Consider the following 72,089-nt stretch of genomic DNA (forward strand, 5'->3'; position numbering starts at 1 on the left):
GCCGCAGCGGGCATAAACTGCTCACGATAGTTTTGAATAGAAAAGAGCCTAAGGGAAAAATACATAGGAGTCAGAAACGTTTGATGTTACAAAAGTGTTTTTTTTTTGTACAATTCAGGCACATGACTAAGAAGATATGATGTACGGAATGAGAACCAAGAACAGATGATATTGAATTTCAGGGAATAATTTTATTTTTATGTTGTCCAAGTTTATTCAGATCAGAACTAGAAAGTACTAAGTTAGTAAGTTGCTACAAGAGCAGTATGACTATAAGATAAGAAGATGTGACAGTTGTTGACACCTAATTTTTGACCTCCCCTAATATATTTTAATCAATCAGAGTCCCCGGGTAGTAAATAAATGAGCTGAGCATTTCTAAAGCCTTAAATGATTTTTTACAAATTGTCCAGGTTAATGTTTTCTTTCCCTTAAATTAATAAAAGAGACTTTCATGCATCATAAATTTATTTAGAAATTAATAGGTACTTCTATAAATATTTTATAAGATTTTTTTAAGCTTAATTGAATCAGAAAAAGAGAAAAAAAGGAGAAGGGTTTTTATTTAGTTAGTTATTTTAAAAATTATCAATTTTTTGCAAATACTTCATTCCCTTTTAATTTTAAAAATTATCAATTTTTTGCAAATACTTCATTCCCTTTTAATCTTTGAAATTCTGAATAATTTAAGTAAATTAGATAATTAACCATTTTTACCCTTTAAATTTCTGATTTTTTTATAATCTGCAGGATTTATCAAAAATAGGCATAATTACCCGTAAATGTTTCAATTAGGTTAATTAATTAAGTAAGTGGTGATTACTGCAAGTTGATATTTTTATAAATATATTTTGCCTTAGCCATAATTAAATTAGCCAAATCATGATTTACAGAAATTAGAGTTATTTTGCAAAATAAGTCTGTTAATGTTTTATTTCCAATAAACCAATTTAGTTTTTTTTTTATTTGCTAATTATATATTTTAATTATACTGGTTAATCCATTAAAGGCCTTTTTAGGCCCATAAATAATTAATACTTTCCTTTAACTATTTTAATAAAATAATTACGGCCTAATTTTTTATATAATTAATACTTTTTCAGTTTTAATGTTTTCTCTAAATTACTTGTTTTATATATGCATGTGTATACATATACATATACACAAGGTATATTCATATATACACTTGGTGTATACAAAAGGACCATTTGATAATTAAGACACGGATTTGGACCGAGTCCACTTCAAATCAAAGCGTGACCAAATTTTAAAATTCTTTAATTCCAAAAATATTAGGCGCACCCCCCTCCCCACCCCTCATTTCTCATTTTTCTTTTCTTTCTACCCTACCACGCCTCTCTCTCTCTCTCTCTTACCATTTCTGTGAAACCCTAGCCGCCGCCCCTTAGATCCTGACCTCCCTCATGCCAAAAATGGCGCGTCCACAGATCTGGGCTGACATGCGCAGTAAGTGCATGCCTATAATGGTGAAAGTTTAATGTTTACTCCATTTTCATGCTCTGCTTTACCCGAATATGGTAAAATCTTCCTTTTACTATATTGTTTTCCAATTTTTTGTCAAGATTGTCTTTATTTGTTGCTTTTACGATTATTTTCATTGGTATTTTGCTATTGGTCCATTTTCATTAGGCCAGATCGACCCAAGAGGGCCAGATCTAACCGTGCATTTACTTGTTTATGATCTAGATCGTTGGTTTGTTGGCAAATCTTTGTCCCACAGCGGTGTTTGTGGATTTTGTTTCAAACTTCGGGGTTCTATAAATGGAACCCCAGTCTTTGCACAAAGGAGAGGTCTAGTTTTTGAGAAAAAAGGTCAAAAACTGAAAAAACTAAGGAAAGAGATATAAAAAGAATTTTAGAAAAAAGAAGTGAAAAACTTAGATTTTTTCAAAAGACTTCCGAGTAAAAAGAATTTTAGAAAACCTAAACCAAAGAGTTGGGGTTTTAATTGAAATATTTGGTCCTCATTTGCTTTATTTTCTTCGTGTGTGGCTGAGTTTGTTGATTTGGAAGCACAGAGGCTCTCAAATCCATTCTTCCCTTGGCTGCGCGTGTAAAAGGTTAATTTAGTTTATTTCATTTTTTATTTAGCATTTAATATTCTTCTTATTCTGCTTAGTTTGGATATGTTTGTAGGTTGATTATGTTTATATGTTCATCTTGTGGGTTTCTGCGTTCAATGCGTCATCTATTTGGCAAAAACATAATAAGAGTAAACGAAAATGTCATGTCAAAGTTCTTTTAAAAAGGGAAGAATGGTTGTTGAACTGTGTTGGTCTTGTTTGTTCATAAAATCCTGAGACTTTGTGAAGTTGTGAGTGAGGGGCTGGGCAGGTCCCTTTCCCTTTCCCTTTGCCTTTTCCTCTTGAATTATTGATTGGCTTACTGAGCATGATCTTGAATAGAACACAGGTGACTAATCCAGCTTAACTTTAAAAAGGGGGTAAGGGAAGTGAACAGTCCATGTGTAGTGCAGTTGGACTTGGTTGAATTGATGATAGTGCGTGCTTGTGATTACAATTAAACATAACCATTTTCGAGTCAGCCATGAACTGCTCTATTTGTGAGGTGAAGCCTGTTGGCAAAAAATCTTAACTAGGTTGTTGGGATTTGACCAGTGCTTCTAGATATTGCCTCTGATGTTTTTTTTTTTTTTTTGAGATTAAATGAATAGAGGAAGGTTCAGATAAGAATATGCATTTTTGTGCTAAATCTCTAAGTGTGATAGTGGGGAGTCCCATGGCTCCTTCCCTCTTAACTAATCTTATGCCTAGAATAAAATAGGGCAAGACAAGCTGATTGTTGTTTGTTGTCTAATAATGGAACAAAAGTGAAGTAGGTTCATGCCCCAGGTTTATGGTTTGCTTGTTTCTTCATTTTTGTGATTGTCTTTGGTATCATCACCTAAGATAGTAGCTGTGTGATCACCTGTGACTTCTGAGAAGTGTGTGCTAAGTGTCCATGATTCATGACAGAGATCCTAGAAGCTGTTGTAAACATGATACCTAAAATGTCAATCTTGTTTTCCTTAATTTGCTCAAAGCTGTTTTATCTTGTGTGAATTTTTCTATTCATGCACATGGTATTCATAACTTGACTTAATAGTCTACATCATAGGCTCCACATCTAGTAGTAACTTATTTCCCTAAATGTGTAGAATCTAATGAGAAGGTAAAGGAAATAGGGGAAGTAATAGAAACTACAGGGTCAGGACTTCATCTGAAGCCAACTAGAATTGATATAGTTACCAAATAATTAGTAGAACAACTGCCAACTTTACCATCTAGTCATGTTGAAGCTCAAAAGAGTATGGAACAAGCATCTACGAGCCTTTAACTGGAATACTGAAGTCATAAGGACAGGACAAGACCCCACCATGTCCTAATATGTACACAAAAGAATATACCAGTAGGCTGCACCTCCGGAGTAGTGTGGTGCTCCTGTACAACTTTTGAGTGAGCTCCTAAACGTCTGTGCCGTCTCCCTGTCTACCTGTGGGCATGAACACAACGTCCATAAAAGGAATGGATGTCAGTATGAACAATGTACTGAGTATGTAAAGCATCTATGATAACATAATAAGGAAATATAAAAAGCATAAGAAGGAAAGATAACTGTAGCTTCTTGCCTCTTGAGGCGGAGTCATGCATGCTCACTTTCACCTTTAAACATATCGCATATACATGTATAAACTGTCTGAGTCAATAACATCATTAGCCCGCATCCGGGCCTCCCACGTCCAGGGTGACCATCTCACGCCGCCTACTAGTGGTGCTGCCCGTGCCATATAGAGACGGTGTAATCATCCATAAGCGCCCGCTCACGCTCACCGTGGTGGTGCTTTGCTGGCCCCGTGTAGGCGCGGTGTAATCTCACATATACATAAGCTAAAGCATGCATGGGAGCTCAAATAAAAGCTATCAATCTATGGGAGTGACCGTAAGGTCGGGAACCTCCGATTACATTATGAAACATCATCATCACTACGCCTCGCCTTGAAAGAACTAGTATCATGAGGTGAGGCAACAACAAAGTATAACATCAATGAATCATAAACCTAGGATCATCAGGCTCATGAAAGCATCATTATCATCATCATTATCATAGAACATATCTCATAAGAAGCTCTTAAGGATCTTTAATTTTCATCTTTAGGGATGTAAGAAGGTCATGGGAATATAGGGAAGAAATCACAATGTAAGAGTCATGTCTTTGAAGGAAGGGAAATAGCCTCACATACCTTTATATCTCTTTAACTCTACCGTCTAATTGCTTGCCTTTCAAGCTCGCGATTCTACCTTCAAGAGAATTTGTACTAAGATTAGACAACCGGAAACATACTTAAGCTTAAGCTAAAGCAACTAAGAGTAAATGACAGTTTGGTGACATTTCCTTTGTTTCGACAACTTCTTCCATAAAATAAGACAACTCCCAAACATCACTAAGGACATCCATAATATCATAATCAATAGATTTTTCAAGTTAAACATTATTTACTTCTCAAACCCACCTTTAAGTCATCCATAACCATAGCTATAATATAACACCCTACTCATTCTCATATAATACCCCTTTAACATCATTTGTATTATTCCCCACAAGATTGTACTCATAACATGTCAAGAACTATAATTCAAATCAAGTCATTATTCAAGAATACCACTATTTCCCTATTTGCACTCCATACTCTTCTTCCTTCCATAGTCCAAGTCTTTCAACCACTCAATATTCTCAATAACATGAATTGAACGTAAAATTCACCTTTGATGATGTAGAAATGGACTTTGGATGATAATACTTCCGTTGGAGAAGAATCCCACTTCAATACAATAGGATTTCTTGATCTCCACAAACCCTAGTGAGCATCCACACACTTGATTTTCTAATTCTTGGTGTTTAATCCTTGATTTCCCTTGGATATATGATAATATGATGTAAGGAATATTCTAGAGCTTTCAAGACTTAGAGAGAAAATGAAATCTGAAAATTATGGACAAGGGTCGTCTATTTATAGCTGAAATCAGAAAATTCCAGAGAGGCGGTTCGACGAGCGGGTCGACGACCCGTCGACATATCGACGATCCATCGACTCAAGCCTGCAAACACCTGATCGCAGAAACGCGGGGACGGTACACATCGACGGTCCGTCGACATGTCGACGGCCGGTCGAATGTGATTGGTGCCTGCAGACTTTTCCTGATTCAGTTCAGATTTCGCCGATTCGATCTGTTGGACTTATAGTCCTGTAAATTAACAGGAATACCTGCTGGTACACTTGTACACGGGGTAAGACACTGTCTGCCTTAACTTTCTCTAACGAGCTCTCCTCTCTCTCCTCAAGTGTCTTTGGAATCTTAATTAGGATCATTAAGTATCCCTTCTTACTTGTAGGGACACTATAACACCATAACTTGCGTTAGCCTGCCTATCACGTAACAACCCGAAATTACGAGGTGTAACGTTCTCCCCCCCTTAAGAACATTCGTCCTCGAATGTTAGGTTCTTGGGGATTCTACAGGAATTTCACCAGAGTTTCCCCTGTAATACGGCACTACCACCCTATCACAACAACCCACAATAACATCGCCTCACAGGGCTACAACACAATGGCAAGAAAATATGGCCACACACGACCAAAAACATTAAAAGAAAGCATTACATACCTTATGATAATGGCGTCTCATCTTGAATCTCTTTTGGGCGTGGAAACAATTGCGGATGTTTGGACTTCATGTCTTCTTCCGCTTCCCAAGTCAACTCCTCTCGATTATTGTTTTTCCACAAGACCGTAACCGAGGTTACCTCTTTATTTCTAAGTTTCCGCACTTGCCTATCTAGTATGGCAATGGGTACCTCTTCATAAGCTAACTTCTCCGTAACTTGAACATCATCTACCGGTATGATCCTGGAAAGATCTCCAATACATTTGTGGAGCATCGACACATGGAAAACGGGATGAACTGACTGAAGTTCTGAAGGTAGGTCCAGCTCATAAGCCACTTGGCCTACTTTGCGCACAATCTTATAAGGGCCAATATACCGGGGACTAAGCTTGCCCTTCTTGACGAACCTCATTACACCTTTCATGGGCAACACTTTCAAGAACACCCAATTATTGATTTGGAATTCCAAGTCTCGTCGGCGATTATCTGCATAAGATTTTTGGCGACTTTGAGCTGTCAACAATCGATCTCGGATAAGTTTGACCTTTTCCATCGCTTGCTGAATCAATCCTGGACCTATCAGTTGGGTCTTTCCAACTTCAAACCATCCAATTGGCGATCTACATTTCCTTTCATACAGAGCTTCATACGGAGCCATCTGGATGCTAGAATGGTAACTGTTGTTGTAAGCAAACTCAATAAGTGGCAAATGATCATCCCAATTGCCTCCAAAATCCAATACACATGCCCGCAACATATCTTCTAAGGTTTGAATAGTGCGTTCAGCTTGCCCATCGGCCTGTGGATGAAATGATGTCTTTGAGTCTCACTTGCGTTCCCAAACCATCTTGAAAGGATTTCCAGAATTTGGCTGTGAATTGCACTCCTCTGTCAGTGATAATGGATACAGGGATACCATGAAGTCACACTATTCCTTTAAGATACAGCCTTGCATAATCTTCTGTTGAATATGTAGTTTTGACCAGAAGGAAATGGGCTGATTTCGTAAGTCTATCAACAATTACCCATATGGAGTCATACTTGCGCCGAAAACGAGGCAAACTTACAATGAAATCCATGTGGATCACTTCCCATTTCTAGGTCAGAATTTCCATGGCTTGTAACAATCCTCCTGGCTTTTGATGCTCAATTTTCACTTGTTGGCAATTTGGACACTCGGCTACAAATTCAGCTATATCCTTCTTCATCCCATTCCACTAGTATATTAACTTAAGATCATGGTACATCTTTGTCGCTCCTGGGTGAATAGAATAACGGGAGTAATGAGCTTCTTCCAAAATCTGACGACGTAGTCCTGCCACCTCTGGCACACACAGTCTGCCTCGATACCTGAGAACCCCATATGCAGAGACTTCAAATGGTGACTTCTCTTCCTCAGAAAATGTATCTCTATAGTGACTCAACTGGGGATCTTCATATTGGCGCTCTCTCACCTCCATATCTAGGGATGAAACAGTTGGGCTATGAATAACAACCTCTGCACTACCCGAGTAGATTAAACGAACTCCTAGGCTGGCTAGCTGATGGAGCTCACGGACTAATTCTTTCTTCTCTGGTTGTATATCACATAAACTGTCACGACCCAACCCCGTAGGTCGTGACTAGTGTCGTCGGGCACCCAACCGCTTATACGATAATATCAAACACGTCCAGGTATATACGAGCGAGCAATTTCGTGTTTCAAATTTATATAATTTCGTAGAAAAAAATTTCGGCAGAGTTTCCTTTGTTTTACGGACTATCCAAAATACCTCGCACGCAAAAAATACCAACAAAGGCCACACGGGGCCAACAAAACAACATATATACATATGCGGGCCGACAAGGAACGCGCGCCGGCGAATGGAATCGCCCAAACACAACATATACAAACACTGTTTGTACGGAAGTAGGCACAACCCACAAACATGTCCACATGACCTCTAAACGGACGAGACGTAATCATATGACGGGACGGGGCCCCGCCGTACGCCCTCGAATAAGTACATACAATGCAACGAACGAATATATACCAAAAATATAAGCTCCGAATGAGAGGAGCACTCCAAATAGCGAAGAGGGTGTCCTAAACGGGTGGATCACCAAAGCGTGCGTCGTACCTGCGGGCATGAAACGCCCCCCCCGAAGAGCGGGGGTCGCACGAAATATGTACTGAGTATGCAAAGCAGAAAATGTAATATACAAATCTGAGTCACAATCGAAATAGAGGTACAGAAAGTAAATGCATTTCCAAAATATCAAAATTGTTACTTCAAAATATAAATCATGCATAGGGCACAGGAAATATGGTCGCCGCCGTCGATGGCGCCATAACACATAACACCGAAAGTTTCAAATCTCCGAATCTCCGTCACATATCATACACGCATATCGCCATACACGGCATCACACCAAATATAAGTGGAACCCGCCCTCGAGCGAGGAACTCGGTGAACCATGAACACTGACATAACAGGAGTACATCATAATGCGCACGACAACAGAACCGGCCCGGGACCCGGCGAAAGATATAACAGAACGCACGAGCGGAGTCGTGAGGAATCATATGCATAAAATCGTTGTTATAATCCAAAAGATAAGTAAAATAGTCACATTTGAAATCGGAATAATAATTACAACATTCTCTTTCAAAAGTTGTCAAAATTTCATAAAGGAACGTCGCGGGACCCACGAGAAGAGTGTAGACCCGGCGGGGCTCGCCTATGAAAAACATACTCATTCTATATCATACAATCTCCTACGAAGATCTCAAAGCAATCCGAGCTTTTCTGTGAAAGTTATGAGCGTTTGAAATTTTAGAATCGTTAAAGAATAAATTCTTCCAAAAAAATCAGCTTTCACATAACCTTTGCAACTTATGAATTCCAAGGATATAAGGATCAATGTTATGGCATATTAACACAAGAATGCCAAGGAACAAATGCGGATCATAAACATGCTCGGATTGCGGAAATAGAGTTTCCTCGAGGCTCGTATCATAGCCTATTTTAACTAAGGCATGCCAAAAGAAAAGGTTACTTTACATACCTCAAACGCTCTCCAATATAATCCAAACTTAAGATAAGTCCAACCTACGATTCGGGCTGCCCACGATCTATAAACAAGCCATAAAATGCCAAATATTAGCTAAAGAATTTTTGGGCATTAAATTCCAAATTTGCCCTTAATTCTACAGAAATTTGGGCAGCATTTCCCCTGTAAATAGGCCACCCAGAGAATTTAACTCGGCCAAAACAATCAACAACAACAACAATAACCAACCTAGCAACATCAACAACCAATCCGAAAGACAATACAACAATAATAACTCTCTTTTCCCTCATTCGACAACATTCATGAATTCGATTCAACGGCTTACCTTCAAGTCAAGATCGACGCTTATACATTCACATACTAACCCGAACCCATACTAACAATATTTAAAGACATTCTAAGCAATTCATACAACATTTTCAACAATCCAAATTTTTCTCCAATTTGGCCGAATTCAGCCCCAAACCCGAGATCCTCACTTAAACCATTCCTCATTTTCAAATCATGATTTGTATCCACAATTCACATTCTAACAATGCTATTATCACCAATATACAATTTACATTAAATGTACAATAATCTCCAAATCAGTCCGCAACAACCACAATATCAATTTGAGTCAATAAACATTCATTTCCAACATAGAATTCACAACGACGACGACTAAAACATTAAGCGATATCAATTCGTTCATTGTCATATAATATGACCCATTTCGACCAACACTACAATTATACATATATGGATGATTCTCAATCGTTCTTCACCCTACAATGATCATAATAAACTAACTAGGCATTAATTCATAATTTCAACACAACACCACAAACACCCATTTGCATTGCAGCACAAACACCACACACACAACTCACTTCCAACATTCCATATTTCATGATTTTCCTCCATTATAACATACTACAACAAGCATACAACCTTTATAACATACAAAACATAATCAAGTCTTACCTTTTCTCTTCAATTTCCTAATAGCCTAGGGTTTCCAAAGATGAAAAATAATGGGTTGATCGCTCCAACGACACCTCCACGCTACTTAGGGACCTCAATATAGTGGGTTTGCATCATCAAAATAATTTTAGAAGGACAAGAATGAAAGTTGATTTTCCTTGTTCCTAGCCGAGAACAAGCTTGTTGTTTTCTTCAACTTCCTTGTTTTTTTCTAAGTGTTGAAATGCAAATGAAGACTTGTGGTCATCTTTTAACTAATATAAGAAGTGTACAATTTCCTTGGCCCACATTAATGTGTTGTTCCAATTAAAATTGAACACAATTTGTGTGGACCATTCACCCCACTTACACGGCTAGCCATGGAAATGGATGATTTTTTTCAACTTCCAATTTTATCACTTTTGGTCCCAAATTCTCCTAATTATTCCATACCAACAAATTCATGAACAACTTATGTCTAAAAAAAAAAAAATTCAAAGGTCAAAAATCCCGACTTTGTATCCCGGGATAGTTTTGTCCTTAACTTATCATAATTAATCCGGATTGTTCCAATGTTCAAAAATACGGGATATAACATAAACTGCCCATGGATTTGCGGCTAAGAGCATCAGTCACCACATTTTCTTTTCCCAGATGATATAAGATACTCATATCATAATCTTTCAATAGCTCCAACCATCGCCTCTGCTGTAAATTCAACTCCTTTTGCTTGAAAATATATTGGAGACTCTTATGATCTGTATAGATATCAACATGAACACCGTACAAATAATGTCTCCATATCTTCAAAGCATGAATAACCACCGCTAATTCAAGATCGTGAGTCGAGTAGTTCTTCTCATGTTTCCTCAATTGTCTGGAGGCATAGGCTATAACCTTCCCGTGCTGGATTAACACACTGCCTAACCCAACACCGGAGGCATCGCAATAAACAACATAACCTTTTGATTATTCCGGAAGTGTCAGGATTGGGGCTGAAGTCAATCTATCCTTCAATTTCTGGAAACTGCGCTCACAAGCATCTATCCACTGAAATTTTGCTGACTTCTGCGTTAGCTTCGTCAAAGGTGCAGAAATAGAAGAAAATCCTTCCATGAACCTTCTATAATAACCTGCCAATCCTAGAAAGCTACGGACTTCTATAGGCATTGTAGGCCTTGGCCAAGTCTTCACGGCCTCGATCTTTTGAGTATCCACGCGAATACCATCAGCTGAGATAATATGGCCCAGAAAAGTCACATAATTCAGCCAGAACTCACATTTTGAAAATTTTGCATACAATTCACGAGTTCGAAGAATTCCAAGGACAATACGTAAATGATCCGCATGCTCTGCCTCTGATCGAGAATATACTAAAATGTCATCGATAAACACGATCACAAATAAATCTAGAAAGGGCCTGAATACATTATTCATCAAATTCATAAACAACGTTGGGCGTTATTCAACCCAAATAACATTATCCGAAATTCATAGTGACCATATCTGGTCCTGAAAGCCGTCTTTGGGATGTCTTCTTCCTTGACTCTCACTTGGTGATACCCCGATCTTAGATCAATCTTTGAAAACCACTTGGCACCTTGCAATTGATCAAACAAATCGTCGATTCTCCGAAGTGGATATTTTTTCTTAATTGTCACCTTGTTCAACTGTCGATAATCAATGCACATTTGTAGGGAGCCATCTTTCTTTCTTACAAACAAGATCAGTGCTCCCTATGGTAATGAACTTGGCCTAATAAATCTCTTCTCGAGCAAATCTTTCAGTTGTCGCTTTAGTTCTTTAAATTCTGCAGGAGCCATTCCTTAAAGAGGTATAGATATAGGCTCGGTGTCCGGCAGTACATCAATGGTAAAATCAATTTCCCGTTCTGGTGGAAGACCTGAAAGTTCATCTGAAAATACATCCGAAAACTCATTTACTACCGGGACGGATTGAAAAGTCGGCGGCTGTGCTTCGATGTCATATACTCGGACTAGATGATAAATATAACCTTTAGCGATCATCTTCCTTGCCTTAAGGTAGGAAATAAACTTACCTCTTGGGGATCTTTGTGTTACCCTTCCATTCAAGCATTGGTTCGCCCGAAAATTGGAACCAAACTATTTTTGTTCTACAATCCACATTAGCATAACAAGAGGCCAACCAATCCATGGCCATTATCACATCAAAATCCAACATTTCTAGTTCAATCAAATCAGTCGTAGTCTGACGATCACATACCACAACCACACAATTTTTGTATACTTGTCTATGTATTATTGGATCACCAACCGGAGTGATACCTCGAAAGGTTTAATTGGCTCGAGTTTCACCCTAATACGGCCAGCAATGTAAGGAGTGATATAAGACAACGTAGATCCCGGATCAATCAATGCATAAACATCAATATGGATAATATACCTGTGACAACGTCAGGGGAGAACTCAAGATCCTATCGTCCGGCTAAAGCATAAATACGGTCTTTGGGAGACTGGATGCTACCCCTCTGCCCCTACCACGACCTGCTGAAGTCTAGGGAGTCTGCCCTATGGGGCGCACGGATGAAGAAGAACCTATTGTTGATCCTGTAGGCTGGGTCCCAACTCTACAACCCATAGACGGACAATCACGCATCATATGCCCAACCTGACCACAGGCATAACAAGCATCTGAGCCTCGACGACACAGTCCTGAATGTAATCTACCGCACTGGCTACAGTGCGGTACCGGTGGTCTCTTCTAACTAGAGTCACCTCCAAACTGAGGACTCGAGACCTCGAACTCTAACCCTGTCCTGAATAAACGGGGCGATCAAATCTCCTACCCGCGAATCGAGGAGGTACACTAGTCACAGACTGGCCTGAATATCTGGAATAAGATTGCCTCTGACCCCCTCTATACTCGCTACTAGCACCGGCAGATCTGGCCTTCTTACTCTGCCCTCTATCCATATCGCGCTCACCCCTTTGCGGCGGCTGTTGCTCCTCTAAATTTTGGGCTTGGGCCTGAATACGGGAAATGTCCATCCCATCCTAAAGTGAAGCTGTCAAATAATACTTGAACAAATGTGTCCCTAAGCTACTCGTGAATCTATGCACCCGGTCTCCCATATTGGCTACCATGGTTGGAACATACCGGGCCAATGAATTGAAACAGAGACTATACTCCCAAGCACTCATATTCCCTCGCTTTAAATTCAAGAACCTATCAGCTAGAGCCCGACGGACCTCGGGTGGCAAATAATGACGGATGAAAGCATTTACGAACTCTTGCCACACCGGGGGAGGTGCATTTTCCCCTCTTGAAGAGATCCAATTATTATACCAAAGAACCGCCACATCACGGAGCTTATAAGATTCCAACTCCACGGACTCTGTATCGAAAGTATGGATAATCCTCAGTGTCCTCAACATCTCATCTATAAATCTCTATGGGCCTTCATCTGGCTTTGACCCGAAAAATTCTGGCAGGTTCAAACTCATAAAATCACGGGCTCTAGCACTAGTGGCTCTATCACCCGAACCCGCACTCTGCCACTGAGCCTGGGCGGCAATTAACTGTGTCAAAATCTAAATAGCCTCGGTCATCTGCTGACCCGAAGCAGCCGGTGGGGGAACTGGAGGCACTGGGGCTGGAGCTGGAGCCCCTTCATGCTCCTCCGAAATAGGCGGAGTGTGAGAGGTATGAGATGGAGCCTCATTGTGGGACTCACCCTCTTTTATATTTGTCGGTGGCTCCGGTTCAACCTGCCTCCCTGTCGCAGTCTTGCCTTTCTGGGCGGCTGTTGCTTTTCTCTTCACCGGCATCTCTAAAATCATAACGCACAATTAGGGAAAAAGAAAATCTTATAGCATAGCTCTATCGCACGGTCTATGAAGAAGAAAGACAGTCATTATTCCTAAATGCCCCGCGTGACTTCTTGTTTATAAGTGTGGCCTCGCTTCACACCCATAAACAAGATTCTCTTTGGACACGACTCGTAGACACACCCTAGGACAGAACTATTCTGATACCACTTTTATCACGACCCATCTAGGGACCATGACGGGTACCTAGAGCTGACTACCAAGCACCGCTTAATATACTTACTAACATACTCGACCTGGGCATATATCATTCTCAATATAAACTTATCGTGAAACAGTCACCAAACATCTCCCAAAACATATATAAGCATAGGCCCATAAGGCTGCAAATGATGTGCAAAACATATAATGGAGGAGTCACATAACACCTACAACCCACACATAAGTATCTACGAGCCTCTAACTGGAATACTGAAGTAATAAGGACGGGACAGGACCCAGCCATGCCCCAATATGTACACAAAAGAATATACCAAAAGGCCGTACCTCCGTGAGAGCGGGGTGCTCTCCGTAAAACCGCCGAGCGAGCTCCTAAACGTCGCGCCGTCTCCGTCTACCAGCGTAGGCATGAACACAACGTCCATAAAAGAAAAGGACGTCAGTACGAACAATGTACTGAGTATGTAAGGCATATATGATAACATAATAAGGAAATATAGAAAGCATAAGAAGGAAAGATAACTGTAGCTGCTTGCCTCTTGAGGCGAAGTCATGCATGCTCACTTTTACCTTTAAACATATCACATATACAAGCATAAACTGTCTGAGTCAATATAGTCATTAGCCCGCATCTGGGCCACCCACATCCGGGGTAACCATCTCATGCCGCCCACTAATGGTGCTGCCCGTGCCATATAGACACAGTGTAATCATCCATAAGCCGCCCACTACGCTCACCGTAGTGGTACTGCCCGGCCATATATGTGCGGTGTAATCTCACATATACATAAGCTAAAGCATGGATGGGAGCTCAAATACAAGCTATCAATCTATGGGAGTGACCGTAAGGTCGGGAACCTCCGATTACATTATGAAAAATCATCATCGCTACGCCTCGCCTTGAAAGAACTAGTATCATGAGGTGAGGCAACAACAAAGTATAACATCAATGAATCATAAACCTACGATCATTAGGCTCATGAAAGCATCATTATCACATCACTATCATAGAACATATCTTATAAGAAGCTCTTAAGGATCTTTAACTTTCATATTTAGGGATGTAAGAAGGTCATGGGAATATAGGGAAGAAATCACAATGTAAGAGTCTTGCCTTTGAAGGAAGGGAAATAACCTCACATACCTTTATATCTCTTTAACTCTACCATCTAATTGTTTGCCTTTCAAGCTCGCGATTCAACCTTCAAGAGAATTTGTAATAAGATTAGACAACCGGAAACATACTTAAGCTTAAGCTAAAGCAACTAAGAGTAAATGACAATTTGGCGACATTTCCTTTGTTTTGACAACTTCTTCCATAAAATAAGACAACTCCCAAACATCGCTAAGGACATCCATAATATCATAATCAATAGATTCTTCAAGTTAAACATTGTTTACTTCTCAAACCCACCTTTAAGTCATCCATAACCATATCTATAATACAACACCCTATTCATTCCCATATAATACCCCTTTAACATCATTTGTATTATTCCCCACAAGATTGTACTCATAACACGTCAAGAACTATAATTCAAATCAAGTCATTATTCAAGAATACCACTATTTTCCTATTTGCACTCCATACTCTTCTTCCTTCCATAGTCCAAGTCTTTTAACCACTCAATATTCTTAATAACATCAATTGAACATAAAACTCACCTTTGATGATGTAGAAATGGACTTTGGATGATAATACTTCCCTTGGAGAAGAACCCCACTTCAATACAAAAGGACTTCTTGATCTCCACAAACCCTAGTGAGCATCCACACAGTTGATTTTTCTAATTCTTAGTGTTTAATCCTTGATTTCCATTGGATATATGATAATATGATGTGAGGAATATTCTAGAGCTTTCAAGACTTAGAGAGAAAATGAAATCCGAAAACTATGGACAAGGGTCGTCTATTTATAGCTGAAATCAGAAAATTCCAGAGAGGCGGGTCGACGACCCGTCAGCGTGTCGACGATCCGTCGACTAGCTCCGTCAACTCACGCCTGCAAACACCTGATCGCAGAAATGCAGGGACGGTACACATCGACGGCCCGTCGACCGTGACTGGTGCTTGCAGACTTTTCCTGATTCAGTTCAGATTTTGCCGATTCGATCCGTTCGACTTATAGTCCTGTAAATTACCAGGAATACCTACTGGTACACTTATACACGGGGTAAGACACTCTCTGCCTTAACTTTCTTTAATGAGCTCTCCTCTCTCTCCTCAAGTGTCTTTGGAATCTTAATTAGGATCACTAAGTATCCCTTCTTACTTGTAAGGACACCATAACACCATAACTTGCGTTAGTCTTCCTATCACGCAACAACCCAAAATTCTGAGGTGTAACAGTGATGACTTGACCTTCTACCACGTGATTTGAGATGTTTGAGTTTGAGGACATAGAACACATATGCTTCACATGGTCTCTCGGGTAAATGTGATATACTGTGCATATATATGTCGTATATTCACACATGGAGTAGGATTCATAAAGCAGTGGTATACTTTGCATATATGTGTATATATTATATGTGTGATAGGGCAGAAAAATATAAACTAACCAGGGTCCTTTATTCCCCACCCAACCCCTCCCCCCCTCACTACATGGCCACTCTGGCCGAGGTCTAGCCGCCTTATTAGGCTAGATGCCCAATAAGGAATATATCCTTCAAACGTCTTTGAGTCCAAAAAGAAGAAAGGGAAGCTAATATATTGAAGGCCCAATCATGGGTAAAAATGATACGAAGGCCCAGCCATGGGTGAAAATGGTTGGGGTTTGGTACACCCCATTTCATTCATTTTCATCATATTGCTGCTATATTTAGTTTCTTCTTGTATTTTGCTACTTGTAAACCCACAAATTTATTGGAACCCTTTATTATGAATTAGGCATCTTAGGAAAACGGTACATACGCCGTTTAGTTTGACTCTAGCACCTGATTTTCTTTAAACTTTTGGAACGCGTACTGATTTTGAAAAATATTTCAAAAATAGGAGATAGCCGCTACAATTTGAATAAGTAATAAACTGGAAAGATTTCAAACATGCGAAAAGTGGTAAATAACTTGTCCAAAAATTTAGAGGAAAAAATAGATTGAGCAAAAGTCCTTACTTCTAAAAAAAAAAAAAAACGATTTGAAAGCGTATTTTTCTGGTTCTGGGTTTTGGTAGAAAACTTTGATATTTTGGGCTGTAGCCCACTTGACCTTTTTAGAAAACGAATATTCTTTGAATTGTTTTGGGTTAAAATCCACCTGGCATGATATGTTGAAACAAAAATAATGAAAGGGTCCCCTTTGGACTCAAAACCCCATCTGATTTTTACACAACTCAAATAAACTTGGCCAAGGCCTATATTTCAAAACAGTTAGGAATAGGGAGTGATTTGGTTGATCATTCCATATAGTTTTTTTTTTTTTTTTTAGAAAAGCCAAACAAAGTCTTTTTAGTCGTGAAGCCCACTGGGCCCTTCTTTATAAAACCAGTCCATACTTCTGGGCAAAAGCCCACAAATTCAATAAACAGACCAGGCGTCTTGATAAAAAATGGTTTTTGAAATGAAGTGCTTATCCCTTAAAATAAAATTGGGACCTAGTTGTAGAATAAACTTATGAATGCAAGTATGTTATAAAAAAGGAGTATATATGGGATTCTTTGACCACGGGCATAATCCACCTTTTTTCCTAAAAAAAAAAAAACAATCACACGAAAACATGCAAAAAGTTCTTTTTCTTAAAGTCAAAACAAAATTGAATTATTCTTATATTATAATACTTTAGGTAAGGATACTCTGAAAGCAGATTAGACGGATTAACCCGGTCCACATGTGAGTAAAGCATGGATAAAATTGGGTTACTCAAAACCAACAAATAAATGAACTTTCTATTTTCCTATAAAAACTACTATCCTTAGATATAAAAGGAATTAATTATACCCGGATATCATAAATTCAAACCTAAATACCATGTATATAAAGGGGATATATTCAACTCTTTTCAAAATGATATGCAACATGACAAATCTTTTTGCGGGAAATAAACACTAAGTAAACAGTTCATGCAAATACTCACACATTGGAGCTCGAAGGTCAACCGTATAGTACAGATCCTTAATACTAGGGTGCCTATCACCTTCCCTAGGGGATCACCAGAACCCTTACCTAAAACTTTGGATTCAAAAGGATTTTTTCACGGTGTATGAATAAACCCTTCAAAATTGGTTTTCCTAATTTCTGAAAAATTAGGTGGCGACTCTTTTAAAATAAAGTCCGAAAGAGCACCAATGAGTTCGAAGTAGCTTTTCCGAGCGCTAACCCCGCCCGCAAAAATGCGAACCGTAATAGATAGTGACTCTGCTGGGGACTTAAAGGTTCTAACCATAAGGGTTCCAATATAATGTGGGTATATTTGCCTTAACTGTTTATGTGTTTACTTTCCCGCAAATATCAATTGTCATTATATGCATATCATAACTCCGCCACTCCTAGTATTTATTTTGCATTTTGTTCCACAGGCGACTTCATGGAGCACATGGTCGTACCTTCACTAAAAAACCAAATACTTCTTTTGGAACCGTTATAAGGGGGGGGGGGGGGTTGTGTTATACCCGCGTTTTTAGAGCATGAGTTTGACATGTACCTCATCATAGTATATGTGGAGTTTTAAGGTGTTTCAAACTCCTAAAATGAAGTTCGTCGAGTCTAGTTTGTAATGCAACAAACCGTTCATTGATAGGACATCGGAGTAGAGAATTATAGGCGTTACAAACCGAATTGTCGACGCGAAACGACTTTCCGCGGTACGGCTACGATCGGCTACGATCTGCTACAGATCGTAGCTACGGATAAAACCGACTTCAGCAGTCCGTTTTAAGGGACAAAAATCTCATTTTTTTTCAGCCAAAAGTTCCAAAACTTTCCAGAAAAATTCAGCAACAAAAAAGGGAGCAAATTTATGTTCTTCAAGTATTTATACCAATTCAAGTGTCCTCTTCAACATGGTATAATTATTGAGGCAAGAAAACCGTTCATTTTTGTAAGCTCACAATCATAGTCAAGTGGAAAAATTTGAAGAAAAGGTAAGAATTTCTCTTCTTTTTCATGTTATGGGTGCTTGCGTATGTTGTAGTATGTGAAAGTGGTTGAAATTCAAAAAAAATATGGAAGTTGAAGTTGTAGCCGTGCATGGTGTGTGTGTGTGTGGTGTGTGTGTGTGTGGTATTGTGTGGTGATGATGAACCAATTTTATTTAGCATTTTGGTTGTGGTTGTAATGTATAGAAGTGGATGAAAATGCATGAACACATGTATGAGGTTGTATGGCCGAATGGTAGGTTGTTTGGTAAGTTATGATGAATTGATTCTATTCAATATTCTAGTTGTTGTATTGTGAATCCTATGATGAAAAAAAAATGAATATGAGAATTGAATGATTAGAAGTGAAGTTGTGGTTGTTTGTGGATTATGGGAAAAAGTTAGAATGACATTGGTATGGTTCTTATGATTGTAGTAATGATATTGCTAATTTGTCGGGTGGAGTAGTATGTCGATGGAGTCATTTTGAATGTCATGCGAGTTGAATTGAATATGAATGGAGTATTGTTGAAAGGTTGTGCGGGTTGTTGGAGCGTTCTTGAATATTATTGAATGGTTTTGGGTTAGTATTTGAATATGCGAATTGCTTGAAATATTTTTGAATTGGTTGTTGAGGTTGTTATTATGTTTGTTGGTATTGTTGGTAATGATTTGGCCGAGTTAAATTCTCGGGGATGGCGCATTTACGGGGGAAATCTTTTTGCCAAATTTTTGTAGATAAATGTTAATTCAAGATTGAATTTCTAAAGGCTCTAATCAATGTTTGGTAAATGTGACCATTTATAGATTTTGGAGAGTTTTGAACTTGGATTTGGAGAAGCGTAAGAGACGGAAAAGGTATGTAAAGCCTTACCCTTCTTTCTTTTGGCATGTCTTAGGTGTGATAGGTTTGAATACGAACCCGAGGATGACTCTACTCTTAGGAATCTGCATCTAAAGTTGCCCTTTTTCATTCAGTAGAATTGAATTATACATGCTCTAAGTAGTTGGAAAAATGGCCTAAACATCCGAACTTTCACAATTGGAACACGATTGCCTTGAAACTTTCGTAGACGACTTCACAAGGCCTAATGTTCGTAATTTGTGTACGCCACTTCGGCTTGGCCCAAGGTGGGCCCACAATGTCTCTAACTTCCATAAACGGTCTCGAATTGCTTGGAAATGGTCGTAGATGTTTTATAATGAATGATGTCCATAACGATACTTGAAAAGCATTTAATTTCTCACCACTTTGCATGTGCATACGGTTGTTAACCTTTTTATGCTAACCAGATTTACTTGAAACGTGTTTGCGGTTTATAAATGATTTTAAGGAAGTTTGTTTTGTATTAAAGAAAATATAAAGTTGACTTTTCAAAACCACTCCGAAGGGGTGCGAGATTTTATTATTTAAACTTTTCAAAACCACTCCGAAGGGAGTGCGATATCTTATTATATTTAGACTTTCTAAAACCACTCCGAAGGGAGTGCGAGGTTTTACTATTTCATTTCGTTTGCTACTTATGTTTACATTACTATCACTACTATTATTACGCCCGAAGGGGCTAGGATTAGTATTATGTCACGAGTGGCATGCCGAAGGGCCGGGGTAGCCGTATGTCACGAGTGGCATGCCGAAGGGGCTAGGAATATTATGTCGGGCCAGCATGTCCGAAGGGGCCGGGATAGACGTATGTTGGACCGGCATGCCCGAAGGGCCATCATTTTATTTCGGGACCGGCATGCCGAAGGGCCATCATTTTATTTCGGGACCGGCATGCCGAAGGGGCCGGGATAGACGTATGTCGGGACCGGCGCACCCGAAGGGGATTATTATCATTATTATCATTGTTGTTGTCATTATTATTACTATTATTATTATTATTATTATTAGGGAAGCGGTGTCCGAAGGGCTTGTTGTGATACTATATTTAGATTGTGCATTCTAGAGCGGTGTATACGTATTTATATCGTGTATGCTTGAAGAACGTGTGTTCACTCGCATTATTTACTTAAGGATTGTTCTAAGACCCCATGTGTATATTTATGTTTCCTCCGGGGTACACGGGTAATGAGCTTGATTGTGGTTTCTTCTCTTCTAAATTAAGCTATGGTTATTATTTGTTATCGCTTTACATACTCGGTGCACTGTTCCATACCGACCCTCCTTCTTCGGGGGTGCGTTTCATGCCACGCGAGGTACACCCGGATGAAGAGAAGACTTTGCTAGAAGTTGTTCCGCGGGATTGGCGAGCTCCATTTCGGTTCGGAGTGTTGCGAGTCAAGTACTTATGTCATGGTAATTGTATATCCTAGAGACTTTGCAGACAGTGTCCTGTGGATTGGGTGTCGAGGAACGCGAATCGGTTATAGATGTTAAAAGGGTGTGTATTTTCAGATATTGTCAGATGGTAAAAGTTATGTGATTGACTGCAGGTTTTCATAATCTGTATAAAGACAGTGATCTCTATTTTGAAAAGTTTCATGTTTCTTAAAAAATTTCGAAATGACAGGTTTTAGTAACGCGAACGTTTAAGAGTTCGCTCGACTCTGAGGAGGGTCGGGTGCCCATCACACCCTAGTAAGGTCGGGGTGTGACAGGTTGGTTCGTGGTCGTCCAACATCCCTGACGGTTCAGCCCCAGTTGTCCGCTCGGATTCCAGGTCTTTTGTGAAAACCCACTCTAGTAAAACTAGGATAGAGCTAAAGCCAAATCCCTTCTGAACTAGAGCATTCATACCTAGAAGAGCTTTGGGTATCTCAGACCTACCTAAAGCTCATTAAGGAAGACCACCCTGTGTTCAGATGGTCTACGACCCAAAAAACCTCACATCTCATTTAAATGCTATATGGAAGCATGTTTAGTGCCTATGTGATGAACCATTGACCCTATGGGGGTAGAGGGAATCCTAACGGTGTTTTATTTTGTAGATGGAAGGCCGCATCCATTTTGACATACTCATCGAGGCTCCGGATTTGTTGAGGGTTTGGTGGGCATAGTTAGGGGATGCTTACAAGAAGACAATTAGCTGTATCTTGGGTCACTTACCAGCTATCATGACCATGAAAGGTCGTCCGAAACTGATAGAGGTATTAACCGGACACTGGACGATAAGGAGATGTTATTCCGCTTCGACGAAATTGAGATGACTCCAACCTTAGAAGAAATTAGAGATGTCATAGACACCAATGGAACTTGTCTTAGGAGATGACACAAACCAGATAACCACCTGTTATTTTTGCTAAGGCCCACAGTCGGCCAAATTATGAAGTTCCTTACACTAACTGAGGCGGCCTGGGCGCGAGGACCCACTGTAACTGTCATACCCCAAATCTGGAGGGCCGCGACCGGTACCCGGTGCCTACTTGGACCTGGCGAACCAACATTTAAACTTATATTTAGCTAAGAACGGGGATAGGCCTAAATTGGCCATCTGCACTCAGAAAAATCCCAACACAGATATATACATATAACTCTCTGCGGTTTGCCCGCCTCCTCAAGAAATAAAACGTAACTGTATGCAGTCTGGCCGCCTCATGGAATATATGCAAAACTGCTCAAACCACTGTACGAGCCGAAACGACTCTCATAAGTAACTATGCATCAAAGGATGGGCCACGGGGCCACGGACTGACTGACTGTACTGTACATGTGTCTACAAGCCTCTAAAGAAGCATAACTGAGTCATGGGCAGGACAGGGCTCCGGCTCACCCGTCGTTCATAAACACAAAAAAAAGACTCCGCATAGACCTGGCAACTCTGAACAAAAGGGAGCTTAGCACCAGCGGATGTCAAGTCGTCTCGAGGAGTTCCGTTAATCCGTCGATCCGTACTGGCAGTGAACGGCGCCCCCCAAAAGGGACGTCAGTACGAAAAATGTACCAAATATGTAGGGCAGAAGAGTAACATACACATAGGAGTCATGAATGAAATCTGAAAATCATAAGCTAACCGACCGATCGAATACATACGTATGTCCGATCGTTCGAACATATTTGTATGAATGCATCTATATGTCTGACTATCTGAACATACCTGTATGAATGCATCTGCTTACTGAAAATGCCTCTGAGGGCATATGATATGCATAGGTCATAGTGCCGAGGAACGTACGGCCCGATCCATATCCCATATAGGCCCCTTCGGGCATAATAACATAATGGCCCCTTCGGGCATCATAATCATCATTACTGTGCACCAGCTGATCAGGTGGTAATGCGTATATAACGCCTCGCCCATTTCCCCATACCCCATATATATATATACATACATATAATATACGCGTATATAACGCCTTCTGGTCACGGGTCAATATGCATATATGTAAATGAATGCAATGCGTGAATGTGAACTAACATAATCATGATATAAAACTCAGGACCCATGAACAGAAGGGAACAATCATAACAAGGGGTATAGGATCATCAAGAACTGAGATACTCCTAGTACTTCTAAGAGTAGATTAATATGGAAATTCGATTACTCGTTGTTCGCTCATGTCATAGGATCATGCCAAAATGAAAGAAAGGGAAAGCCTTAACATACCTGTAAGCTTACTTCTCGACTTTTCCAACTTACTTTTTGTCGTGCAATCTACATAAGATCATTCGTAGCTTCGTAATCTACATATAAAACCATTCATACTATTGTTAGGCTCATTATCATATGCTTGTCTTAAGCCCTTAAATTAAATCCTCTTAAATTTGCCGAAATTTGGGCAGCATCTCCCTTGTTTATATCCCTAGCCCGAAATCACAATACCAACAAAACAACAACAGCACTAACATCAACAACATCATCATCAATACCACTCGATAAAACATCCCACACGATGTTTACCCAATTTCTCAACCAATCAATCGACTTTACGAAGCTTTAACAACTAAATCTCCTTGATACAATTCGTAATATCAATAATAAGGAATATCCTTACCTCAATCAAGGTTGGAAGAACTTGAAATCTTATTTCTCTTCAATAGGCACCTTTGATCCGTCAAGATTTGATGTATAAAACAAGAACTACAAACTCTCTATGCTTCCCGAGCCTCGGATGTAGTCCCGTTACTTTAATCCGCTAAAAAAAATGATCCTTCAATGTTTCTTGGGTCTCTTGGAAGCTTTTTGGTGGAGAGGAGTGGAGAAAATGAAGCCAAAGACCAGATTTTGGTCTTAAATAGGAGCTCAAGGTCGGTATCGTAGCAAAGATCGTAGCAAGCCAATCATCGTAGTGCGATTCGTAGCATGCGGTTCTGCTCTGTCAGCCTAACTTGTAACGTCCATAGTTCTCTACTACGATGTCATATCGATGAGCAGTTTATTGCATTGGAAACTAGACTCGACAAACTGCATTTTAGGCTTTTGTTTCACCTCAAAACTCCTCATACTCTAAAAGATATTCCTTCCCCAAGTTGGACCAGAATTATCGTACGAAACCTTGCCCATCTTTTCTCCAAAGTCATACTACTCAATTTCTTCTACTCATTTCCTTATAGGATCTTCCGGTATTCCTTATATACATCCTTTACTCATAAAATATACTTAATAATGCTTCGCTTCATATATTCCAAAGTTATTTTACTTAGCCATAGCTCGACATACTTACGCTTAAATTTAACAAGTGCTTCTTCAGAAGTACGGGATGTAACAGTAACCTTTAGAGATTTGTATCGGAGATTCGGAGATGCCACGGGATATACTTTGTACCAAAGAGAATTCAAGAGTATGGAGGAGTGGGAAACTGTTAGACCCTTGGCATTTACCGTAGTTTTACTAGGCATTATGGTGTTCCCACAAGGCGATTCGATGGCCATAGACACCTGAGTGATCTATCTACTTAGCCCATGCCATCTTCCACGGTATAACCAAGGACCAAGAGATGAGGTACTTTGATTTGGCACCCATCGTTTTGGGGAACATCTTCAGGGCATTGTACAAATGCCGAAGTGGTTTCCGATACTTCCAATGATGTAGCAAGTTGTTACAATGGTGGATTATCAAACACATCAACAGGGCTAAGGAGGTCCAATACCTGAGCAACCACAACAGGGTAGACCGTCTCACAAACTATTGTCCAAACCTTGGTTACATGTCCAAAGGGGCATAGGCTGGTTTTCTTGAAGAACTAATTGAGGGTAGGATCCAGTGGATGTTCCCTGACTTCATATCAGAAAATATAGTGGTTCGAGGTAGGAATTGTCCTTTTGTGCCATTAGCCGGGGTTCAAGGAATCCGTCTTTATTTTTCGTCTCGGGTTTTGAGGTAATTCGGTAGGAGGAAAGTGATACCTCAGGTAGGAAATCCTGAGCAATTCATCATTGAGCACACGGGGCAAAAAAATCAATAACGCCAGGGTGATTCTTAGAGAGTGGAATGGTTGCGTGAGTTGGGGTCCAGACACTTTAGCCCCGGACAGGTTCGAAACAGGGTGCGACCCAGGGTATCACGAGTGGCTACAGGGACACCTCGCCCGGGTACCTATCCTAAGGCCCACACCTTCTCATGACACCCAAGAAGAAGATCGTTCGAAAGAATGCCTGGAAAACACAGACAAACACTTAGCCCGAATTCTAGAAGAAACAGATCCGGTAATAGTCAGGATGGAGATGTACCAAGCACGGCTACGGATTTAGACCACCCTTCGGAGAGTAAAGAAAGCTAAGACGAGCCAGGCCTTGACATCAGCCCATTTGGAGGAGAACCTTGCTGATTTTCTGCTTTATATATTGAGCCCTTTGTCGGCTTTTATCATCTTAGTAATCCCTTTGGGAAAGATATTTTATTGTTATTATTATATGATCATTTTTTGGGGCAATGGTTCACCTTCACAAATAACACTTGCATGCTTCAATCGATTAGGATAGCCTTAACTCAAAAGGTTTTAGGAACACGAGTAGTATAAATATCTGCTAAAATTACATGTATGCTTGCTACGTGTTTCACATGTCTACTTGCTATCACGTATTAAGGCTTGAATACATTTGATCCGATGATCTACAACTACATATCAAAAGGAAAACCAAAAGCTTAAACTTACCCTAATTCATCTCCATTAAAAGGTTGACTTGCCATGGCAAACCAAGGAGAACAAGAGACGTGGAATCTGGGAGAGATAGCATAAATGCTGACAGCCAAAGTATTACAAATGGAAAAGTATCTCCGAGAGATAGGGAGGAAAATTGAAGAGGTGGACCGACTGCTAGAGATGGTTGGGAACCCACTCGAGGGCATACCCCAAGAGCAGTACTATAGGAATGTCCCAGAGGAAGTAAGGGAGTTAGTGCTGAATTATGTACCTCTAGAGAGGAGGCCCATGACTCCTAGGGAAGGGACCCCTGGAGGAAGAGAGGAAAGCCAAGGAGCTGGATCAGATCATTAGGTGACAAACCCCAAGAGGAGTCCGAGCCTCAACAGGAGATCTCTGAACCAGTCGAGGAGGAAGAACCGGAAGAAGAGGAGGGAGAACCTCAGAATATAGAGGGAGAGGAATCAGAACCCGTTGACGTAGGAGCTGAAGGGGAAGAAGAATCATTCGGGATGTTCTCGGAGTTCGCAGAGTTTGAGAATGAGGAAAATGAAGAATCTGACTGCTATGCCCCGACCAACGAGGGGTCTGACTTCTATGCACCATCGCCCACAATGGTGCCAGCCACCTCCACTATGGCATCTGAAAATTTTGGAAGGGTGGGTCCCTCTGAACCAGCTTGGTGGGGAATCGCCTTCAAAGCCTGTTCCTCCCCATTCAGAGTAGCCCCACGGCCTGTTACCTGTAAGGAGGTGTATGAGAGGATGGTCGCCACAGGAGTGCCTTGCACCACCAGGGTTAGGTTGTCGCCACCCGAGTTAGTGTATGCGTACAAGAGATGTCCATTCCACCGCAACCAGGCTGGTCACACCCTAAATGAGTGCTTGGGGTTGAGAAGAAGAATTTGCAGTCTGATTGATGATAGGATCATCGGGACTCTGTGGGGGCCACACACCCTACTAGTCCATGATCCTATCACCCCTGGAGAGGGAGTCATCGCTACCACTCAGATCTGGCGGTATGATTTCATGATCTTCGAGGAATCGTACGCCCGTATATTCTCAACTCTAGCTAGTCTAAGAAAGGTTAGACCCGTGGAACCTGGCCACGAGCATACACCATTAGGGCCTAACAGGAGCAAGTTTTGCCTGTATCATACAGGAGCTCTGGGGCATGACATAGAAGAGTGTTATGCCTTCAAGCTTGAACTGGAACATAAGATCAGTACCGAAGAGATCTTGGTCATCCTACCACGACAATACTAAGAAGGAAAGAGGACGAGAGTGAGTGAGTTCGTAAGCACAGCAACTCACGGAACTGTATTTTTGGGTAGATAGTAGGTGTCCCCATTTTTGCACATAAAAAGTTACCCCCCTCCTCATAAATATTGTAAGGAGCCGCGCCGACCAGACGTCCCTATAGAGGGATACGCGGGAAGCCCCAGCCGGGCCTGGTCTAGGGATGTCTATAGCTAGGTTAGTTTAAAGGATACTTTGGATATGTATATCCTTCTTTTGTAAAACAAACTACGACAGGGCCTGATTTTCCTTGGTGGGATACGTAGGCAGTCTACGTAAGACTCAGCCCCTACATAATATAAATTAGAAATTCCCCCCATTCGTTTAAATTCTATAATAAGGGAAGGGTTGCCATGGTAAGTCAGCCATAAAGCCGATTAGACCAAGATCCATCCAAACATCAAAAGCCCACAAACACCCGAGCCTTTAAGACAGAGGATCAAAAGTGTTCAAGCCTAATATGTGACTTTATGTGCTATGTGCGCTTTAAATACCAATTTGTGATATCTTGTTTTTGTACTTTATGACCAGTAATTAACATTATCTACTGTTGAGTTATTCTTGTCTTATAGAACGAGGCTGATTAACGTAGCACTGAAAGCTGACATACTTTACAAGATCAAAAGCCGTGTTAGCATCCCTCGCAGACAAAGGCAAAGAGAAGATAACTGGTACTCTCGATAACGGAACTGAACTCGCTCTCCACGAAGGAGATGCCCAAGACCCACCGGAGGTGTCATCTCCAGAAGATGTGATTGCGACGGTACTGACTGTTGTGACGGAGCTCCAAAAAAAGGTAGCCACGAGTGAAGCCGCAAAAATAGGCAAGGACGCCTCGACAGAGGAAAGAAGGCCTCCTCCTCCATTCCCTTCCCTGAGCTTGCCAATACCCGATCATTTCCCCATATACCCACCAAGAACTGTCCCATCTCTACTAAGCTCCACTAACCCAAATCATATCGGAACTTCTTACCATACTCCTCCCCCAGCAAAATACACTCTTGTCCCAGGGACCACCCACTCAGTTCCTTCTTACCAGGTTCCCTATTTTGTTGGTCCGGTAGGCCAGTTGCGTGCTCCAGCTCTACCAACTGGGCAAACCACTACTGCATCGCTCAACCACACCACTAACCAGGTTTCGTTCTTCACTCCCAACATCCCCAGTGAATGCTCTCTGGGGCACAAGGAACTAGACCATTGCCAAGAAATGGAAAAAGCCTGGAGAACTGAACAGGATAAGCGGGAAAGAGATATAGAGAAAAAGATGGAAAAATTACTGGAGAAATCCAACAGATCTACAAGAAAGGCTACAGGCCTAAGATATGATGACCTATGCATGCACCTAGATTTAGACTTACCAGAGGGGTTTAAAATCCTGAAATTTGAAATGTTCGATGGAGCAGGTAATCCCAAGGCACATCTCCGATCCTACTGTGACCAATTAGTTGGAGTGAAGAAAAATGAACCGCTGATCATGCGACTATTCAGTCGTAGCCTAAATGGAGAGGCCGCTGAATGGTTCGCAACTCAAGATATACGACAATGGCATGTCTGGGAAGACATGGCGGAATCCTTCACGGAAAGGTTTCGCTTTAACGTCGAAACGGTGCCCGACCGCTATTATCTGGAAAAGGTCAAACATAAATCAATAGAAAACTATAGGGAATTTGCCAATAGGTAGAGGGCCGAGGCGACCCGTGTGCGCCCCTCCAATGTGTGAAAGAGAATTAGTCTTTGTGTTCATCAGGTCCCAAGAACTTGATTTCTACGACAGAATGTTGTCTATGGCCGGAAGACCATTTGCTGAATTGGTCAAAATGGGAGAGGCTATAGAAGATGGCCTCAAATCTGGGAAAATAGTTAGCATCTTCAATAAGGCATCGGGGCAAGCTGCTTTAGGAATCCTCTGCAAGAAGAAAGAGGACGTGGCCAGCGTATCCCACACCCCAAATCCAAGCCCAAAAGAACCGTAATCCACCCACATAGCTGCACCCCTCATAAATTATCCAACACCTGTGTACTACGCACATCCCAACTTTACCACCACTGTACCAGCTTACACGGCTCCGCCCAGTGTCCGTGTGTCCGCTCCCACCTACCAAGAACCACCCTAGCGGAATTATCGCCCAAATAACCCACTGCAGGCCTATCAACCGCCATAAAATTATCAAAACCAACCGCTACCCCCAACATACAATGCTCCACATCCTGATTTTGAGAGGAGGCCAGTAAGAGAGCTCACCACACTCCTCGAGCCCAGGGCTCGATTCTTCGTAAGGTTATTGGCCGCGGGTTTAATTCAGAAGGTTCCGTCGAAACCAGCACAGCCGGGAAATAGATTTTACCGGGCCGATCAGACCTGCGCCTATCATTCAAGAGGAAATGGGCACAACACTGAAGATTGTATAAATCTCAAGCACAAAATCCAAGATCTGATTGACAAGAGAGAAATCGTCTTGGAAACTACAGCTCCCAATGTGAACACAAACCCGTTGCCCAACCATGGAAACAATGGAGTCCACATGATTGAAAAGAATGAGGATTGGGAAGCTTGCAGAGCATTAATTCCCAAAGTGATCGAATCCTTAGGGCATAAAGTGGCCTCCCTCATACTCCAGGAGCCCCTGAATTTTAAGGTTCTGGTCCCAACACCGAAAACCACGGCAATGATGCCAAGATTCAAAGCCTTGATGCCAGCACCCATAGTGGCTCAGGTGGCACACCCAGACGTTCCCACAAAGCCAATTGCTGCACAAGCAGCCATGGCCTAAGGCATGACCCACTTCGAAAGATGTTACACTCTTGAGGAATTAGCTCAGAACACTGTAAGAAAGGAAAAAACCCAAAAGAGAGCAATGACTGAATGAGAAAATGAGGACTTCTGGAGGCGTATGCAGCCGAAAGATTACTCCATTATCGAACACTTAAAGAAAACACCAGTGCAAATATTGGTGCTTTCATTGCTAGCCAGCCCCCTATCACACAGGCAGGCCCTCATGAGAGTATTGAACGAAGCAGACGTACCAGCCGGTACAAGCAGTGAGGACCTGGTTGGGCTAGTAGCCCATATCATTGGAGAACACAAAATCTGCTTCTCCAAAGAGGATCTGTCGGTAGAAGGAACTACTCGTAACAGAGCCCTTAATATCACCGTGGAATGTCACGGCAAAGCAGTAGGGAGGGTGCTGGTAGATAATGGATCAGGCCTCAATATTTTCCCTGTCACCACATTAACCCAACTTGGCTGCGACGTAAGCATGGTTCGTCAAAGTGGAATGAACGTCAGAGGGTTTGACAGGTCTCTCAGTGATTCCCTTAGAGAGATAGACCTACAGATCCAAGTTAGGCCCGCATCCTTCATAGTAGAATTTCAGGTCATGGCAATCATTGCCAACTACAATATGCTCTTGGGAAGACCCTGGATACACTCCGCCGGTGCAATCCCGTCAACCCTGCACCAAGCCATGAAGTTTGAATGGCAAGGACGGGAAATTGTTGTGGCAGCTGAGAAGGATAATCAGAGATGCCCCTACAATATCGTTCCTATGATCGAAGGGAGCCCTCACTCGCCAAACTTTCATGTGATGGAATATGTTGGGGCCACTCATGCAGAGGAAGAGGCGGGAGGCCCATCCCAGCTGTCTACAGAATGATTGCCTCCACCATGCTGAAAAATGGCTTCGAAACAGGCAAAGGCCTAGGAAGGAACCTTAGAGGGATAACGAAGCCTGTCCCATTCCCAAAGGAAAACTACCACTTCGGTCTAGGGTATACTCCTAGTGAAAACGAGCTCACAAGGGCGATAAAAAGAGAGCCCAAAACGAGGAACTTACCTCGTCCAGTTTCGGGTCTGTACCAGTCGTTCCCCAGAAAGGTATCGACACTGAACAAAGAAGAAATGGATGGGAGTCTCGAGTCGCTATTTCAGGAAAAGGGATGCTACGCAATCATTGAAGAAGATCAAGAGGCGCCCGGCATACGCAGTCTAAGGCCAGGAGAGCGCCTGAACAATTGGACGTCCACCCCCTCTTGGTTCCTTAGTAGAGAGATGGATTTTTCCTTAAAACCTTTTGCAAAAAAATGGTGACATCGGCCGAGGCCTGAATGATCACCTTTTTTCTAAATTACTTCATAATGTATAAAAATGGAAATGGTCCGACGTTGTTCCGAACCAGGACCACAGTTGTAGCCAATTGCTTTTGAATTAATGAAAAGCCTCGATTTTCACGAAACGACTATCTTTATCAGATAATAATAATAATAATAATAATAATAATAATAATAATAATAATAATAATAATAATAATAATAATAATAATAATAATAATAAAGGTTTTCTAACTAAATGCACATAATAGGTAATAATAAACCTAACCTTACTCTGCCTCACCTTTTCAGTAGTAACTATAATAAAACAACCGAAAATGTCATGACGTGTCGTGAAACGAACGAGGAAAATGGGCCGTAATAAAATGAGGAGTACAATGAATCAACAATAATGCCAAAGGGATTGGCTGAAGAATTGGAAGAGTTGGAAGAAAAGAGAAAGCCAAATATGGATGAGACTGAGGTAATCAACCTCGGTGACGAGGAGGACGTTAAGGAGACGTGAATCAGTGCCCATTTAGGGGCTTCACAGAAGGAAGAGCTCATAGCTCTATTAAAGGAATATGTAGATATCTTTGCCTGGTCATACGCAGATATGCCGGGTTTGAGCACTGAAATCGTAGCTCACATATTGCCTATTAAGGAAGGTTTCGCACTAGTCAAGTAGAAGACTCGGACATTTAAGCCTGACTTGAGCATTAGGATAAAGGATGACGTGGAGAAACAAATCGAATCCGGGATAGTGAAAGTGACATCCTACCCGAATTGGGTGGCTAACATAGTACCAGTACCCAAAAAGGATGAAAAGATCCGAATCTGTGTGGACTACCGAGATCTCAACCGGGTCAGTCCAAAAGACAACTTCCCACTTCTAAACATCCACATCCTGATAGACAATTGCGCCAAGCATGAGCTGCAGTCATTCATGGATTGTTTCGCTGGGTACCACCAGATACTCATGAGTGAAGAAGATGTTGAAAAAATAGCCTTCATCACCCCTTGAGGAGTCTACCACTGCAGGGTGATGCCGTTTGGCCACAAAAACAACGGGGCCACGTACATGAGAGCCATGACTACCCTGTTCCATGATATGATGCATCGAGAGATTGAGGTCTATATGGACGATGTCATCATAAAATCAAGGGAAAGTTCGGAGCATACTATGCATTTGCATAAGTGCTTCAACAGACTTCGCAAATTCAATTTAAAATTGAATCCCGCAAAGTGCGCATTTAGAGTGCCTGCAGTGCTGGGATTTATATTTAGCCGCAGGGGCATCAAACTAGACCCTACCAAGATTAAAGCAATTCAAGAGCTACCGCTTCCCGAAACCAAGAAAGAGGTCATGAGTTTCTTGGGAAGGTTGAACTACATTGGATGATTCATAGCCCAGTCGACTGTGATTATAGAGCCAATCCACAAGTTGCTCAAGAAAGACGCTCCCACAAATTGGACAGAAAAATGCCAAGAGGCATTCAACAGGATCAAGAGATACCTTTCCAATCCTCCCGTCTTGGTGCCACCCAGGCCAGGGAGCCCTCTGTTACTGTACCTGTTAGTATCAGAGAAAGCTTTTTGGTGCATGCTCGCCCAGCATGATGAAGAGGGCAAAAAGGAACGTGCCATCTACTACTTGAGTAAGAAGTTTACCTCTTGCGAAGCGCGGTACACTCTCGTAGAGAAAACCTGTTGCACTTTGACCTGGATCGCCCAAAACTTAGGGCACAACCTAGCAGTGTTCACCACTCACTTCATCTCCCAAATGGATCCGCTAAGATACATCTTCCGGCAACCAATGCCCATAGGAAAATTAGCTAAGTGGCAAATGCTGCTGAGCGAATTCGACATCGTGTACGTAGCGCAAAAGGCGATCAAAGGACAGGCCTTAGCAGACTTCTTGGTGGAAAGTCCCGTGGATGATGAACTAGAACCATTACGGACTTTTTTTCTCGGACGAGGAGGTGATGGCCATGGAAGAAGAGGTAATAGAACTGTATTCGGGCTGGAGACTGTTCTTCGATGGAGCAGTCAATTACAAAGGATCAGGCATCGGAGCCGTATTGATATCAGAAACAGGTCAATATTATCCGATGGCCGCAAAGCTCAACTTTAGGTGTACCAACAATATGGCAGAATGCGAAGCATGTATCCTAGGCCTCAGGATGGCACTGGATATGAACATATAAGAATTGTTGGTAATCGGGGACTCCGATCTGCTCATCAATCAAGTAAAAGGAAATTGGGCAACCAAAAATGATAAAATACTCCCATATGTGAATCTGGCATAGAGATTGTGCGGAATATTCAAGAGTATTGACTTCAGGCATACGCCAAGGGCTCAAAACGAGTTCGCAGATGCATTAGCCACGATAGCGTCTATAATCCAACATCCTGAAAGCACCCACATTGATCCGTTGGAAATCACACTGAGGGAAGAGCAGGCACACTGCACCTATGTAGAGGCTGAGCCAAATGGCCAACCATAGTATGTCGACATCAAGACCTACCTGGAAAAGGAAGAATATCCACCGGAGAATTCGGCAATGTCAAGCCCCAAAGCCTACCTAAACGTGACCGGCATCTGACGTCATGAACAACATCGGAAGAACCTAAAAGATGCACAATGACATTTGAACCCGCCAGGTTCAATAATCACCTCCAATAGTTTATAAAATAAATTTAAACAAGTCATGATGTAAGAATAAAATCAGCGGAAGTCTTTATAATTTAAATAATTCAACCAAAACATGATAGCGTGCCCAAAAGAGTTAAACAACAACTCTTCTTCTACCCACATTCGAATGTATTCTAAGGAGCTTCTAAGAATAAGGAATAAACGTCTAACTCATTGGGATGCAGCACGGAAACTAATATAAATAAATGGAATCAATAAATGGGGTGTCCGACGAACAAGCATGTGGGCTCACTAAATTAGCAGCATCAGCAAGTTCTCCTAAATGTTTTGAATGTCACGAACCTACTCTTCTTCGTTACCTAACATACCATCAAAAACAACAATGGTATGCCTGAGTACTTCGTACTCAGTGAATGCCTCGGGGACAACAAGTGATATGAACATAAAGTGTAATAACATATAAAGAAATCAGTTCTGAGGATAGTGTGACACAATATGGAAACGATTATTGCCTTGTTTATCTCAATGAAAGACAATTATCAAAAACGAGTTATAAAGTCCTTGTCAAGTTCCAACCTCCAAATATGCAATTTAAGTTGATCATGATTATTAACAACAGTTCCATTAAAAGATAGGAATATCACACTTGCCAATACAGGCCCAAAAATCAATCATAACGAAGGGATGACCTTTGAGGTTCCCTAATCATAGCAGCGTATCACAACGAAATATGAAATTCAACGGTGGCTATCCTTCCTCCAGAACAGCTAGGCATAATCACACCCCAGGTAGGGAACCCGAAAATGGCCACTCTTCCTCTCGAATGGCTAGGCATTATCACACTAGGATCCATAGTAGCTACCCTTTCTCCCAAGTAGCTAGGCAAAACACAACAACCAATTTTTATAGCATAGAAGCCAATTCATAATTCATTTGTAATGTAGTCACATCATCAATTGTCATTAAGGTTCATTATGCCATATTGAAAGAATAAGTCATTTCAATCAATGTTTTGAAAACGTTTAACTTCTTTACGAAAGATTTCCATGTCCTAATTCATCAATGAGAATATCATTACCAACCCTCAACCATCATTATTAAGCATCTCTTATAGAGGAAAACGTTCATAATATCATATACATATATAGGGTTTGTTACAATCTAGGTTTAATGTGGGTTTGTCCCCTCACACACCTTAACCACCTTTTAGACATGAATTAGAGTTCAAGAAACATGAAAAGATTACTTTTCTTTTTATTCATTAAAGAACCTTGAATGAAATTTATACTTCCAACAATAGTTTCAAAAAGTGATTTTCATTCAAAATAAGTTTTCAAAAGAGAGACATACCTTATTATGTTAAACGAAGTTTAACAATTCACTTTTCTAATGAAGAACCCAAAACCCTAGTTTGAATCACTTTAGAAAGAATTATGTTGCAAACCCTTGTTGTGGGGAGGTTGATAGGAAAATAACACGTTGTTCTATGGTTTAGAGAATGAGGGAAATCTGATTTATCGAGTTAAGGGATGAATTTATATAAATCCTAGCTTGGCAAGGTCTGTGCTTGACACGAAAGTGGACTAGAAAAGCTGAAAGCTGATTTTTCCCCATCTCGCCACCATCCTCGCAAGGCACGGACTTGGGCGAGCCGAGAAACTCTCTCCCCGTTTTCTCGCCTTGGCCTCACTTTACTGGTATATGGCACTCAAAATAAGCCTAGCTCATCCCATTTCTCGAGCAGCAAGACCTAGAAACAAGCCCGAAAGTCTACCAACTTGTCTGGCTCGCTAAGGTTCGTGCTTGGCAAGACTTGAAGACGAGCCGGGACAAGCTTCCTTTATGAATTCCTATGCATGCGAAACCCTTAGTACGAACTCCATATCCACCATACGAATCAACATACTCACGAATCATGGACGTGGCTTAGCTTAGAGGTACGAGGAGTTATAAACTATTTATCACCAAAATCATCCAGAAAGGTTTCACATAACAAAAATATGATATGCTAACCCTCAGTTATTAATTCACATTTAACCCGAATCTATGGAATGTTACATTATTCCCCCCTTAGGATTATTCGTCCTCGAATTAAAGTAAGGCTTAAGGTTTTCACGAAGATCAAGAATAATCAACGACCCAAGGTTTTAACACGTACTTGAAATAGGGAATAAGTGAGGGTATCTCTTCTTCATGTCCTTCTCTACTTCCCAAGTCGCTCCTTCGGTATTATGGTTTCGCCACAACACTTTAACCGACGCTACATCCTTCGTTCTCAACCTTCTAACTTGGCGATCTAAAATCTGAACTTGTTCTTCTTCATAAGACAAGGATTCATCAATCTCAAATTCTTCATGGTTCAACACATGAGAAGGATCAGGTTTATACAACCTCAACATTGAAATGTGAAACCCCGGATGAACCATGGACATCTCAGCCAGTAATTTCAACTCATAAGCTACCTTCCCAACTCTTCTAGTAATCTCATAAGGGTCAATGAAAAGAGGACTAAGCTTGCCCTTTCTACCAAACCACATTACTCTCTTCATCGGCGACACTTTCAAGAATACGTTGCCACCAACAAGAACTGTAGCTCACGTCGCTTCATGTCCGTATAAGACTTTTGTCTACTCTGAGCTATCTTGAGTGGTTGCACAATAAGATTAACTTTCTCGATTGCTTCATGAACTGAGTCAGGATCCAACAATTCTACTTCAGTTGGCTCAAACCAACCAATTAGTGACCGGCAACGCCTCCCATAAAAAGCCTCATAAGGAGCCATCTGAATACTCGCTTGATAACTGCTGTTGTACGCGAATTCCATATGAGGTAAATGTTCATCCCAATTTCCTCCGAAATCTATAGCACAAGCTCGCAAAGATATCTTCCAAAGTACGAATAGTTCTCTGCCCTCGCCCGTCGAGTTTGAGGATGAAAGGCGATGCTCAATTTCACTTTAGTTCCCAAACCTTTCTGAAAGGATGTCCACAAATGAGCAGTGAATTGCGTACCTTTGTTAGATATGATGGATGTTGGAATCCCATGCAATCTAACTATCTCCTTTAGATACAGCTTGGTGTACATCGCCGCGGTATATGATGTCTTCACAGGAGAAAATGGGCAGACTTTGTGAGTCTATCCACTATTACCCAAATCGAATCAAACTTGGCCTTTGTACGGGGTAAACCCACAACGAAATCCATATTGATCTCTTCCCACTTCCACTGCGAAATTTCGATATTCTGAGCCAGGCCTCCAGGCCTTTGACGTTCAGCTTTCACCTACTGACAATTTAAACACTTAGCCACAAAGTTAGAAATATCAACTTTCATGCTTTTCCACCAATAGTGTTGCTTCAAGTCTTTATACATTTTGGTGGATCCCGGATGCATGAATACTTAGAACTATGAGCCTCCATCATTAATTCTTGTCGAAGACCATCAACATCAGGAACACACAATCGTCCTTGCAGCCTCAGAACACTATCACCAGTACCAACAGTAAATGAAGTGTACTCACCCCTTTCCACTCCATCTCTCAGCTTTACCAAAAGTTCATCATCATATTGCTTGGATTTTATCCTTTCCACCAAGTTAGACCGTAATGACGTGATTCCTACTAACTCCCCATCTTCAGTTTCATCAAGTCTGACCCCAAGACTAGTAAGTCTTCGAATTTCCCTCCCAATGGGCATGTCATGTGCACGCAAATAAGCTAACGTGCCCATAGACTTCCTACTCAAAGCATCAACAACCACATTAGCCTTACCAGGATGATACAAAATGTTCAAGTCATAATCTTTCAACCACTCCAACCACCTCATCTGCCTGACATTCAACTCTCGCTATTTGAAGATGTATTGCAAGCTCTTACGGTCAGTAAAAACATCACAATGCTCACCATACAAATAATGACGCCAAATTTTCAAGGCAAATACCAAGGCAGCCAACTCCAAGTCATGAGTCGGATAATTCTTCTCATGCTTCTTTAACTGTCGCGAAGCATAATCAATCACCTTACCATTCTGCATCAATACACAATCCAAACCAATTCTAGAAGCATCACAGTGCACCACATATCCCCTAGACCAAGAAGGTAAAGTCAAAATAGGAGCTGAAGTCAACTTTGTCTTAAGTTCTTGGAAACTCTTTTCACAAGCATCGGACCACTACAACACGCAGTCTTCTGCGTCAATTTAGTCAATGGAGAGGCTATTGACGAAAAGCCTTCCACAAACTTTCGATAATAATTTGCCAAACCCAAGAAACTACGAATTTTCGTCGCACTAGTTGGTCTAGGCCAATCCTTAATCGCTGAAATTTTATGAGGGTCTACTTTAATGCCGTCACCAGTCACCACATGACTAAAGAAAGCCACAGAATCAAGCCAGAATTCACACTTGCATAAAGCTCGTTTTCCTCAAGTGTTGTCAAAGTTATCCTCAAGTGATTTGCATGATCCTCATGACTTATAGAATACACCAAAATATCATCAATAAACACAATAATGAAGCGGTCTAGATAAGGCTTAAACACACGATTCATCAAATTCATGAATGCGGCGAGTACACATTAGTCAACCCAAAGGACATGACTAGAAACTCAAAGTGCCCATAACGAGTACGGAAAGCGGTTTTCGGGATATCCTTGTCCTTTATCTTCAATTGGTGATACCCAAACCTCAGGTCAATCTTTGAAAAGAACTTAGCACCCTGAAGTTGGTCAAATAGATCATCTATCTTAGGCAAAGGATATTTATTCTTAATGGTCTTTTTATTAAGTTGACGATAATCAACACACATCCTAAGGGAACCATCTTTCTTTCTAACAAACAAGACTGGAGCACCCCAAGGTGAGGAACTTGGTCGGATGAAACCTTTATCCAACAAGTCCTTCAACTGATCCTTTAACTCCCTTAGCTCCGCTGGAGCCACACGATAAGGTGGAATAGAAATACGTTGGGTGTCGGGAATAACATCAATCCTAAAATCAATAACCCTATTAGGAGGGATACCAGGGAGATCTTCGGGAAACACATTGGGATAATCACTAACTATGGGAACAAATGCATATTCAGGTACTAAGGCTTTTGTATCATTAACAGCAACCAAATGGTAAATACACCCCTTAGTAATCATTTTATGAGCCTTAAGATAAAAAATAAATTTACCCCTTGGCTTAGCAATTTCACCCTCCCACATGATAACAGGCTCATCGGGAAAGGCGAAACGAACTAACTTATAGCGACAATCCACATTCGCATAACACGCGGACAACCAGTCCATCCCCATAATTATATCAAAATCCACCATCTCAAGTTCATACAAATCAGCCACGGTCTCACGTCTCTTAATCATAACAACACAATTTCTATACACTCTAGAAGCAATAATAGGAACACCAGAAGGTGTATCAACAGCAAAAGGTTCCAACAAAGGTTCGGGTTTCATACCCATATCAAGAGAAAAATAAGGGGTCACATAGGATAAAGTTGAACTCGGATCAATCAATGAGTAAGCATCGCGAGAACGAGATGGTAAGGATACCGTAATCACACCGTCGAAGCCTTACCGCTCCCCTACGAGTCAACCCATAAAGTCGAGTTGTCCCTCCACCAGAAGTATTAGCAACTTCCTTTCCTTTGCCGTTATTACGAGCATTCTGATTATTATTGTTAGCATTACCAGCAGGCAGATTTTTAGCAGATGCAGAAGTAGGCGAATCATTCTTTTGGTTATTCATACCAACCAGTCAAGATAGGGTGCCTATAAGAGTCAAGCTCTTCTGTCAGGATTTAGAAAGCCATCCAGTCTCAGACTTAGCCACGACTTATCCTGTTTTGTCCTTTTTCACTAAAAAAAATCGCAACCGGTCAGATACACACCGAGAAGTCTGAAGATGTTCCCGCATAAGGGATACACTCTTCTCCAGTAGGTCGAACTACAGGTGACCTGATTCCCAAGAACCAGGGATATGTAGGAAAAACCAAGCCCCGAGAGTCGATCACATCCTAACAAGTCTTCTGGGGAAACCTGATCACAACATTCGGATCCCCGAAAAGTTTCTCTCCAAATCACTTGAAGGTCCTTAGTTGAGTCGAAATATAAGTGGCCTAAATTCTCACATGACATGAGATATGTAGGAATCCCAAAAACTAGGGTCCAGCCACATATGTGAAAATTGCATAGAGACAAAGGGTACAAGGAGCCGGGTCAGTCAAAAATTAGGGTTAGTCAAATTTCGTTGCTCAGGGATGGTCCTGCCATCCCCGAACACCGAAGGGGCAGTTGTTGACACCTAATTTTTGACCTCCCCTAATATATTTTAATCACTCAGAGTTCCCGGGTAGTAAATAAATGAGCTCAGCATTTCTAAAGCCTTAAATGATTTTTTACAAATTGTCCAGGTTAATGTTTTCTTTCCCTTAAATTAATAAATGAGACTTTCATGCATCATAAATTTATTTAGAAATTAATGAGTATTTTTATAAATATTTTATATGATTTTGTTAAACTTAATTGAATTAGAAAAAAAGAAAAAAAAAAAGAGAAGGATTTTTATTTAGTTAGTTATTTTAAAAATTATCAATTTTTTTACAAATACTTCGTTCCCTTTTAATCTTTTAAAGTCTGAATAATTTAAGTAAATTAGATAATTAACCATTTTTACCCTTTAAATTTCTGATTTTTTTAATAATCTGCAGGATTTATCAAAAATGGGCATAGTTACCCATAAATGTTTTAATTAGGTTAATTAATTAATTAAGTGGTGACTACTGTAAATTGATCATTTTTATAAATATATTTTTCCTTGGCCATAATTAAATTAGCAAAAAAATGATTTACAAAAATTAGAGTTATTTTGCAAAATAAGTCTGTTAATGTTTTATTTCAAATAAACTAGTTTAATTTTTTTTTAAATTGCTAATTATATAGTTTAATGTTTTAATTATACTGTCTAATCCATTAAGGCCATTTTAGGCCCATAAATAATTTGACAAACTTTTCTTTAATTATATTAATAAAATAATTACGGCCTAATTGTTTTAATAATTAATACTTTTTCAGTTTTAATGATTTTCTATAATTACTCGTTTTATGTATCGGATATGCGTATGTATACACCAAGTGTACATATATATACACAAGGTATATATATGTATACACTTGGTGTATACATAGGGCCATTTAATATTAAGACACGGATTTGGACCGAGTCCAGCCCAAACAAGGCTGTGACCTGGCCTAAACCCCTTTAATTCAAAAAATATCAAGCCCCCCCCCCCCTCCCACACCCCTCGTTTTTTATTTTCTTTTATTTTCTACCTGCCCCCTACCCCGCCTCTCTCTCTCTCTCTCTCTCTCTCTCTCTCTCTCTCCATGAAACCCTAGACGCCCCCCTAAAATCCTCACCTCTCTCATGTCAAAAATGGTATGTTCGCAGATATGGGTTGACATGCACAGTAGTTGCATGCCAATAATGGTGAAAGCTTTAATGTTTACTCGATTTCTAGGCTCAATCTTACCCGAATGTGGTAAAATCTTCACTTTACTATATTGTTTTCCAATTTTTTGTCAAAATCATTTTTGTTTGCTGTTTTTAAGATTATTTTCGTTGGTATTACTCTATTGGTTCATTTTCATTAGTCCAGATCGACCTAAGAGGGCCAGATCTGACCGTGTATTTACTTGTTTATGATCTGGATCGTTTGTTTGTTGGTTGATATTTGTCCCACACCGGTGTTTGTTGATTTCATTTTGAACTTCGAGGTTCTATAAATAGAACCCCAGTCTTTGCACAAAACAAGGTCTAGTTTTTGAGAAAAAAGTCGACAACTGGAAAAAAATAGTAAGGAAATAGATATAGAAAAGAATTTTAGAAAAGGAAGTGAAAAACTTAGATTTTTCAAAAAGACTTCCTAGTAAAAAAAATTTAGAAAAACCTAAACCAAAGAGTTGGGTTTTTTTTTTTTTTTTTTAGTCAAAATATTTGGTCCTCATTTGTTTGCTTTCTTCATGTGTGGCTGAGTTTGTTGATTTGGAAACACAGAGGCTCTCAAATCCATTCTTCCCTTGGCTGCGTGTTTAAAAGGTAAATCTTAATTTAGTTTATTTCATTTTTATCTAGTATTTAATATTTTGCTTAGTTTGAGTATGTTTGTAGGTTGATTATGTTTATATGTTCATGTCTTGTTGGGTTCTGTGTTTAATGTGTGATCTATTTGGTAAAAACAGAATAAAAATAGATGAAAATGTCATGTTAAAGTTCTTTTAAAGGGAAGGATGACTGTTGAACTGTTTTTGGTCTTGTTTATTCATGTAATCTTGAGACCTTGTGAAGTTGTAAGTAAGGTGTTGTGCCAATGCTTTTACCCTTCCCCTTGCCTTTTCTCTTGAACATTGCTGGTTTGCTGAGCATAATCTCAAGTGGATTGAATGTGATAAGTTCAGTGTAGTTTTTTTTTTGTTTAAAGAGAAAAAAAAAGGATGAGGGAGGTGAAACAGTCTATGTATAGTATAGTTGGACCTGGTTGAATTGATGATAGTGTGTGTTTGTGATCATAATTAAATATCACTATTTTTCTAGTCAGCCATGAACTACACTATTTGTGAAGTGATGCCTCTTGGAAAAAAAATGTTAACTAGGCTGTTGGGATTTGACCAGTGCTTCTAGATATGGCCTCTGATGTTTTCTTCCTTTTTTTTGGGATTGAATGAGTGGAGGAAGATAAAAATATGTATATTTTGTGTTGAATCTCTAAGTGTGATAATGGTGTGTCCCATTTCTCCTTTCCTCTTAAACAATCATACACCTAGAATAGGATAGGGCAAGATAAGCTAATTGTTGTTGGTTGTCTAATAATATAACTAAAGTGTAGTAGGATTATGCCCCCAGGTTTATGGTTTGCTGGTTTGTTCATGGTTGTGACTGTGCTTGTTCATCACCTAATGTAGATTGTGTGTCATCACCAATGACTTGTGATAAGTATGTGCTATGGGTCCATGATTCATGCCATAGTCCTAGAAACTATTGTTAACATGGTACCTAAAATGTCAACCCTGTTTTCCTTGATTTGCTTAAGCTTTATTTTTTAGCTTGTGTGAATTTGTCTGTTCATGCACATGGTATTCATAACTTGACTTAATAGTCTACATCATAGGCTCCACATCTAGTAGTAACTTATCTCCCTAAATGTGTAGAATCTAATGGGAATGTAAAGGAAATAGGGGAAGTAATAGAGACTACAGGGTCATGTCTTCATTTGAAGCCAACTAGAATTGATATAGTTACCAAATAATTCATGGATTAACTATCAACTTTGCCACCTAGTCATGTTGAAGCTAAAAAGGGTATAGAACAAATAATGAAATGAAGGTAATGCTTAAGGGGAGGTCTGTTTCTTTTGTTTGTGACTCTTTATCTGACAGTGCTTTGTCAATTGGTTTTACTTGAAGAGTGAAGTAATCTATCATGATAAGTAAAGGACTGATATATCTTGCTCTTGAACCTATGATTGTCTTCACCCATATGTGAGTCTGAATTTGGTAAAAGGCCGTGAATGTCAAATTTGTGAGTCTAAGTATTGAAAGAAAAAATGAAAAGAGGCAATTTGATTTTGATTTACTCAAGTTCTGAACAACTTAGATTAAGGTTTTACTCTGGAATATAACTGTCCTCTTTGTTCTCCTATTTGTGTAAAGCAATGGGTATAGTAGTGATAATCCATTGTTTGTAACTGTCTAGGCTTAAAAGGGTAGGTACAGATAGAAAGAAAGTCTTATGATAATAATTTAAGTAAGAGGAGTGTGAAGAAATGGAATAGAGGAAAATAGTATTTAAGAATAAAAAGGGGAAATAATTTGATTGCTGATTTGTAAACTGCCTAATGTCATTTAGTGTGTGATTGAAAAGAGGGGTGATAAAGGGACATGATTACATGATTTGAGGTTGGAGACCACTAGACTAGATAGGGAAGGTCTTTTAAAGACACCTTAGGAGAGAATTGAGAAAGGATAGTATCTTTTTTCCCAAATAAGAGGTTGTCATGGCCTCCCTCTCCAGTTATGGGGTATAGCCTCTGACTCTTTTACACTTTGGGATCATCTTGTCGCATTGTTGAACTTGTTGAGTCTTAAAGAAAATGGGTTGCTTATACATTTATAATGACCTGTTGGAACTGATTTGGCTTTGTCTGTTGTGTCTGTCTCATTATGCCTTAGGGAGATGTTTGGACTAGTTGGAAACTGTAAGTAAAACTGGAAAAGAAAGTTTTTTTTGGATACTGCCTGTCTTGATAAATAAAAATGGAGGAACCTTTCCCTTTATGAAAAGAATTTGATGGTGACACATAACAGCTTTTTGCCAATCAGGTTTATAATTTGAATACTATGTATATCCTGTGTATATTGTGATTGCAACCTGTGTTTTGAAAAGTGATTTACTTCTTCCCTTTCACCCTAAGCCTTAGTAATTGATTCTTTGAAGGGTAAGAAGACCCATGGTACTATTGTAATCAGGGCAGCAGGGTAGATTAATGGGGAGGGGTATATTTGGCCCCCTTTTTTCTATATGATTCTTCAAATCCCAAACCATGCTTTCTTTCTATCTTGTTTTCTGAATCAAGTCATATGGACCTTGATACAAAGGACCAATAATAGATAAAGTTGGTCTCATTCTAGACATGTTAAAATGAAGTTGTTTTCCTCCTGTGCATATAAAGTTTGAAATCTATTACACTTAGTCAATTTTAAAAGGAAGGTAAAGGTTAAGAATCCTGTCATAGCTAAGTGCATCCTTTAAGTCAACTTAAATTTCCCTGCCAATAAGATAATATCAAGAGAAGGGTTAGGACATTTAAAATGAAGAACATGAGATCCCTATGCATTTTGAGACTGCAACCTGCCTACTTGCTTATGCCATTTAAAAGGGTGTGACTGATTAGACTTAGGATTCATGTACCCTATATGAGAACTTAGTAGCTTAAAAGGTCTTGGACAGTTGGTGCTACGGATAATCCTAACTTGGTCTCTATTGTTGCATTTGTCTTGAATTGTATTCTGTGAGAAAGTACATACTAATGGAGAACTCTAGTATGTGCCTGTTTGGTTTTGGTTGTGCCATAGTTGTTAAGACTGTAATGTGCACCTACCTGCTCATTTTGCCTTCATAAGAAGAATCATTTAGATTTGGAATATAATAGAATCATTTAGATTTGGAATATAATGTCTTGAGGATAACCAAGTATTCCCTTGAAATGTCCATAAACTGTTAAAAACCATTTGGGAGTTAGGTTTACGCAGCTACAAATATACCTTATATATGCTGAATCTGTTATGATGATACTATACTTAGAGGATGATTTCCCTTTGTGTTCTTTATACTTTATCACGTACGTTTGATCCCATGTTGCTTGGAGCTACATTTGATTAATTTGTTGTGATTTGTTTGGATAAAGTTAAGTTTACGGCTATGTGATGTGCTCATAGAAACTTCTTATGTCTCATGCCTCAGTTGTGTTTTCTCTTCACGGGTCTCAGTTATGCTTTTAGGAGGATAGGTATTCCATACATATGTATATCAGGAATATTTCATTTTGCCCTCGGCCATGTGGGGTGCATGTGAAGCTGTGTTTTCTTGGGTTGTGGTTTGAGGTGCATGTTAGGTAAAGAGAGGTCTAGTTTGAACCCTTCTCGGATGACCAGCCATGTCGGAGGTTCATGAAACCTCTCGGAACTTGTGCGGAATTAGGATTAAAGGGGGTGATGACTTGACCTCCCACTACCTAATTTGGGATGTTTGAGTTTGAGGACATAGAACACATATGATTCACATGGTCTCTTGAGTAAATATGATTTACTGCGTATATATGTTGAATATTCACACCTAGAGTAGGATTCGTAAAACAGTGGTATACTCTGCATATGTGTGTGTATATTATATGTGTGATAGGGACAGAAAAATATAAACTAACTGGGGTCTTTTATTTTTTCCCCCCTCTACTGCATGGCCACTCGGGCCGAGGTCCAACACTTTGTTGGGTTAGAAGCCCAATAAGGAATATATCCTTCAAAACGTCTTTGAGTCCAACAAGAAGAAAGGGAAGCTAATATATTGAAGACCCAATCATGGGTAAAAGTGATGTGAACGCCCAGCCATGGGTGAAAATGGTTTGGGGTACACCTCATTTCATTGATTTTCATCATATTTCTGTCAATATTTAGTTTTTTTTTTTTTCTTGTATTGTGTTTGTTATTTGTAAACCCACAAATTTATTGGAACCCTTTATTATGAATTAGGCATCTTAGGCAAATGGTACACATGCCATTTAGTTTGACTCTACAACACTTGAATTTTTTTTAAAACTTCGGGAACGCATACTGATTTTTGAAAATATTCCAAAAATAGGAAGTAGCCGCTACAATTTGAATAAGTAATAAACTGGAAAAGATTTCAAACATGCGAAAAATGGTAAATAACTTGTGTGAAAATTTAGAGGAAAAAATAGATTGAGCAAAAGTCCTTACTTCTCAAAAAAACGATTTGAAAGCATATTTTTTTGGTTCTGGGTTTTGGTAGCAAACTTTGATATTTTGGGTTGTAGCCCACTTGACCTTTTTAGAAAACAACTATTCTTTGAACTGTTTTGGGTTAAAACCCACCTGGCGTGATATGTTGAAACAAAAATAATGAGAGGGTCCCCCTTGGACTCAAAAACCGCATCTGATTTTTAGACAAATCAAATAAACTTGGCCAAGGCCTATATTTCAAAATAGTTAGGAATACGGAGTGATTTGGCTGATCAATCCATATAGTTTTTTTTTTTTTTTTTTAAAACCCAAACCAAAGTCTTTTTAGTCTTAAAGCCCATTGGGCCCTTCTTTATAAAACCAGTCCATACTTTCTGGGCAAAGGCCCACAAATTCAATAAACAAACTAGGTATCTTGATAAAAAATGATTTTTGAAATGAAGTGCTTATCCCTTAAAATAAAATTGGGACCTAGTTGTAGAATAAACATATGAATGCAAGTAGGTTTTAAAAAACGAGTATATATGGGATTCTTTGACCATGGACATAATCCACCTTTTTTCCTTAAAAAAAACCAATCACACGAAAACATGCAAAAAGTTCTTTTTCTTAAAGTCAAAACAAAATTGAATTACTCTTATATTATAATACTTTAGGTAAGGATATTCTGAAAGCATACTAGGCGGATTAACCCGGTCCACGTGTGAGTAACGCATGGATAAAATTGGGTTACTCAAAACCAACAAATAAATCAACTTTCTATTTTCCTATAAAAACTACTATCCTTATATATAAAAGGAATTAATTATACCCAGATATCATAAATCCGAACCTAAATACCCTGTATATAAAGGGGATATATTCAACTCTTTTCAAAATGATATGCAACATGACAAAACTTTTTGCTGGAAATAAACACTAAGTAAATAGTTCATGCAAATACTCACACATTGGAGCTCGAAGGTCGTCCGTATAGTACGGATCCTTAATACTAGGGTGCCTAACACCTTCCCTAGGGGATCACCAAAACCCTTACCTAGAACTTTGGATTAAGAAGGATTTTTTCACAGTGTATGAATAAACCCTTCAAAATTATTTTTCCTAATTTCTTAAAAATTAAGTGGCGACTCTTTTAAAACAAACTCCGAAAGAGCACCAACGAGTTTGAAGTAGCTTTTTCGAGTGCTAACCCCGCCCGCGTAAATGCGAAACCATAACAACAGTTCCCTCTTAGGTTATGTGATTAAGTGTTTACCCTAGATGTGTATAGTTTGACATGATTTTAAGTGTATAGAAAGTTTGGGGTTAGGTATTTCAATCTTTCATTTAAGAGAGACGTAATTGCCCAAAGTTTGATCCATGTCTATAGCTTAGAAAAAATTGTATACGACCGTAGAATAGAGTCGAATGATGAGGGAAGTTAGAAATAACCTTATGTTTCACTTTAGTATTCAGAGCAGAACAAGAGAACATGATGCTAGCAGGTGGTTAGTAGAAGAAGAGTAAGTAAGTTTTGAGTAGAAACAGTGAATTTACAATTTCAGCAGAGCTAGTAGAGGTAAGCTTTGATTTCCTTAATCAGGTTAACACTAGTGAGTAGGTATCAGTTTGAATATATCGAATGAGTGTTAGAACCCAAAGGGTTTAAGTTAAATTCAAAGTAAAGTGATAAGTTGCAGGAGAAATCAGTTAAGCAGTAAGTGAGCAAACGACAGAAGGATAGCCATTAAGAGTTATCAAAAAGGGTCTCCTAATATTGATAGTGTTAGTAGAGTTAAGTCGTTAGGACAGAATATGCCAATTAAAAATACATTAGTTCCCAGTGCATGTAAGTAATTCGAATTTTCCTAGTAAGGAAGATTGCTCAGAAGTGAGTCGAAAGATGAGTCATTGGTGACGTAAAGTGCAAAGAATTGTAGAAGATAAGCAAAGTTGGTTGGGTCCCAAGAAGAGAGAAGGATCCGCAAGTATAACACCTTAACCTTTGGTCTAAGGGAAAGATATGTACATCGTCAATAAGTCCAATTGAATATTTGAAAACTCAAAGGGTTAGCATGAGAAATGAAGAACCTCAGTTCAGTAATGAGGGCATAAGGAGATAGTCTCCATAAGGAATGTGCCTCGCGTGCACAAGAAGCACGAAGTGACTAGAATGATTGTCGATCAACTTGTGTCAAGCTTAGTTATTGTCGATTAGGAGATCACAGAAAAGTTATGAGATTATGCCAAGTCATGTGTTACGTGGATGATGCCATTGCATGAGGCTCCAACCTTCAGGGTGCTAGTCAAAGACTTAGCGCACAATAATACTGTGAGTATTTTCGTGAAGTACCTCAGAAAGAAATCAAGTATGGGAAGTTTAGCTCATGTTGAGGCAAGAGAATTATGATGAAAGAAGCACATCGCTTAGAAAATCTAGGAGTTCCACTTTTGGACCCCAATGATGGTAGATTTGTTGTACAAAACAAAGCCAAATCCTCTTTAGTAGCTGAGCACAAGAGGAAAATAGTTTCATGATCCCTATCTGTTGTAGCTAAAGGAAGGGATTCACAGGCACAAATGGCTTTCTGTTATGGGCTTTGCATCCACCAAACATAGTATGGAAGGACCTGGTTGAGTACCAGTTCCCCTGTGCAATGCAGTAAGTACAGAAGGTAAGATTTTACCATGAAAAACTCCTTGCTCAAGGGATTAGAAATCACGACTTACCCCAGTAGGATTTCAACTCCACTAACCAAGCAACTTCAGGTTACAACTCTATCGTAAGCTAGGAACTAACTCTCATAATCCCCCACCCTTACAATAACGCTTATGTAACCTAGGAACTAACTCCCGTAGTCCCTCAACCTTTGCAATACACCGATTGACAATACCTCCACTTGACTAACTCTAGCCAAGGAAACTAAGGATGACTACCTCTAGCCAAACCCAACTAATACACCAAAGCTAACTTAGCCAAGGGTACCGCTTAATAGATAAAAGGTAAATTGTCTAACAACTACTAAGAATTTGAGATACCTACAACAGCTTCCTTTTTGGGAAGAGTAGGTTTACAATTTGAGCACAACAGAACAAAGACTTAGTACAACAAAAAGAACTTAGACTAAATCTGTATCTGGATCTGGTTCTTCTGTTTTGCAAGTGACTTGTTCTTGTGATCACTTGAAATCATGTGATGGCGATTACTTTGAATGATACACAATATGTTGCAACATGTTGTATATATAGTGGGAAGCATGTGGGATGGATAGAGACCACTCATCCAATATTTGACCTAAAGCATGGGCCAGCTCATTTGTGTACTTTGTCTTTGTGAGTAGCTCGGCTTTACGGCTATATCGCTTACCGTGCAAGATGCACGGAGAGCGAGATCACGGACAGTCTCTATCGGTTACCGAATCAGTTTGACAATCATCAAAACACGAATGCACTTAGGCTTATCAATTTCCCCCTTTTTGATGATGACAAACTCATAGACAATGTTCCTCCTGAGTACCAGATCCTACTTGCTCCCCCAACGAAGTAGACGATCATTTTCAATGCACCTACAATATGTTAGCAACAAAATACACCGAAAACTAGTTCACCCACTAAAGGGTCCTTTCAATCACAACACAAATCAATCTTCTAGTTCTTCCCCCTCAATTTTAACCCATTTATTTCATCACTATATAATATCTCTCACTATCTTCCCCCCTTTTGGCATCATCAAAAAATATAAGGCACAGCCAATAGGATACCAGTTACACTAACACGAGTCACTGGATTAGTATATATAAAAATAAAATAAAAAATAAAAAAAAGGGCAAGTGAGAGCAAGCTAGCAAAAGATGCAGTAACATAGTAATCACAAGATAGATAGTAGTTTAAACAGTACAATCATATGTTAAACGAACTAATATTGTACCAACAGGAGAAGATAGGGAAACAGACCATCACACAGCAGCACAGAACTAGACAACAAAGAAGATGAAGGACAGAAACTGGGAAGGGTTTGCTTAGGAATGGGTTACTGGGAATGATTTAGATCGTGAAGATCCCATTAATTCTATCAATAATTTGACCCTGATCCTGAAGCATTTGGTGCCAGAGTTCTTCCACTCTTGCTTACAGCTGATCCTTCAGAAGAGTATTCTAAGCCTTTAGCTGTTCAATATCTGAATTTCTTTGCCTTTAGGGCTTCGGTTAGGACAGAGATGGTGGAACCCCTTCCTTCAGTGACACATTCGCAATCTTCTAGATTAGCCATAGAGAGTATGTCCTCTGTTGTTCCTAAGGTTGCTTTTCCAGTTCTTACGTTGAAATGCCCCAGTACCTTTGTCAGGAAGAAGCCATAGGGAAGACCACGTTCATTTTCCCTAATGCTCTCTACTTTGATCATGTGTCCGATCATGATGGCTGGTAGATTGATCGGTTTAAAGGCTGATAGAGCTTCCGTGAGAACCAAATGTATTGAAGTGACGATAACACTTCCTCCGATTCTTGGTATGAGCACTTTGTCCACAAATTCAAAAACCAGTTGATATACAGGCTCGATCTCTATTTTGAAGAGTTTTTCGGTGTAAGCTGATGATCCATTCTTAACAATCGCATTTTTGAAGGAGGTAGAAGCTCTTCCAGTCACATCCCTTACCCCTACAGCTGGTACTCCCAATTCTACGGCGAAGATCGATTCATTCAAAACAAAATCTGTCACATTCACTGTTAGGGCCAATGTGCTATTAACAAGGTGACATAGGCTTGCATATAGTTCAATCACTTCAGTTTCGTATATGCAAGGACCTGGTAGAGTAAAAAGATGAGTCCAATTTTGAAATTCCAACATTTCTAACTGTTCTTTCATGCTAGTCTCCTCCCTCAGGCTTGTATCGATCATCATTCCAAAAAGAACTTTCTGTTTCCATTGGTTTTTTGCCTTTTATTTCTCATCAGGTGAATTCATCTTCCTCTTAGAGGAACCTGGTTCCTTGCTCGTGCTGGCCCTCTTCCTCTTTTGAGCAGCAGATTGAATAGCCCGTTCCACTTCTCTCGTATTTTCTTTTATTTTTCCTTCTTCATTTTCATTTATCAGCATTCTGCTAGAGATTCGTTTATGCACAGAATATAGTTGTATATATCTATTGGAGTCAACTTTTGTATATTTCAATGCAGTCTCCTGAGGTGCCAGTGCTACCACTTTCCACATTTATCCCCTCATCTTTTTCACTCGATCCTTTTGACGAAGAGTTTGATGTTGATAGGTATGAATTTTCATCACTATCAATGGAGAAGTATTGTTGACTTGAGTAAAACAACTCGGACAGAGATGTGGATTTCCCCCAATGCTGCGATTACCAGCTCCAGAAGAAACAGAGTCGCTGGTATTTTGATCTGAGGAGGTTGGATTTTATGAGAATGATGACACAGGAACCATTTTGCTTTGGTTAGAGAGCGGTCTGTCACACTAGGCAGTATTTAGCAGTAGGAAAGAGGTGTGAACCAGAAAGGCGTTATGTAAGAGAGAGGATGACGGTCAAGTTTTTTTTTTTTTTTTTGAGAAAAATAAGAGAGCCTATAGTTGTTGTTAATGTGTCAGAGATGACTGTTCAGAGCGAATATAAGAGAGGGGGATTGGTTCAGAATTGAAGCGTCGATCCAAGGGATTCATTGTTTGAATTTTGAAGTGGGAGACGCTTGACCGACTTGGTACTATAAGCAGTTAAAAAAACATATGAAAGTGCTGAGAGAACTACTAACCTGAGTCACAGAGAGACCGGGTCTCTGGACAATTTGAGTCTTTGAGCGCAATTCCGAAAACTTGTTCATGCGTTGTACTGCATTTCCAATGTGTGCATACCCCCTTTTCTGTCACATCCACCTTTTGACCCAGCATTTTCACATTCTGCTTTGTCATCTTACTTATCTTTCTTCTTGCTTCCCTTGGAGTGATTGAATTTTGAATTGCAGCATCTGATATTGAGATGTGTCCTTCCCTTTAAATGACAAAGACAGACATACTGCCGGTGAAGGATTTGAGGAGAGACTTCTCATGTTAACTCAGGAGATTAATTAACTATTTCCTTTCTTCTCTCTCTTCTCAGCCTACACATGATGTCAGTGTTTGGATTTGGGAACCTAAACCAGCTAAGGTCCCTTATAATTATAGAAGGCATGGATCAGGTTCCTTTTCGTCCAAACAAGCAGCACATTCCCTTCCTCCTTCTGAGGTCCTTTCTTTTGAGAACCAGTTCCTTTTGTACCCAAACTTACTCTCCTTTCGATAAACTCTCTGTTCCTCTGAACCGATTCAATTCTTGCTTTGCAAGACTACTTGCACTGACCTGCTCGTCCACAATGGGTGCACAAATAATTTTCAGTGGTGAATACATACTTCTTTGTGGGGATTGTAGGAGGTTTTCTCCTTTACATAACCAATTCCTTTCTTATCAATTCCCTTACTCTTGTACATGGAAGTGATCACATCAGAAGACCAGGTCCACTTGAGAGCTCTATCAAGATCAAACTTGATTCTATTCAAGTCTTCCTTTAACTGCTTGCTTCTCTCAATATCGGTAGTGAGACTCGATTTTACTTTTTTGAGTTCATCTTCGAGCTCCAAGTGAGCTTTACTGGCTTCGCCCTTTCCTTTAAGATGCGCCCTTGTATCCCTTTTTAATTCCCCTTCCAGCATAATATTCAGCTAATTGGTCTCATCAACTTGTTCCCTCATCTCTCCAATTGACACCAATATATTATCTCTTTCGAGTTCAGAATCACTGATTTCATGAATGAGTGCACCTTTCTCAGCGATAAGGGCATGATATACATCAATTAGCATGTCTAACAGTGACCTTAGTTTATTCTGAGAGTAGTCTTTCAGGTTCTTCTTTACCTCAAGAAAATTTACCTCTGCATCTTCATTACTCTCATCACTATCATCTAAGCCTGATTTTGCCATGAGTGAAAAAATTGACTCATTTTTAGAGGCTTCATTTTCTATGACCACCATTAATGTGTCCCTTTTCTCATCTTCTTCTTCAGACTCACTGGAAGAGTCCCTCAACACAGTAAATGCTTGTTTTACTATAACATCGACAACTTCCTTTCTTCTGAGCTTTCTATCAGGAAACTGGTTCCTCCTTGCAGTTCTGTCATAGCTGTCCTACTTGTTTAGAGGGCACTCTTTATCAAAGTGACTAAGTCTTCCACACCTATGGCAAGAATATTCATTTTCTTTGAGATTTTTGCTGAAGCTTCCCATCTTCTAGATTCCACCATTTCTCCGAATCAATTTATGGAATCTCCGTGTGAGGTATGCCAACTCTGATTCGTCGTCACTTGAGTCTTCCCTAGCCGCTTTGAGAACTAAGCTCCTTTCCCTTTTGATTTCATTCTTTTCTTTCTTCTTCATAGACATCTTCATCTCATATGCCTTAAGGTTTCCGATGAGCTCATCGATAGTCAACGTGCTGAGAGTTTTGGCTCCAGAGATGGCATTTACCTTGCTATCCCAGGAATCAGGTAACACACCAAGCAACTTTCTTACCAGTTTGGTGGTTGTGATGACTTCTCCCAGAGAATGAAGCTCATTTATAATAGAGGTGAATCTAGTGTGCATATCATGAATAGATTCTCCCTCTTTCATTTTGAACATTTCATACTTTGTGGTGAGCATGTCGATCTTGGAGTTCTTCACCTATGTTGTTCCTTCATGGGCAGTTTGAAGAGCTTCCCAGATCTCTTTAGCAGTTGAGCACGCTGAGACTCGATTGTATTCATCAGGTCCTATTCCACACACAAGGATCTTCTTAGCTTTATAATTTTTCTCCACTACCTTCCTGTCAACATCATTGTATTCTTTCCTTGTTTGGCAGTGGTTTTTACACCATCTTCACTTGTGTGTACTGGAATATAGGGGCCATCACAGATGATATCCCACAGCTCTGAGTCTTCAGCCATGATGAAGTCGTGCATTCTAGTCTTCCACCACCCATAGTATTTTTCGTTAAATCTGGGTGGCCTGGTGAAAGATTGACCTTCTTCCATATTGGGTAGAGCAGCCATTCCACAGATTCTTTCTAGGTGTTAACCTTTTAGAAAGTACCCGCTCTGATACCAATTGATGTAGGCTATGTGTCCACCAAACAGTGTATGGAGGGACCTGGTTGAGAACCAGTTCCCTTATGCAATGTAGTAAGTAAAGAACACACTGTTTTTAACCGTGGAAAGCTCCTTGCTCAAGGGATTAAAAACCACGACCTACCCAAGTAGGATTTCAACTCCACTACACGAGCAACTTCAGATTACAACCTATCGTAAGCTAGGAACTAACTCCCATAATCCCTCAACCCTTACAATAATGCTTATGTAACCTAGGAACTAACTCCATAGTCCCTCAACTTTTGCAATACGCTGATTGCAAATACCTCCACTTGACTAACTCTAGCCAAAGAAACTAAGGATGACTACCTCTAGCCAAACCCAACTAATACGCCTAAGCTAACTTTATCCAAGGTTATCACTTAATAGATTGAAAGGTAAATTTCTTAACAACTACTAAGAATTTGAAATACCTACAACAGCTTCCTTTTTTGGAAGAGTAGGTTTACAATTTTAGCACAACAGAACAAAGACTTACAACAACATAAAGAACTTAGACTAAATCTGTATTTGGATCTTCTATTTTGCAAGTGACTTGTTCTTGTGATCACTTGAAATCTTTTGACGACAGCTTTTGCCCAATTTAGATTAGGTTTTTCGAGTGATACACAATATGTTGCAACATGTTGTATTTATAGTGAGACGCATGTGCGATGGATAGAGACCACTCATTCAATATTTGACCTAAAGCATGGGCTAGCTCAACTGCTGTATTTGTGTGCAGTGAGTAGCTCGGCTTTACAGCTGTCTCTGCTTACCGTGCAAGATGTACAGAGAGAAGATCACGACCAGGTCTCTCTCTGGTTCTGAATCAGTTTGACAATCATCAAAACACGAATGCACTTAAGCTTATCACTTTCAAACAAGAGTGATATGATGGTACTCTAAGGTACCAAGGAAAAATAATGTGTCCCAGATGTAGATAGACTTAAAGAGAGGACTATGATAGAGGCGCACATATTAAGATATTCTACCTACCCAAGCTCCACAAAAATGTATCATGATCGTGAGAAGATTGATTGGTGGATGGAAAAAAATGTAGCAGACTATTCAACTGAGTGTCCAATTATAAGCACATCAGAAGCCCTGTGGTTTAGCACAAAATACATTCTTGAGTAGGGATGATAAATATGGACTTAATAATAGGGTTATCTCGCTCATTTCAGAAACATGATTCGGTTTGGGTGATTGTGGACAGACTTACTAAGTCAGCACACTTTATGCCAGTAAGGACCACCGATTCAGTAGAAGTGTTATATCCCGTATTTTGAACAACGGGACAACTTGTGTGAATTATGAGAAGTTAGGGATAAGGCTATCCCGAGAGACCTTCGTTTGTTTTAAAGGCTTAAATTGTGTATGATTCCAATTTCTTGAAAATGTTAAAAGAACACTTGGAGGAATTTTCCATTTTTAGTAAGTGACCTATTTTGGGAAAGTTGAAAATTCAAAAAAATAAAAATAAAAGAGGGCAAGGGTGGCCGGCCACTTCATAAGTGGGCCAAGGCCACATGGAACATGTGATGTATTATAAGAGATGACTAAGTCATCTTCAACACTTAGCCAAAAATTCTAGAGAAATCAAGAAACCAAAGAGAAGAGAACTAGAGGGGTTCGGCCATAGAGAGGAAAAAGCAAGACCAATTTCTAGCCATCAAAAAAATAAATTCTTCAAGCAAATTTGCTAATTCAAGGGTTCTAAGTAACGTGGCGTTGTTATTTCGGAAGTTAGTTCGCTCGTTTTCTCTAACGACCAACTTTGGTTAAGTTAAGAAGTTGAAGAAGAAAGGTGAGTTTAATCTTGTTTTCTTGCGTTATAGATGGTGAATATGTGTTGTTGTATGCTAAAATGGAAGAAAATCATGTTAGGGGGAAGTTGAAGTTGGCCGTGTATAGTGGATGTGGCCATGTGTATGAGTGTTGTAGTATAAGTCATGTATTCATGTTAGTTGGCGTGTTTTAATTGTTGTAGTGTGAAGAAAAGAATGAAATCATCCTTAAGTGTGAAAATGGGTGTTGGCCGAATGGCCTCCCTTTATGTAGTCTTGAATGAACAAATTGTCGTTAGTGTTTTCGTCGTCGTCGTTATGGATTTTATAAGGAAAAATGCAAGTTTGATGACTTAGAATGATGTTATGTTGGTTATGGCATGACTTGAGAATTTATGTGAATTTTGTGCAATTTCTACATTTATGAATATTGCGTTGTTAGTGTGTGGATTAATGATGTAAATCATGAACTTGGAAAAGAAGAGTGTATTTGATGTTGTTCTCGGGTTTGGGGACCATTTCGGGTCCAATGGAACAATATTTGGATTGTTGGAAAAATTGTATGAATTGCTTAAAGTGTTATTGCATATGGTTTGAATGGGTTCGGACTAGTAGTTGAACGTATGAGCGTTAATATCGATTTGGTTGCATGAAGTTAGTGACTATATTGGAATGTCTCTAAGTATATAGCAATATGTGTTTAGTGTTGGAATATCTTGGGATTGAATATTAATGTTGGAACGTATTGTGAATCGACTTTTAATGTTGTAGTTTGGTTGTTGGTTTGGTTGTTGTTGATAATTGAGCCGAGTTAAACCTCGGGGATGTTGTATATATAGGGGAGATGCTGCCCAAATTTCTGTAGACAAGTATTGGTTAAGATCGAATTCTTAAAACCTTATGATTAATATTTGGTAAATATGACCAAATGTAGATTTTGGACGAAACGGGACTTGAAGTTGGACGAGCGTAAAGGACGAATAAGGTATGTAAAGCCCTCCCATTTCTTCTCTTGGCATGTCTTAGATGTACTAGGCTCGAATTCGGACCTTGGGGACAACTCCACTCTTCGGAATCTACGTCTAGAAACGCCCTTTTTCATTCAAGTAGAATTGAATGGTTATTGTGTGAATAGTTAGAAAAATTGTATTAACCTCTAAAACTTGTGCAAATAAAATCCGATTACCTAAAAATACTCATAAATGACGTTATGAAGTTTGACACGCGTAATTTACATACGCCACCTCATTTGATCGAGGTGGGCCCACTTTGTCCGGATTTTTCCTATTATTCCGTTTGAACTACTTTGGAAAACTAAGGAAAGTTTTTAGCTACCTTTCTAATTTCTACAGAATAACTGTTATATCTATTTATTTGAGTCTTATGATATACTTTGGAATTTGCAAATACTCCAGAAAGATTAGTCGGACATGAAATAATTCGACATCCGAAAGAATCATGCCCTGATTATTATTAAAGGTCCGCTATGAGATCTGTCATCTGTGTTACGCCTTCGAGTCTCTATAAAATGTTGTATGTCTTGTATTGCATATGGTTTTCTCACTACTCTGCTCGTGCAAGCTTAATACGTTTTTCACCGAGTCCCGGCCGGCATGAAATCGTGCACGGTCTCGTTGCATTGTTCACCGAGTCCCCACTAGAGGGCGGGTACGCTATATAAATACATATATGATGATCCGATGATGTGATGGTATGGGGATGGCGGCCAGGATGGCATTTGATAATCCTACTCACCGAGTCCCTCACTAGAGGGCCGGGTACGGCATATGCATATGATTACATGCTTACATGATTACTATACATGATGTTTACATGACTTTATTTACCGAGTCCCTCCCCGGAGGGCCGGGTACGTTATATGTGCATAATGACTTGATGATATGATATGGATATACATGATATACGATTCACAGGTAAGTTTTGATTTCCTAAGTTCTATACTTATTTCGATACAGCCTAGTTTTATGATCCTATTTATCGTGTTCTCGTGCTTTACATACTAGCATATATTCCGTACTGACCCCCTTTCTTCGGGGGCTGCGTTTCATGCCCGCAGGTACTGCCGCTCAGTTTGAGGATCCACCTGCCTAGGCCATCTATTCTGCTTTCTGGGAGTGCTCCTTCTTCCGGAGCTCATATATTTTGGTATATACACTTTCTGTTGCATATGTATGTATTAATTCAGGGGTACGGCGGGGCCCTGTCCCGTCATATGATTCCGCGTACGTTACGTAGAGGTACGTGGACATGTTTGTGGGTTAGGGTCATACTGTACAGATGCGTATGTATATGTTGTGTCTGGGCGACCCCATTCGCCGCGGCGGCCGGTCCGCATATATATATATATATATATATATATATATATATGTTGTGTTGTTGGCCCTGTGTGGCCTTTGTTGGTATTTTCTGCGTGCAGGGTTATTCTGGATAGTCCGTAAAACAAAGGAAGCTCTGCCGAAATTTTTCTGGAAATTATCCAAATTTGAAACATAGCCTTGTCGGCCCCGGTTGGATACTTGGACGCGTTTGATATAACTTGAGATAGCGTTCGATAGATGCGTTTGGGTGCCCAGATCGGGCACCAGTCACGGCCTACGGGGTTGGGTCGTGACAAGAAGATTACGCCAAATTGTATCTTCGGGAAATTGTCAGATTGCATGGGACTCCAGTGTCCATTGTTTCGGATTGAGGTGTCCAGTTCACAACAAATTTTTGGAAGTCCTTTAAAAAAGGATTAGGTACTAAGGTAAATCTCAGTACCGCTTTTCATCCTCAAACAAATGGTCAGGAAAAGTGCACTATCCATATGCTTGAAGATATGATGAAAGCATGTGTCTTAAACTTTAAAGGTAATTAGGATGATCATTTACCTCTTATTGAGTTTGTTTCTAATTATAGATATCATGCCAGTATCAAGATGGCACTGTTTGAAGCCTTGTATGGGCGAAGTTGTAGATCACCTATTGGTTGGTATGAAGATGGCAAAACAGAATTGCTAGGGCCAGACTTGGTCCATCAGGCTATGAAAAAAAAAAGTTAAATTGATTCAGGAGCATTTGAAAGCGGCTAAGAGTCGCCAGAAGTCCTATTCAGATGTGCGGTACAGAGATTCAGAGTTTCATGTTAACGATTGGGAGTTTGTTGAAAGTTTTGCCTATGAAAAGCATCATGAGATTTGAGAAAAAAAGAGAAGCTTAGTCCTATATAGATTAGACCATACAGGATCCTACGAAGGACCGGTCAAATGGCTTACGAGCTAAAATTTCCACCAGAGTTAGTCGCTATAACATTCACGTTTCCAGTATTCAGATCTCATGTCACGACAGTCACATTTCCAGTATTCAAATCTCATGTTATAACATTCATGTTTCCAATATTCAAATATTCATGTTATTTCAGCACTCAGATATTCATGTCATCTTTGTATTTAGATTTTAAGATATGATCTCTATGTCCCCAGTACTGAGTCAGTTTAGTGCTTATTCAGCTCATTATTCATTCAGCTCACTATTTTTTTAGTTTAATATTCATGTATTCATGACGGTTTAGTGACCACGCGTTTCCATCAGTCGCGTTTATGCTTCAGTTACCCTGTTATGCATGTTGCTCGTATTATAGTGCCCTGTGAGGCTTGTGTTGATACTATAGTTAGTTGATCGGTCATTGGGAAATGTTGAGGTAGCTTATTTACAGAGTAAACTCTGCCAAAGTTTTTGTAGAGTTCCAGAGTTAGCCATAGTTACAATCAGGTCAATCATTCAAGGACGAATAATCCCCAAAGGGAGATAATGTAACGCTCCGTAAATTCGGGTTTTGTATAAATGTGTTAAATGAGTGTTAACATGACATTTGAGCCATATGAAGCCCATCAGGATGAGTTTGGGTGGAAATATTTATCTTGGAATCAAGACGGATAGCGAGGTGCATAAGATTCGATAGAATCGGCTAAGTTTTCTATAGGTCTATCTTCCAGCCTGATTTCATAAACATTCGTTGGAAATTTGAGAAACCTTAAAACATAAAAGTTTTAGCAGTTTGAAATACCTTTTCAACAATATATAGTGCAGCTCAAATGGAGCTCTATTCTAGGAGTTATGCCCGTTTTACTGAACGCTTTCGACAAAGTAAAAAAAAATGTGAAATTTTGACTAAGTGTGAAATGGACCTAGGAGATCGCTGATCTCAACTCATAGCACAACATAGTCATGCCATAGGCTTAGCTCAGCAAGCTGGGGGGTCCAAAATTCCCCATCCTATAAATTCAACACTTAACTCGAAAATACATTTGTCACACATTCCAACTACGTTGAAAATCCCTCAAGGACGTTTTTCTCTCCTTTTAAACCCCCCACATCAAGGTAAGAACATCTCTATGATTCTTAATCAATCCTATAACTAAATACATGATTCTTAAATGAAAACATAGAATTTCCAAGGTAATCCATCTCAAGTGATTCAAGCTAGGGTTTTGGGTGCTCCTCGTCAGAAAGCAAATTGATCCGTTGGATTAGAGTATTTACAAGTATGTAGGGCATCTATCCACATTTGGAAACACCATTGTTTTTTCCCACACTACGTTTGATTTACGAACCACGTTTTTCCTCAGATTTCTAAGGTATTTGGTCTCAATTCATAATAACCCTAGATACATGTTCTTATGAAATTATATATAGTATATGTCAGGTTCAAACATGTTTCAGTATTTATATTCATGAACGTCATTTTGATTTCTATGAATCTGTCCGTAATCCATGTAAACTCAAGATTTGAAGTCCATGAGTTCTTAATTTCAAGTCACGACCCCATGTTACTCTACTCCAAGGATTTTACATGTTTTCCATGTCCCATGAAAATACATTTGATATATATATATATATATAAAACTTAGAGATATAACTACATGATAAGAAGATATTAAGGAGTGAGGAAGTGCCGAGTAGGATTGTTTAAAAAATTTGATACGAACAAACTACAGCACTACTCTTATCCTTAAGCATTCTAAAAGTCTGAAAAGATTTTTAATATCCCGTATATATATATATATATATATATATATATATATATATATATATATATATATATATATTCCGTGTTAAACTATATACAAGTCATGTTTATGAAATTCATGGGTTCTCAAATTCAAGTCCCGAACCAATATTACTCCATTCTATGAATTTATTTGTTTCCATGTTTCATACAGGCTATATTATATATCTATATACATGTTAGATTGTATATACAAATCATGTTTACAAGTTATGTTATACAAGTCATGGGCTTTCTAGCAAACCATGTTCATGTTTATGTTTTTGGGAGTAGCATAAATTACCGAGAAGGTTTAACACCTGAAACTACATATGCCAATGTAGGATAAGGATCGCTCCGCCCAATTAAGATGATTCCTTCATGTTACCCATTGTGGGTTATTATACTAAGGTTCTCCCACTTAAAATGTTTTACTAATATTACAGCTCGATCATGCCAGATCATGATCATGTTCAGGTTTCAGTTACAATTTGCAGTTTACAGTTTACAGTTTCAATTATAGTTTATAGCTTCGATTCATAATCTACATTACAGTTTGATTTTCGTATTACTTCATGTATCCTTGAAATTGATTTGGGATGCCCCTACCTCGAGCACCCCACTTACTATTCTTTCATTCAGTTGATTTTCATGCAAGTACAATTCCATAGTACTTATATCCCTATTGCCCGGGGCCTGCATTTTACGATGCACGTATTGATTTACATGACAACAGGATCGTACGTTAGGATTCACGCGTACCAGCTATTTGGTGAGCCCTACTTCGTTTAAGGCATTGTCTTTATTTTTAGCAGTCTTGTTATGTGAGACAGTCAGGTTTGTTGGGGGCTTTGTTCTAACAACAGTTTAGTGTTACAGACTCATGTCAGAGGTTTCTGTCACGACCCAAGCCCGTAGGCCGCGACTAGTGCCCGAGCTGGACACTCGTATACACACCTGTTAGCTATAATCAGCCCATAACTAGTATGATAAGGAACTTATATAAAAAGGCAAGACGTCGTCTCAAAAAAGCCGTCACATATATATACATATCACGAACTCCGTCTCCCGAGGGGTTACAACTCTCGACGGATAACATCGTACATAAGCGGCGAGGCTATCATAACATGTGGGAACGTCCCAACTATATACATGCAAGCGACAAGGCCGCCACTACTCAAGCATCCCAAAACACATATATATACGCAAGCCGACAAGGCTGCCACTACGAATGGGAACGTCCCAAAACATAAGTCATACAGACACGACTGAACAGCAACTATATACAACCCACACATATGTCTACAGACCTCTAAGAGTAACAACAAAAGATTCATATGACGGGACAGGGCCCCGCCGTACCCCTGGGTAAACACATATATACAATAAGAGGATTTGTACCAAAATCTAGGCTCCGGAACAATGGAGCACTCCAAGATAGCTGAATAGAAACCCTAAGCTGGCGGATCACCGAAGCGAGTATCTGTACCTGCGGGCATGAAACGCGACCCGAAGGGGTCGACGGAATATACCGAGCATGAAAGCATAAAATACAAGAAAGGATCATACCGAAATAAGGAGTATAGAAAACTAGTACAATAACCTTAAAACCACAAGGCTTGCCTTTGAAACATAAATCATGCGTGTCAATATCATACCTGACCCGTTATGGGACTTAGTGACATAATTAGATAATCATCCTGTACATATGTATATATAACGTGTCCCGGCCCTCTAATGAGGGACCCGGTGAATAATATCATCATATGCCATCCTGGCCGCCATCCCCGTATCATCATATCATCATGTCATCATATCATCATATACATATACATATAACGTGTCCCGCCCTCGAAGCGAGGGACTCGGTGAACAATGCGGTGGAAGTGTGCACGAAAACATACCCGGCCGGGACTCGGTGAAAGAAGTAATAACGACGATGCACGAAAGCGAGTAGTGAGCAACCATATGCATATAAATCATCTTTTGAGACTCAATAGATAAGTAGATTAATCAACGCTCGAGTATCAGGATGATAGCCATATTAAGTTCTCTCTAAATATCATTACGAACTATATTAAGGAAAGTCTCAAGGGTCATAGTCATGTATCAAACCAATACGAGACAGCTTATGAAAGTTAAGGACGTTATTCATTATAGAATCCTTTAAGAATAGGAACTCTTTATGCATCATTTACTATCCAATCATATAAAAGACTCGAGGGCAATAGCTCGACTACATTAAGAATTCTAATATCAAGAAGTGAATAAGAATCATAAATCATGCTCGGAACTTATGAATAAAGTTACCCCAAAGCTCATATCTTATCTTACTTACATCTAGGACATGCCAAAAGAAAGAAGGGATAGGCTTTACATACCTTTAGCGTTTACTCGCAACACAACACGTATACGCTGCCTAATAGTACCTCAACCTATATTAAGACGTCAAGAACTACGATTAAGCTACGGGGGAATTCAAAACGTATTCTAACGTTAGTAACTCCTTCCTAAATAATTTGATGACGTTTCCTTTACATTCAAACCAACCACTCTTAATACATGCAAAAGAAAGTTAAACCTTACCTTTAATACTTGACTTCTCAACTTGGCTAGAATTTGTGCCTTGAATTAATACTTGTTCTTGCTATCTAGGATCAATCCCACGTTGATATACATCTTCTAAAGAGTTGAAATACTTGAAGAAAATTGATTTTTGATCAACACTTCACAAGCTCAATCTCGGCCAGCCATGGCCGAGAGCTTTTTCTTTCCCTCTCTAGGTTTATATGTTTGTTGAAGATGATAATTGAAGTCCTTAGTCATCAACCTTCTATATATGGGATGTCCATGAGCTGGACACGTGGCCCACCCAACACTTGAGCCAATTACACTTGGCCATGTCACGGGTGGGGCCCATACGGCCACTAATGGCTAATTAGAGAAATAATTACATCTTAATCCCACTTAATAATCTAATCATGGTTAATTAATCCCTAATCTCCATTAATATTTCTATACCAAATAAAATTTATAAGCACTTGTGCATTAAAACAAAATCGGAGGTTAAAAGTCTCTACTTCGGATCCCAAAATAGTCTTGTCCTTAACTTGTCATGACTAGCTTAAAATATACCAATGTACAAAAATACGGGATATAATAGTTTCAGAGACTAGTAAGTCATGTCATGTTGGGTATTCAGTTATGTTTGGCCTTGTGGGCTACACTATCATGTTTTCAGACTATTTTCTCACTCATCTTTTAAAACAGTATTTTTAGTATTATTATGATGACTCGTGATTTATTCATAATATTCATGTTTTTAAATTATATTCTGCATCAGTACATGTCCCATGTTGATTCAGCCAGCCATATGGTTTGCTCAGTCACATGCAGTCAGACACCGAGTGTCATGTCGCACCCGGGCCATGGTTCGAGGTGTGACACTTCCCCTACTGGTTAGAAATGAATCTACAAGATTATAACATGATTTCACCCTTGGGAAGCTCGTAGTGATTCTATAGTTCATCTCCTCCGCTTAGTTGTTGTTTTGGAAGTTGTTCGAAGTTGAAGCAAGCTATTATCTGAGTTTTTTGGTTGTATTTAAGGTAAGAACTCTCTTCTATGTGTGTATGATCTTGTTGTGGATTTGTATTAGTTGTTTGAAGTAAGGACTTGCGGAATCGACTATCGAAAGTCATGTATGTGTTGTTGTAGTTGCTGGATTATTTTGAGTTCATATTTGTGATGTCTTATGGTTGGTAGTTGATTAAATAGCTTGAGTATGTAGTTGTTGTTGTTGCTATGTGTATTATGAAAGGAGGAAGATATATGGAGGAGTATTGACTTTTGTTGTGAGATGAGTGCACGACCCAATTTAGAATCGCGCGGGCACCTACCATTCCCACCTCGGTAGGCGAACCCTCAACCAAAACAAAACAATTGCAAGTAAAGAATGAGATTCATTATCCTTCAAGAAATATTATAATTAACAACGAAAATCAAACCAATCTATTAATCCAATTAGCGGAAGTGTTTACAATGATTTAATACATACACCGACTCAATTCCCCATGACCTGGTCTAGACTAATACAAGAGCAACTAAGGTTAAACCAGAATACAATAATAATTCTAAGACCCAACCTCCATCTCGAAATGGGAAAAGATGAAGGTCTTCAAGATAGGCACCGTGCATCTTCCGAAAAACTTCCACAATCAATAACCTGAAAAACTCTACACCCCAAAAGGGATATAGCAAGAGTAGTATCAGTACAATACTAGTACTGGTAATCATCGTAGGCCGACAATGGTTAGAAGAACATATCAGTAAAAGAGTTCACAAATAAGCATCATAGGTAAAACTAGGTCAAAAGTACACATTACCTACCGCTCGTCGCAACGACGAAGATTATTATTCTCACCAACTCTCCCCTAGTAATCTGTTTGCCTAACTTACATTATACTCGCTTTTATCTCCCTAGCATGCAATAGACAATTTCACACAAGTATCACTAGTCAACTACCATTACACTATTCAATCTTAGTATCGGAAGTCATTCCGTCATTCTGATATTCACTATTCACCTGATTTTAGGAAACCAACATATACAACTGAACCAACGAACAATCAACAAAGATAATCCAAGATCATGGCCTATGGTTATAGCAATAAGCCCAACTGTGCCAAGTCTCAATAATCAATCCGAAACCGTATATCACAAATACGTCACAAGAATATCACAATAGAAGCCATAGTGCAATGCAATGCAATAATGTATAAAATGGGAATGCAATGCAATGCTGTGTACACATGTACTCCGGACAGAAATCTCTACGTCTCGGTAGCACAACCATGGGGGACCCGCGAAGTCCATGTACCTCACGGCTTCGGTAACAACCTCGGATACCGCTACCTCACGATTCCAGCAAAAACCTCGGCAATCGCTACGTACAACCTCAATTCCGGGACAACCATCGGATATCGGTCTTCACGTCACTCTCATCCAACTGAGCCCAGCTCATCACAGTGGTTCTTCAAGTATCATTAATGTATCAACAGTATATCATGAAGGATAAGAATGTGTGCAATGTATGAGTTCAATGTCAACAATCAAATCAATATCACAAGTACCACACATGGGCACACCAACAATATCATGAAAAAGGTTACACAATAAGCCACAATAGAACGCTATCCTCGTATCGAACGTCAACAAGTAAGATACTACCATATCATAGTCAGGATATATCAATAGTCTCCAATAGCCAACATGGACAAGTCACATAACAATATAACCTCATTCCTTTACTGCCTAACAACATCAATACATGACAATTACGCTTTCTACTTACAAAGTCACCACTAACATCCAGTCTAGAATCATTTCACGTTCTTTGGCACATTTTATCCATTTTAATACCAAATAAGGTTCAATATTAGATAGCACAGGACATGTTATACACATCATACAGGAACTCCTCATCAAAGGGGCCTAGTAAAGTAAGTACCGAACAACTAATCTTCCAAGTCACATAAAGTCCACCAATACTCACGGAAAAACCAACACATGAACCTAGGGAATCTACAGGCCACAAGCCCGAACACACAAATCTCATAACAGTACCATCCTAAGAATCCATCCCAATCGCTAAAATCCTATACATGCATTCTTCGTTTCATCTAATACACGAATATGTAAATCTAACCGGAGTCTACTGAAGAAAGGAAGTCGTAACCTACCTCGAGGTCGAGCGGGTACCACGAACATCCGTTGATCTTCAATTCATTCATCACGTTGTAACCCGCACGAAGGAACTTGAGACAATCATGAGTCCCAAGAATAAGTATCACCATTAGAGCATTTATAAGAGATTCAGACTGATAAAGAAAATTGGGAATTTAGACTAGATTTTCTAGGCCTCCATTACTAAAAGAACTCTTTTCCCAAACATAATAAAAACTAAGTGGTTACTTTCCTTAACACCATAATTAATACTAACCACAAAGAGTTATTGCAAGATCAAGTTACCATTTTTAGCTCTTTCCTTGAGAAAAGCCATTTTCAAAATCAATGGAAGAACTCACTTACTAGTTGAGGAAGGTAAGAGAATTCTAAGTTAATAATCATGCTAGTCTTATCGACAAGAGAGATTAGATCTATGTAATCCATATTAAAACATGCTAACAATTTTTCCACCTAAGTTCATGAATTGGTGACATCCATTTTTGTAGTTTCTAGATGAAGGACTTTAAGAAGCATCACTAATGTGAAGAAATGAATGGAGGAAGTTAAAAGGATTACCTTTCCCAAGAAGATATCATTTTAAGCTCCAAGGGCAGCTAAACTTTTTAGGGTATTGAGAAATGAGGTCAAATCCCGAAATGTCACTTAAATAGGGGAAAATCACCGCTCGTCACCATTATTGCTGTTTGAAACACCGCTTCAGCGGTACCGCTTCTACGCCAAAGTCCTTCACTTGAAGCTGCTAGGGAAGACTCAAATGACGATGAATTTGAGTTGGCATATCTCACACGGAGATTCCATAAAATGATTTGGAGAAATGGTAGAATCCGGAAGATGGAAGCTCAACAAAAAATCTCAAAGGAAATGAATATTCTTGCCATAGGTGTGGAAGACCCGGTCACTTTGCTAAAGAGTGCCCTCTAAACAAGCAGGACAGCTATGACAGAACTGCAAGGAGGAACCAGTTTCCTGATAGAAAGTTCAGAAGAAAGGAAGCTGCCGATGTTACAGTAAAACAAGCACTTTCTGCGTTGAGGGACTGATCTGTGATCCGCTCTCTGTACACCTTGTATGGTAAGAAGAGATACTGTATGAAAGAACTACTACACGCACACAAGTACGGTAGGTTGAGTTGGCCCATGCTTTAGGTCAAATATGGAATGAGTGGTCTTTATCCATCCCACATGCTTCCCACTATATATACAACATGTTGCAACATATTGTCTATCACTTGGAAAATCTAAAAATCACCAAAAAGTGCAGCCGTCACAAGACTCTCCAAGTGTTCAACAAAGCTAATCACAATTTGAAGGACTTTTTTCCAACACTGAAGATGCTTTATTCTCTTAGTTTGTTTTAAGCTTTGTTTCATTTGCTTTAACTTGTAAACCTTCTCTTCTCCTATAAGAAGTTGTTGTAGGTATTTCAAATTCTTAGTAGTTATTAGGCAATTTACCTTTCAATCTATTTAGTGGTACCCTTGGCAAGTTTAGTCTAAGGTGTATTAGTTGGGTTTCGCTAGAGGTAGTCAACCTTAGTTTCCTTGGCTAGAGTTAGTCAAGTGGGGGTGTTTGCTATCGGTGTTTTGCAAAGATTGAGGGACTACGGGAGTTAGTTCCTAGGTTGCAATCATTGTAAGGATTGAGGGATTATGGGAGTTAGTTCCTAGCTTACGATAGGTTGTAATATGAAGTTGCTCGTGTAGTGGAGTTGAAATCCTACTGGGGTAGGTCGTGGTTTTAATCCCTTGAGCAAGGAACTTTCCACGGTAAAAACAGTGCCTTCTTTACTTACTACATTGCATAAGGGAACTGGTTCTCAACCACGTCCCTCCATACACTGTTCGGTGTAGGTTATTGGTATCAGAGCGGGTACTTTCTAAAAGGTTAACACCTAAAAAGAATCTGTGAAATGGCTGCTTTGCCCAATATGGAAGAAGGTCAATCTTTCACCAGGCCACCCAGATTTAATGAAAAATACTATGGGTGGTGGAAGACTAGAATGCATGACTTCATCATGGTTGAAGACTCAGAGATGTGAGATATCATCTGTGATGGCCCCTATATTCCAGTGCACACAAGTGAAGATGGTGTAAAAACCACTGCCAAACAAGGAAAGAATACAATGATGTTGACAAGAAGGCAGTGGAGAAAAAATATAAAACCAGAAGACCCTTGTGTGGAATAGGACCTCGTTGAATACAATCGAGTCTCGGTGTGCTCAAGTTCCAAGCTAAAGAGATCGGGAAGCTCTTCAAAGCGCCCATGAAGGAACAACACGGGTGAAGAACTCCAAGATCAAGATGCTCACCAAAGTATGAAATGTTCAAAACAAAATAGGGAGAATCTGTTCATGATATGCACACTAGATTCACCTCTATTATAAGTGAGCTTCATTCTCTGGGAGAAGTCATCATAACCACCAAACTGGTAAGAAAGTTGCTTGGTGTGTTACCTGATTCCTGGGATAGCAAGGTAAATGCCATCTCCGAAGCCAAAGATCTCAGCACGTTGACTGTCGATGAGCTCATCGGAAACCTTAAGACATATGAGATGAAGATGTCTATGAAGAAGGAAGAAAAGAATGAAATCAAAAGGGAAAGGAGCCTAGTTCTTAAAGCTGCTAGGGAAGACTCAAATGACGATGAATTTGAGTTGGCATATCTCACACGGAGATTCCATAAATTGATTTGGAGAAATGGTGGAATCCAGAAGATGGGAAGCTCCAACAAAAATCTCAAAGGAAATGAATATTCTTGCCATAGGTGTGGAAGACCCGGTCACTTTGTTAAAGAGTTCCCTCTAAACAAGCAGGACAGTTATGACAGAACTGCAAGGAGGAACCAGTTTCCTGATAGAAAGTTCAGAAGAAAGAAAGTTGCCGATGTTATAGTAAAACAAGCACTTTCTGCGTTGAGGGACTGGTCTTTGATCTGCTCTCTGTACATCTTGCATGGTAAGAAGAGACAGCTGTAAAGCTGAGCTACTCACTGCACACAAGTACAGCAGTTGAGTTGGCCCATGCTTTAGGTCAAATATGGAATGAGTGGTCTTTATCCATCCCACATGCTTCCCACTATATATCCAACACGTTGCAACATATTGTCTATCACTTGGAAAATCTAAAAATCACCAAAAAGTGCAGCCGTCACAGGACTCTCCAAGTGTTCAACAAAGCTAATCACAATTTGAAGGACTTTTTTTCCAACACCGAAGATGCTTTATTCTCTTAGTTTGTTTTAAGCTTTGTTTCATTTGCTTTAACTTGTAAACCTTCTCTTCTCTATAAGAAATGCTCGCTCGTAGGTATTTCAAATTCTTAGTAGTTATTAGGCAATTTACCTTTCAATCTATTTAGTGGTACCATGGCCGCTTTAGTCTAAGGTGTATTAGTTGGGTTTCGCTAGAGGTAGTCAACCTTAGTTTCCTTGGCTAGAGTTAGTCAAATGGGGGTGTTTGCTATCGGTGTTTTGCAAAGATTGAGGGACTACGGGAGTTAGTTCCTAGGTTGCAATCATTGTAAGGATTGAGGGATTATGGGAGTTAGTTCCTAGCTTATGATAGGTTGTAATATGAAGTTGCTCGTGTAGTGGAGTTGAAATCCTACTGGGGTAGGTCGTGGTTTTAATCCCTTGAGCAAGGAGCTTTCCACGGTAAAAACAGTGCCTTCTTTACTTACTACATTGCATAAGGGAACTGGTTCTCAACCACGCCCCTCCATACACTGTTCGGTGTAGGTTATTGGTATCAGAGCGGGTACTTTCTAAATGGTTAACACCTAAAAAGAATCTGTGAAATGGCTGCTTTGCCCAATATGGAAGAAGGTCAATCTTTCACCAGGCCACCCGTATTTAATGGAAAATACTATGGGTGGTGGAAGACTAGAATGCATGACTTCATCATGGTTGAAGACTCAGAGATGTGGGATATCATCTGTGATGGCCCCTATATTCCAGTACACACAAGTGAAGATGGTGTAAAAACCACTGCCAAACAAGGAAAGAATACAATGATGTTGACAGGAAGGCAGTGGAGAAAAATTATAAAGCCAAGAAGACCCTTGTGTGTGGAATAGGACCTGTTGAATACAATCGAGTCTCAGTGTGCTCAACTGCTAAAGAGATCGGGGAAGCTCTTCAAACTGCCCATGAAGGAACAACACAGGTGAAGAACTCCAAGATCAAGATGCTCACCACAAAGTATGAAATGTTCAAAACAAAATAGGGAGAATCTGTTCATGATATGCACACTAGATTCACCTCTATTATAAGTGAGCTTCATTATCTGGAGAAGTCATCATAACCCACCGGTAAGAAAGTTGCTTGGTGTGTTACACGATTCTGGGATAGCAAGGTAAATGCCATATCCGAAGCCAAAGATCTCAGCACGTTGACTGTGGATGAGCTCATCGGAAACCTTAAGACATATGAGATAAAGATGTCTATGAAGAAGGAAGAAAAGAATGAAATCAAAAGGGAAAGGAGCCTAGTTCTTAAAGCTGCTAGGGAAGACTCAAATGACGATGAATTTGAGTTGGCATATCTCACACGGAGATTCCATAAATTGATTTGGAGAAATGGTGGAATCCGAGAAGATGGGAAGCTCAACAAAAATCTCAAAGGAAATGAATATTCTTGCCATAGGTGTGGAGAAGACCGGTCGCTTTGTTAAAGAGTGCCCTCTAAACAAAGCGGGACGGTTATGACGAGCTGAGGAGGAACCCGTTTCGATAGAAAGTTCAGAAGAAAGAAAGTTGCCGATGTTATAGTAAAACAAGCACTTTCTGCGTTGAGGGACTGGTCTTTGATCTGCTCTCTGTACACCTTGCATGGTAAGAAGAAGGTAAAGCCGAGCTACTCATCTTTGCACACGCAAGTACGACGATTGAGTTGGCCCATGCTTTAGGTCAAATATGGAATGAGTGGTCTTTATCCATCCCATGCTTCCCACTATATATCCAACATGTTGCAACATATTGTCTATCACTTGGAAAATCTAAAAATCACCAAAAAGTGCAGCC

At 39.7% G+C, this 72,089-nt stretch overlaps 1 long non-coding RNA gene across 1 annotated transcript; it reads left to right on the plus strand.

The window, feature by feature from the left end:
• The first annotated feature begins 1,361 nt into the window (after positions 1 to 1,361).
• Positions 1,362 to 42,118, plus strand: LOC132036622 (uncharacterized). The gene is made up of 2 exons (XR_009409628.1): positions 1,362 to 2,157; positions 42,007 to 42,118. It is a non-coding gene; the product is annotated as an uncharacterized LOC132036622 (long non-coding RNA).
• The last annotated feature ends 29,971 nt before the right edge of the window (positions 42,119 to 72,089 follow it).

The sequence above is a fragment of the Lycium ferocissimum genome, chromosome 11, assembly GCF_029784015.1.
Source record: "Lycium ferocissimum isolate CSIRO_LF1 chromosome 11, AGI_CSIRO_Lferr_CH_V1, whole genome shotgun sequence".
In the NCBI taxonomy this organism is placed as follows: domain Eukaryota; kingdom Viridiplantae; phylum Streptophyta; class Magnoliopsida; order Solanales; family Solanaceae; genus Lycium; species Lycium ferocissimum.